This window comes from Bombina bombina, chromosome 6 (assembly GCF_027579735.1).
Source record: "Bombina bombina isolate aBomBom1 chromosome 6, aBomBom1.pri, whole genome shotgun sequence".
In the NCBI taxonomy this organism is placed as follows: domain Eukaryota; kingdom Metazoa; phylum Chordata; class Amphibia; order Anura; family Bombinatoridae; genus Bombina; species Bombina bombina.
The window spans coordinates 941153121-941225209 of record NC_069504.1 but is presented as its reverse complement, the minus strand read 5'-3'; positions in this window follow the sequence as shown (position 1 = coordinate 941225209).

Sequence of the window (72089 nt, the reverse complement as noted above, 5' to 3'; positions counted from 1 at the left end):
TGTCAACCACGATCTTCTAAAATAAACCTAACACCTAACGCATGCGCAATGTCTATCTCCCTGTCAACCGCGATCTTCTAAAATAAACCTAACACCTAACGCATGCGCAATGTCTATCTCCCTGTCAACCGCGATCTGCTAAAATAAACCTAACACCTAACGCATGCGCAATGTCTATCTCCCTGTCAACCGCGATCCCCCGCCGCAATCCCTAATAAAGTATTTAACCCCTAAACCGCCGCCATCTACATAAACTAACCCCCTACTGTGAGCCCCTAAAACCGCCACCATCTAACTGATCTATCCCCTAATGTGAACCCATAAAACCACCACCATCTAACTGATCTATCCCCTAATGTGAACCCCTTACACCGCCGCCATCTATATTAAAATTATTAACCCCTAATTTAATCTACCTACTCCGCCGCCAGCTATATTATCTATATTAACCCTAAGTATATTATAGTTAATATAGTTATTACATTATATATATATATTAACTATATTAACCCTAATTATATTAAGGTTAATATAGTTAATATAGTTACTATAGTATTTATATAAACTATATTAACTCTATCTAACCCTAACACCCCTAACTAAATTCTTATTAAATAAATATAATTCATATTATAAACTAAAATATTCCTATTTAAATCTAAATACTTACCTATAAAATAAACACTAAGGCCTAGATTTGGAGTTCGGCGGTAAAAGGGCTGTTAACGCTCCGCAGGCTTTTTTCTGGCCGCACCATAAATTTAACTCTGGTATCGAGAGTTTAAACAAATGCTGCGTTAGGCTCTAAAAAAGGAGCGTAGAGCATTTTTATCAGCCACTCGGAATTCGAGGGACGCCATCTTGGATGACGTCCCTTAAAGGAACCGTCATTCGTCGGGAGACAACGGAAGAAGAGGATGGATCCGCGTCGCCTGCTTCAAGATGGACCCGCTCCGCACCGGATGGAAGAAGATTGAAGATGCCGCTTGGAGAAGATGTTTGCCGGTCCGGATGTCCTCTTCTTGCCGGATAGGAGGAAGACTTTGGAGCCTCTTCTGGACCTCTTCAGCACCGGATGATGGATCGCCAACCCCCGCTTGGGTTGGATGAAGATGTTGGAGCCAGGACGGATCGGTGAACCTGGTATGGTGAAGACAAGGTAGGAAGATCTTCAGGGGCTTAGTGTTAGGTTTATTTAAGGGGGGTTTGGGTTAGATTAGGGGTATGTGGGTGGTTGGTTGTAATGTTGGGGGGGGGTATTGTATGTTTTTTTTTACAGGCAAAAGAGCTGAAATCCTTGGGGCATGCCCCGCAAAGGGCCCTGTTCAGGGCTGGTAAGGTAAAAGAGCTTGTAACTTTTTTAATTTAGAATAGGGTAGGGAATTTTTTATTTTGGGGGGCTTTGTTATTTTATTAGGGGGCTTAGAGTAGGTGTAATTAGTTTAAAATTGTTGTAATATTTTTCTTATGTTTGTAAATATTTTATTATTTTTTGTAACTTAGTTCTTTTTTATTTTTTGTACTTTAGCTAGTTTATTTAATTGTATTTATTTGTAGCAATTGTGTTTAATTAATTTATTGATAGTGTAGTGTTAGGTTAATTGTAGGTAATTGTAGGTAGTTTATTTAATTAATTTATTGATAGGGTAGTGTTAGGTTTAATTATATCTTAGGTTAGGATTTATTTTACAGGTAAATTTGTTATTATTTTAACTAGGTAACTATTAAATAGTTCTTAACTATTTAATAGCTATTGTACCTGGTTAAAATAATTACAAAGTTGCCTGTAAAATAAATATTAATCCTAAAATAGCTATAATATAATTATAATTTATATTGTAGCTATATTAGGATTTATTTTACAGGTAAGTATTTAGCTTTAAATAGGAATAAGTTATTTAATAAGAGTTAATTTATTTCGTTAGATAAAAATTATATTTAACTTAGGGGGGTGTTAGTATTAGGGTTAGACTTAGCTTTAGGGGTTAATACATTTATTATAGTAGCGATGAGCTCCGGTCGTCAGATTAGGGGTTAATAATTGAAGTTAGGTGTCGGCGATGTTAGGGAGGGCAGATTAGGGGTTAATACTATTTATGATAGGGTTAGTGAGGCGGGTTAGGGGTTAATAACTTTATTATAGTAGCGCTCAGGTCCGCTCGGCAGATTAGGGGTTAATAAGTGTAGGCAGGTGTCGGCGACGTTGAGGGGGGCAGATTAGGGGTTAATAAATATAATATAGGGGTCGGCGGTGTTAGGGGTAGCAGATTAGGGGTACATAGGGATAACGTAGGTGGCGGCGCTTTGCGGTCGGAAGATTAGGGGTTAATTATTTTAAGTAGCTGGCGGCGACGTTGTGGGGGCAGGTTAGGGGTTAATAAATGTAATACAGGGGTCGGCGGGGTTAGGGGCAGCAGATTAGGGGTACATAAGTATAACGTAGGTGGCGGTCGGCAGATTAGGGGTTAAAAATTTAAATCGAGTGGCGGCGATGTGGGGGGAGCTCGGTTTAGGGGTACATAGGTAGTTTATTGGTGTTAGTGTACTTTAGGGTACAGTAGTTAAGAGCTTTATGAACCGGCGTTAGCCAGAAAGCTCTTAACTCCTGCTATTTTCAGGCGGCTGGAATTTTGTCGTTAGAGCTCTAACGCTCACTTCAGAAACGACTCTAAATACCGGCGTTAGAAAGATCCCATTGAAAAGATAGGATACGCAATTGACGTAAGGGGATCTGCGGTATGGAAAAGTCGCGGCTGAAAAGTGAGCGTTAGACCCTTTAATCACTGACTCCAAATACCAGCGGGCGGCCAAAACCAGCGTTAGGAGCCTCTAACGCTGGTTTTGACGGCTACCGCCGAACTCCAAATCTAGGCCTAAGATAGCTACAATGTAATTAATAATTACATTATAGCTATGTTAGGGTTTATATTTATTTTACAGGTAAATTGTTAATTATTTTAACTAGGTATAATAGCTATTAAATGGTTATTAACTATTTAATAGCTACCTAGTTAAAATAATTACCCAATTACCTGTAAAATAAATCCTAACCTAAGTTACAAATACACCTACACTATCAATAAATTAAATAAACTACAAATATCTATCTAAAAATACAATTAAATAAACTAAACTAAATTACAAAAAAAAAAAAAACACTAAATTTCAAAAAATAAAAAAAAGATTACAAGATTTTTAAGCTAATTACACCTATTCTAAGCCCCCTAATAAATAATAAAGCCCCCCAAAATAATAAAATTGCCTACCCTATTCAAAATTAAAACAAGTTCAAAGCTCTTTTACCTTACCAGCCCTTAAAAGGGCCTTTTGTGGGGGCATGCCCCAAAGAAAACTGCTCTTTTGCCTGCAAAAAAAAACACAATACCACCCCCCAACATTACAACCCACCACCCACATACCCCTAATCTAACCCAAACCCCCCTTAAATAAACCTAACACTACCCCCCTGAAAATCTCCCTACCTTGTATTCACCCCGCCGGGCAGAACTCCTGATCCGATCCGGGCGATGTGTTCCAGCAAGCGGCAGTGAAGTCTTCTTCCATCCGGGCGATGTCTTGAAGCAAGCGGCAGAGAGTCTTCTTCCATCGGCGACGTCTTCAAGCAAATCGGCATCTTCAATCTTCTTACTTCGCTCCTCCGCCGCGGAGCATCCTTCCGGCACGACGACTTCCCGACAAATGAGGTTCCTTTAAATGATGTCATCCAAGATGGCGTCCGTTGAATTCCGATTGGCTGATAGGATTCTATCAGCCAATCGGAATTAAGGTAGAAAAATCTGATTGGCTGATTGAATCAGCCAATCAGATTCAAGTTCAATCTGATTGGCTGATTGGGTTATTATACTTAATATATATATAATATAATAATAATATTACCTGTATTAACCCTAATATAATTAGGGTTAATATAGTTAATATATATAATATAATAACTATATTAACTATATTAACGGTGTAGGGGGATTAGATTAGGGGTTAATACATTTATTATAGGTGGCCGCGGTGTAGGGGGATGTAGATTGTAGGCAAAAGAGCAGTTTACTTTGTGACAAAGCCCCGCCAAAAGCCCTTTTAAGGACTGGCAAAAGAGCTGTTACTTTGGGGCATGCCCCGCAAAAAGCCCTTTTAAGGGCTGGCAAAAGAGCTGTTACTTTGGGGCAATGCCACGCAAAAAGCCCTTTTCAGGGCTATTTGTAGGGTTAGACTTAGGTTTAGTGGTAGGGATAGTTTAGTATTTTAGGGGTTAAATAATTTAATATAGATGGCGGCGGGGTAGGGGATTAGATTAGGGGTTAATAATTTTAAAATAGATAGCGGCGGGGTAGGGGCTCACTTTAGGGGGTAGGTAAGGTAGATGGCGGCAGTGTTAGGGGCTCACTTTAGGGGGTTATAGATTTAATATAGCTGGCGGCAGTTTAGGGGTTAATAACTTTATTAGGTAGCGGTGGTTTAGGGGTTAATACATATTTTATTGTTAGGATAGTGAGGGGGGATAGCGGATAGAGGGTTAGACGTGTCGGGCTATGTTAGGGAGGCATGTTAGACGTGTCGGGCTATGTTAGGGAGGCGTGTTAGACAGTGCGGGTGATTTAGACTTTAGTCAGGTTTTGTAGGTGCCGGCAGTTTCTAACGTGCCGCAAGTCACTGGCGACGCCAGAAATTTGTACTTGCGCAGATTTCTGGACATCGCTGGTTTATCCGACTTACGGCACGTTAGCATCTGACGGCGACATATATGGGATAGCTCGAGTTGCGAGCTGAAACTGCGGGCGACGCGGGTTCCCTCGCTTGCGCCGCAAACTGCGATCTATATCGGATCGCGCCCCTGATATGCGACAATGTACCCTGTCCTCCACATTTCCTCCAGCATTTTGGGGAGACTACTGGATATATTCTGTGTAAGCGCACAGGTGTTAAGTACCACCTGGACAATAACTTATAGTTAGTCTCCACTATACCCGCTGATATGGATGATTTTTTGATCAATTTGAAACAGTGTTCCCAGGTAGAGTCGCTTATTTGTGTTTTTAGTTCTATTTCACAGAGTGTTCGAAAGGAAGAAGGGTTTTGTGGCTCTGAGAATAATAATAATTTATATGTTGACGATATCAGATGTTTAGGTGTGTTAGGCAGCAAAAACAGCATCTCAAAGGGAGTGCAAGGTCTGCTAAATTGTTTCATATCTGGATGATTCAGTTTAAAATATTAATATACTTTTTACCTCTTGTGATTACATTGTGTTTCAGACTGTTCCCTTATTTCAGTTATTTTGACAGACTTGCATTTTAGCCGATCAGTGCTGACTCATAAATAACCCCACGGGAGTGAGCACAATGTTATCTATATGGCGCACATGAACTAGCGCTACCTAGCTGTAAAAAACTGTCAAGGGCTTTGAAATTAGTATATGAGTCTTCCTAGGTTTAGCTTTCAACAAAGAATACCAAGAGAACAAAGTAAATGTTATGATAATATGAACCTTCCTAGGTTGATCTTTCAACGAAGAATACTAAAAGAACAAAGCAAATCTGATGATAAAAGTAAATTGGAAAGTTGTTTAAAATTGCATGCTCTATCTGAATCATGAAAGTTTACTTTTGAATTGTTTATCCCTTTAACATAACCTTTTATTCCTTTAAAAGAACAATAAACACCTTAATATTAGATTTCAATATAAAATGTTTAGTTATGTGCAGTAAAACAACTTCACAGTATACATTCATTAGTTATTGTGCCCCCTTTTCATGTAATTTTGCAAATTCATAGGGCACCCTGTTGGCCTATCCAGGCTAACCTTTCTTCATACAGGTCCTTAATTGGCTTTAACAGATAATAACTGTGAAACAAAGCACTTGATACTAAATATGTCCATGGCCAGCTTTTCTGCAAACTCAAGGCGAGACTAGTTCCTCCAGATAAGGCAAATGGTTGGTGGAATTAGACTTGGCTGATATGTTATTCTAAACCAACACAACAAAGTATCTTGGATTTACAATGTTTTTGCTGTGCCTTTAAAATTTAGGGGCCTATTTATTACTGTGCGAGCAGACATGATCGGATATTGTGGATCATGTCCACTGCACATCGATAAATGCCGACATCATACGCTCTCAGCATTTATCATTGCACCAGCAGTTCTTGTGAACTGCTGGTGCAATACCGCCCCCTGCAGATTTGCAGCCAATCGGCCGCTAGCAGGGGGTGTCAATCAACCCGATCGCATCGCATAGAATAGGGTTCACTTTATAAGCCTTTAAAGGAACATGATATCCAAATGTTTAAGCATTTGAAAGTTATGCAGCATAGCTGTATAAAGCTGACTAGAAAATATCACCTGTTATAAGGAATATATTTACCTCAACATTTCCCAATTATTCAAACCCTACTGTAAAGAATGCTAGTCCCAGGTGCATCTGGTATGTGCAGGCACAATCATACGGCTAGATTACGAGTTTTGCGGTAAGATGAAAATGCAGCATTAACAGGTCCTAATGCTGCATTTTCACTACCGCTGCTATTACGAGTCTTGCAGGTTTAGGAGCACCGCACATTTTTTTGGCCTTACCGCAAACCGATTTACGTAAACTTCGTAAACCTTTTTTTCTATGGGACTTTCATAGCGCCGGTATTACTAGCCTGTCCTGGGAGGCCAAAAAGTGAGCGGTACACCCTCTAACTCCAAGATTCCTAACGCATTCTAAAGTCAGTAGTTATGAGTTTTACACTACAAAGCCGTAGCATAAAACTCATAACTAAAGTTCTAAAAAAGTACACTAACACCCATAAACTACCTATTAACCCCTAAACCCGCATCGCAAACACTATAATAAAATTTTTAACCCCTAATCTGCCGCTATGGACATCGCCGCCACTAAAATAAACATATTAACCCCTAAACCGCTGCACTCCCGTCTCGCAAACACTAGTTAAATATTATTAACCCCTAATCTGCTGCCCCTAACATCGCTGCCACCTACATTATACTTATTAACCTCTAATCTTCCGCTCCGGACATCGCCGCAAACCTGCATTATATTTATTAACCCCTAATCTGCTGCCCCCAACATCGTCTCCACCTACCAACATTTATTAACCCCTAATCTGCCGTCCCCAATGTCGCCGCCACTATATTAAATGTATTAACCCCTAAATCTAAGTCTAACCCTAACCCTAACACCCCCTAACTTAAATATAATTTAAATAAATTTAAATAAAATTACTATAATTAACTAAATTATTCATATTTAAAACTAAATACTTATACCTATAAAATAAACCCTAAGATAGCTATGATATAACTAATAGTTACATTGTAGCTAGCTTAGGGTTTATTTTTATTTTACAGGCAAGTTTGTATTTATTTTAACTAGGTAGAATAGTTACTAAATAGTTATTAACTATTTAATAACTACCTAGCTAAAATAAATACAAACCTATGTTACACTAACACCTAACCTAACCCTACAATTAAAATAATAAATAAATTAAATTATCTTAGCTAAATCACAAAAAAAAACAAATAAACACTAAATTACACAAAATAAAAAACAATTTACAGATCTTTAAACTAATTACATGTAATCTAATAAAAAAAGCCCCCCCAAAATAAAAAAAAACCCTAACCTAAACTATACTATCAATAGCCCTTAAAAGGGCCTTTTGCGGGGCATTGCCCCAAAGAAATCAGCTCTTTTACCTGTAAAAAAAAATACAACCCCCCCAACAATAAAACCCGCCATCCACACAACCAACCCCCCAAATAAAAGCCTAACTAAAAAAAACTAAGCTCCCCATTGCCCTGAAAAGAGCATTTTGATGGGCATTGCCCTTAAAAGGGCATTTAGCTCTATTGCAGGCCCAAAGCCCTAACCTAAAAAATAAACCCACCCAATTCACCCTTAAAAAAATCCTAACACTAACCCCCGAAGATTCACTTACCGGGAGAAGTCTTCATTCAAGCGGCAAGATGTCCTCAATGAAGCCAGCAGAAGTGGTCCTCCAGATGGCCAGAAGTGGTCCTCCAGATGGGCAGAAGTCTTCATCCAGACGGCATCTTCTATCTTCATCCTTCCGACGCAGAGCGGCTCCATCTTCAAGATATCCGGCGTGGAGCATCCTCTTCAAACAACGTCTTCTTCGGAATGAATATCACTTTAAGTGACGTCATCCAATATGGTGTCCCTTAGATTCCGATTGGCTGATAGAATTCTATCAGCCAATCGAAATTAAGGTAGAAAAAATCCTATTGGCTGATGTAATCAGCCAATAGGATTGAGCTGGCATTCTATTGGCTTTTCCAATCAGCCAATAGAATGAGAGCTCAATCCTATTGGCTGATTGGATCAGCCAATAGGATTGAAGTTCAATTCTATTGGCTGATTGCATCAGCCAATAGGATTTTTTCAACCTTAATTCTGATTGGCTGATAGAATTCTATCAGCCAATCGGAATCGAAAGGACGCCATCTTGGATGACATCACTTAAAGTGATATTCATTCCGAAGAAGACGTCATTTGAAGAGGATGCTCCTCGCCGGATTTCTTGAAGATGGAGCCGCTCCGCGTCGGAAGGATGAAGATAGAAGATGCCATCTGGATGAAGAGTTCTGCCCATCTGGAGGACCACTTCTGCCATTCTGGAGGACCACTTCTGCCGACTTCCTTGAGGACATCTTGCCACTTGGATGTAGACTTCTCCCGGTAAGTGAATCTTTGGGGGTTAGTGTTAGGATTTGTTTAAGGTGTATTGGGTGGGTTTATTTTTAGGATAGGGCTTTGGGCCTGCAATAGAGCTAAATGCCCTTTTAAGGACAATGCCCATCCAAATGCCCTTTTCAGGGCAATGGTGAGCTTAAGTTTTTTTAGTTAGGCTTTTATTTGGTTGTGTGGGGGTTGGTTGTGTGGGTGGTGGGTTTTACTGTTGGGGGGGTTGTTTGTATTTTTTTTTTTTTTTACAGGTAAAAGAGCTGATTTCTTTGGGGCAATGCCCCGCAAAAGGCCCTTTTAAGGGCTATTGATAGTTTAGTTTAGGCTAGGGTTTTTTTATTTTGGGGGGACTTTTTTATTTTGATAGGGCTATTAGATTAGGTGTAATTAGTTTAAAGATCTGTAATTTGTTTTTTATTTTCTGTAATTTAGTGGTTTTTTTTGTGATCTAGCTAATTTAATTTAATTCATTTAATTGTATTTAATGTAGGTAATTTATTTAATTGTAGGGTTAGGTTAGGTGTTAGTGTAACATAGGTTAGGGTTTTTTTTTCAGGTCAATTTGTATTTATATTAGCTAGGTAGTTATTAAATAGTTAATAACTATTTAGTAACTATTCTTCCTAGTTAAAATAAATACAAACTTGCCTGTAAAATAAAAATAAATCCTAAACTAGCTACAATGTAACTATTAGTTATATTGTAGCTATCTTAGGGTTTATTTTATAGGTAAGTATTTAGTTTTAAATAGGAATAATGTAGTTAATTATAGTAATTTTCTTTAGATTTATTTAAATTATATTTAAGTTAGGGGATGTTAGGGTTAGACTTAGATTTAGGGATTAATACATTTAATATAGTGGTGGCGACATTGGGGGTGGGAGATTAGGGGTTAATAAATATAATGTAGGGGTCGGTGATGTTGGGGGCAGCGGATTAGGAGTTAATAAGTATAATGTAGGTGGCGGAGTGGCAGATTAGGGGTTAATAAGAATAATGTAGGTGTTGGCGATGTCGGGGACGACAGATTAGGGGTTAATAAGTGTAAGATTAGGGGTGTTTAGACTCATGTTAGGGTGTTAGGTGTAAACATAACCTTAGTTTCCCCATAGTAATCAATGGGGCTGCGTTACTGAGCTTTACGCTGCTTTTTGGCAGGTGTTAGACTTTTTCTCAGCCGACTCTCCCCATTGATGTCTATGGAGAAATTGTGCATGAGCACGTACGACCAGCTCACCGCTGACTTAAGCAGCGCTGTTATTGAAGTGCGGTATGGAGCACAATTTTGCTCTACGCTCACTTCTTGCCTTTTAACGCAGGGTTTGTAAAAACCTGTAATACCAGCGCTGTAGGTAAGTAAGCGTGAGAAAAACTGCACGGTAGCACCGCATAGCTCATAACACAAAACTCGTAATCTAGCCGATAGTATATTTCCTATTCAGTTTAAGGACGTTTACTGTGAAATCTCATGAGATTTCAGTAAAATCTCATGAGATCACAGCAAAGCAATGCATGACCTCAGCACTGCTGATGCTGATTGGATATTGTGTGTTTTTTATTCCAACTTTCAGCTTTACAACAGCTGAAGTATAACTATTCACAAAGCACAAACTCTGGTGAGCTGAAGAAAGTTTGAGGGAAATCATCTTCCTTTTTACATAGAGATGTTCATGTCAGCTTTTTACAGTTATGCTGCACCACTTTCAAGTGATTTATCATATGAGTATGCCCCTTTAAGTGAAATAGAACTAAACATGTGCACTTTCACTAAGCATAGATACAATTTATAAGATTGTTTTCAAATAATAGATCAATAATGGATATCTCTAATACATCATTGCACCATACCACAGAGCTATATGGGGGTACCATAAAAATATGCGTGAAGCAAATGAAACAGAAGGATCTGATTGACTTGTTGCCAAGAGGGATAAAAATCAAAGTGATAATTGGGAGACATAAAAAAACAGGATTTCTTAATAAATGAGAATCAAAGGGACATTGTATTAAAAAAAAATCTCTACTCTGTCTAAAAAATGGACATTCCTGTACTAGTTAAACCAATCTTTTCTGAATGAGTTTTCTATATCAGCTAGGTATTTGGTATAATCTGTACATAAAAAATGCATTTCCCGTAAGTTTCACTTTAAATGTTAACAGATTTTACTTCTTATTTCTAACATTTATCTTCTGCTATTTCATATACACGTTAGAACATATTTTTTTATATATGCAACAAGAAAGAGGGGGGTAATATGTAATACAGCTTTTGTTTTTGGGAAATGTGTGGTTCTGTTTCTGACACAGACCAACAACCATCTAGAGCAGGGCTTCTTAAACTTTTTCCACTCATGACCCCTTTTCGTGCCAGAATTTTTTACGTGTCCCTGGGTATATAAAATAGGTATACAAATAAAACATTTACTGATAATAAATCATACTCATACTCGCCCCTTCATGCTCATACTCCCCCCTTCCATGCTCACTCTCCTGCCCCTTCCATACTCCCCCTTCATATTCATACCCCTTCATACTCCCCTTTACACTCATATTTCCTCTTCAATGCTCATACTCTCCCCTTCAATGCTAACTGCCCCTTCCATGCTCACTCCCCTGCACCTTCCATACTCCCCCTTCATATTCATACCCACTTCCATACTCATACTCCCCCTTCATACTCATACTCCCCCCTTCCATGCTCACTGCCCCTTCCATGCTCACTCCCCATGCTCCTTCCATACTCCCTCTTCATATTCATACCCCCTTCATACTCCCCCTTCACACTAATACTCCCCCTTTCCATGCTCATATTGCCCCTTCCATGCTCACTCCCCTGCACCTTCCATACTCCCCCTTCATATTCATACCCCTTTCCATACTCCCCCGTCATACTCATACTCCCCCTTTCCATGCTCATACTACCCCCTTCCATGCTCATACTACCCCCTTCCATGCTCACTGCCCTGCTCTTTCCATACTCCCCCTTCATATTCATACCCCTTTCCATACTCCCCCGTCATACTCATACTCCCCCTTTCCATGCTCATAATCCCCCTTTCCATGCTCATACTACTCCCTTCCATGCTCACTCCCCTGCTCTTTCCATACTCCCCCTTCATATTCATACCCCCTTCATGCTCATACCCTCCCTTCCATGCTCATACCCTCCCTTCCATACTCATACCCTCCCTTCCATACTCATACCCTCACTTCAAAACTCATACCTTCACTTCCATATTTATACTCCCCCATTAGTTACTAATTGACTCATCTGTGCTTGTATATGGATATTCATAAATTCTGGTTTGTTTCCTGCACACATGGAAAGAAAAACTGAATAGCCCTGGTCAGGGAAATTTTTATTAAATATTAAATTCTTTGTCTTCACAGGATCTCTTGAAACCCAAGATTGGGAAACAAAAACTGCAGAAGGCTTGATTAATTAAATCTGATAACACCTGAAAGCAATTTTGCTTACTCGGGGACCAGGTTAATATGTGAGCCATGGTGATAGGGAAAAGAAAAGAAAAAAAGTAAAACAAACTAAGAATAGCTACCAGTACTTTTGCTTACAACTCCTACAAAGATAGGCCTCCTACCATACCTGCTGGGCAAGGACCTTCTCTGCAGGGATCCCTCTTCTCTCCTGAGCAGCACAGTGCACTTGGAGGAAGTGATATATGATCACTTCCTCCCAGCGCTGCCACAGAGAATTGAAGATGGAGTGCTGGGATGAAGCAGGCAGCCGGCCAGCGCTTGGAGTTTGTGCCCTGTGTGTGTGAGTGCAGCAATACTCTACTGGGAGGTAGTTGCTGATTGGTGTCTGCACATATGTGCCTCTTATGATTCATTTAGCTGATGTGTTAAGCTTGCTCCCAGTAGTGCATGCGCTGCTCTTCAACAAAGGAACCCAAGAGAATGAAGCAAATGTGAAAATAGAAGTAAAATTGGAAAGTTGTTTATAATCATATGCTTTTTCTTAATCAAAAAGAAAAATGTGGGCTTCCATGTCCTTTTAAGTGTGATAGGTGACCCAGAGTTTTCTCTTTGGTCACAGATATTCTTCTATAAATATTGGGTTACATAGGGGCCTATTTATCAAAGCGTCAACTGAAAATACGCTGGAATTCCGCATTGTAATTGTCACAAGATTGATCCGCCGTAGTTATCAAAGCATCAAGATTGGCAAATGTTGACATTTATGACGTAAAATACGATCCCACAATCTCAATCCGACACAGATCGATGCGATGTTGAAAAACATAGTATTTGAGCGGAATTGTGTTAATTCGCCCTCCTAATAGACACTATTTGAAGCTCTCACAAAGTTATCAAAAATTCTACAGTTACGCTTGCGTCTTTTCTGACTCAGCGTATCTAGTTTTCATTCCACCACCCTTGATGCCATAGAACTCAATGGGAGTCGGAAAACACAGAAAGCTTATTTTCGATGCTGCAAGAGAATGAAGTATGTTACATAATAAAAGTAAATTAGAAACTTTATTAAAATTGTATACCTTTTTTAAATCAAAAAATATTATTGTTCCACATTTGGTGCACTAGTAGATATAGGGATAAAAATGAAAAATACATGACTACTTATGGATTATGTTACAACTTTGTCTCTCATTACAAAGCAAGGGGACAATATTATTTCTACATATTTGGTGCAAAGTTTTGCCCCAAACTTGTTGCACTAATAGATATAGAGCTAAAAATGAAATAAATATACAACATAATATAGCTAACTTCCTTTTAATTTGTTGGAAAAATCTATGTGCACTATGTTTAAGCCATGTAATAAAGATCCCACTCTCCACTTTGCGCCATATTTGACTCAACACTTTTCGCACCAATTGTGACGCAAACTCCTAAATAACCCACACTAGTGTTTTTTTCCACCACTTTTGACTGGAATATGCATAATCACATGATTTATGACATCAGCCAATCTAATTCAAATACACATTATAAACTATCACTGACAAATCAAATTGCTCGATATTTGTGACATTAATCACTCATCAGAACTTGTTAGTGCCATTTGTTACATTGTGCATTATACTTTGAAAGTATGTATATGTTAAATTAGTATTAAAGATACATTGATGCTGACATTAGGACACACAGTGTAATATTTTAGACAAGGATTTTAACCCTTTAAGGACCATAGCACTTTTCCATTTTATGACCGTTTGGGACCAGGGCTATTTTTGCATTTCTGTGATGTTTGTGTTTAGCTCTAATTTTCCTCTTACTCATTTACTGTACTCACACATATTATATACTGTGTTTCTCGCAATTAAATGGTCTTTCTAAAGATACCATTATTTTCATCATATCTTATAATTTACTATACATTTTTTATAAAATATGAGGAAAAAATAGAAAAAAACACACTTTTTCTAACTTTGACCCCCAAAACCTGTAACAAATCTACAACCACCAAAAACAACCATGCTAAATAGTTTCTACAGTTTGTCCTGAGTTTAGAAATACCCAATGTTTACATGTTCTTTGCTTTTTTTTGCAAGCTATAGGGCAATAAGTACAGGTAGCACTTTGCTATTTCCAAACCATTTGTTTTTCAAAATTTGCATAAGTTACATTTTAACACTGATATCTGTCAGTAATCCCTGAATAACCCTTTACATGTATATATTTTTTTAGTAGACAACCCAAAGTATTGATCTAGGCCCCTTTTGGTATATTTCATGCCACCATTTCACCACCAAATGTGATCAAATAAAATAAATTGTTAACTATTTCACAAACTGTAGGTTTCTCACTGCAATTATTTACAAACAACTTGTGCAATTATGGCACATATGGTTGTAAATGCTTCTCTGGGATCCCCTTTGCTCAGAAATAGCAGACATGTATGGCTTTAGCAGTATTTTTTTGTAATTGGAAGGCTGATAAATGCCGCTGTGGGATAATTAGGTAGCTTGTAGGGAGCTTGTAGGGTTAATTTTAGCATTAGTGTAGTATAGTAGACAACCCAAAGTATTGATCTAAACCCATTTTGGTTTTGATCTAAACCCATCATTTCACCGCCAAATGTGATCAAATAAAAAATCTTTTCACTTTTTCACAAACTTTAGGTTTCTCACTGAAATTATTTACAAACAGCTTGTGCAATTATGGCACAGATGGTTGTAAATGCTTCTCTGGGATTCCCTTTGTTCAGAAATAGCAGACATATATGACTTTGGAATTTCTTTTTGGTAATTAGAAGGCCCCTAAATGCCGCTGCACACCACACTTGTATTATGCCCAGCAGTGACGGGGTTAAGTAGGTAGCTTGAAGGGAGCTTGAAGGGTTAATTTTAGCTTTAGTGTAGAGATAAGCCTCCCACCCGACACATCCCACCCCTTGATCCCTCCCTGACTACTCTCAAACAGCTCTCCTCCCTCCCCCACCTCACTATTGTCACCACCATCTTTAGTACTGGCAGAAAGTCTGCCAGTATAAAAATAAAAAGTTTGTATTTTTTTTTTCATAAATTATATATTTTCTGCAGTGTAGGATCCCCCCTTACCACCCAACCTCCCTGAGCCCCCCCCCAAACAGCTTTCTAACCCTCCCCTCAATCACTATTTGCTGCCATTTTGGGTACTGGCAGCATTTTTGAATAAATGTGTCCATTTATATATATATATATATATATATATATATATATATATATATATATATATATATATATATATATATAAATTTACAAAAATGTGGAAAAAAAACAAAAAAAAACAGAACCTATCTTAATACAAAGACACAGGAATTTTATTCCGGTAAATTATATGTATATGGATCTCGAATGGCTTAGGGTCAGCTAAAATCAGACGTGGTGCAGACCCCTAAAATTTAAATTTAATCCAGTATTATATAGATAAAGAGAAATGGTAGAGCTATATGAGATACCATTAATTAAAGTAGGGGATTTCAGCACTCAAAATATAACCCATTTAATCCAATTCCTTAGAAATGTACGGCTGCAGGGTAACACAGAATCCAAAAAATGAACTACACATGCACAGATTCAAACACATGCAACTAGTTTATTGCAAGAAGCTGCCAACACAAAAATAAACAGCTTAAAATGCTTATCATCTCTAAAATGCACCACTGCAGTGGATTTTTAATAAAGCATACCAAGCAAAATGATATATTATCACAAATATTTTAAGAACTAAATGCTGCAAACAGACTGGTTTAGAACATGTGATCTGCAGGTAACTAACTAATAAAATACAACAACAAATCTTTTGTCAATTTCTCTATAATAGTGACAGAACAAAGTCCTTTATAAAGACCATATGAGTCCTTTGATGGAGGAAATCTGATGTTATACTTTAGTAACAATTTGTATCACTTTGTAATCCAGCTGAGATAAACCTTTTGGCAAACATATGTTCGTTAATTCGGGTTAACCGAGGTGAAAGCGTCCTCTATTGTTAACTAGAACTTGGCATTATTATTGCTTGATAGCAGATAGAACATCTTTCAATGGTGAAAAGCAGAAACAATACAGCAGACCTGTGTTAACGTATTGCAGCAAACATCCGGGAAAACAAAGTCACAGTATCATTGACGAACGGACCGGGACATGAGCCTCTGACATCCTTGTCTCACCTCTCACAACCGCGTCTCCCTGCTCACTGGGGACACAGACTTGCCGGTGTACGTTTTGCTTCTGTATGTAAACCGTATCCAGGCGGTTTATAGGAACCACTTGATTACCGCAAGATCCAGGCTTGCTTCTTCAGTTTGGTTTTTGAAATTCCCGGGCAGGCTTTGGCCAGCTGCTTCATTCACAGGTGCAGTGATAGCTGTTTTCAAGAAAGTCGACGCGCGTTTCGCCCCATAATGCTGAGCGAAACAGGGGCCTCGTCAGGACTGTCCATCTCCTCCTAATTACAGCCTTTATTGCGAAACCAATGAACTGGGAGGTAGCACTTCAGCCAATCAAATTCGCTATTTACACGCACCCTCTTATATTCTGAAACAAAACATTCCTGTTTATAGGTTCATTGATTATCTATATTTTAGATTGATACAAAAAGGTTTGCATTGAAAAGATGGAACATTTTTTATGTTTAGCAACCTCTATACAACAAACAATAAAATCGCATGTGAAAAAACCTTATGCATGTTGCAGCTCAATTAAACTTTATTTCTTTGGTTACCATGTCTAGATGAATGTGCTTTACATAAATCCTATATTAACTTGAATTCTGTAAATTTGAAATGACTTACAGGATAGCTTCAAATGTTTCTATGAAGGTGAACTTGTTTGAGCCACGTAGAACTTGTATATGCCTCTGCCATGTCTGGTCTCATAAGCATATCTCTTAGAGATTTCCCCCTCCGATAACTTATTCTTGGGGGTATGGTGTGCTGGAAAGGTAATGCTATAGTACCGGTGTAATGGGATGTTCAACCTTTAGATATGTCCATAATGATTGTGATATCTGATCATCTTTTCTCAATTCATTGAGATATTCATCAATCCTCATGTACCAAAAATTCAAAGAGAGAAAATATGATGATCATGTAATTAATGATTCTTATCAGCACGCTCGGGAGATGACACAAGAACAAGCCCTATCTACCAGTGAACAAAGAAAGGCAGATCAAGATGTGGATAGATTAACATTTGTCACAGAATATAGACCAGACAAAAGTTCTTATAGGAACATACTGGATGAACACTGGAATATCATTTCAAGTGATAAAGCATTACCTCTCCAGGATACCAGACCCCCAAGAATAAGTTATCAGAGGGGTAAATCTCTAAGAGATATGCTTATGAGACCAGACATGGCAGAGGCATATACAAGTTCTCCGTGGCTCAAACAAGGAAAGAAAACGGGATGTTTCAAATGTTTGGGATGCACCACATGTAGTGCATTAAGTCAGTGCACTGAGTTCACACACCCATGGACTAATAAGCGGTTCAAAATTAAATATCGTGTCACCTGCACCACCACCTACATAATTTATCTTCTACATTGTGTTTGAGGAAAATTTTATGTAGGAAAAACAACAGACGATCTACGTACGAGGATGGCCAACCACAGGGCGGCCATACCAGCTGCAATCAAAGATGGGGATTCTGAACAACCAGTTGCTAGGCACTTTGCCAAACACAAGCATACAGTGAAGGATTTAAAATATGTGATCTTAGACCATGTACCCCCCCTACCAAGAGGGGGGGACAGGGGAAGAGTGCTATTACAAAAGGAGTCCAGGTGGATTCATACCCTGGACACTCTGATCCCAAAAGGACTTAACACTCATTTTGATTTACAGTGCTATTTATAACAACATGCACATATCCTGTTTTTACAACAATAGGTGTATATTCTGTTTTCTCTAGGTGCTGTTTTGACAATGTTGCCTGTGTATTGATATACCTACAATTTGTTTGTTTGTTCAGTGTACTATGGTTTAATTGTGGATACAGATCTAGGTTACAGAATAACATATAGGGTGAGCATACTAGCAGTGAACAATCTTATTGCTCAGCATTGCTGTCTATAATGTAAGTGATTATTATTTTTTACCCTACTATTTTTCATCTTATTTTTTACCCCATTTTTTACCTTATTTTTTACCCTATTTACCTTATTTTTTTACCCTATTTTTCACCCTGGTTTCTGTGAATGCCCAATAGAAGTGACTTAATATGTTCTAGTACCTTTTAAAAATAGGTTTCTAGCGCTGGACTTAAAATACTTAGGCCTCTTTTTATTATAACCTCCTCCTGGTTATATACAATGAAATAAATAATAAACTTTTAAAAAGTGGCGCTTGATTAGCTTTAAGTATTAAAAAACTATGGGTGATGTCAACTTAAACTGTTAAATAACAAACTTTTGTATCTTCAAAAATTATGTCAATGTGAATGTTTTAAAATTTCATTCATAATAACTTCCTATAATATCCCAACTTGAATTTGATGTAGTTTCGTTTATAAACAAATGTCAGCTATTACCAGCTAAGGCAACAAATACGGAACAGTGGCTTTAATTAATAAAGCTTAATTTAATAATATCTCATAAACATACAATAATGGCACATAAAATGAAGATTGAGTTCAATAGATTATCTTCTAAAGTATAGTTGATCAACTAATAAAACATATGGATAAAACAATTTATATATATTACAAAACTCAATATAAAAAAATCACTATAAAAACATAGGCAGAGCAATGAGAGAGAGCCTGGTAAAACCCAAAAAATAAAAAAAAATATAAAGTTAAAAAAAAAAAAAAAGTTTCTTTTCTGATATGAATTGAAGTAAACTTTTTTTGGGATAAATACTTTGTGAAATTGGTTCTCTTTACTGACGGACTTATATGTAAAGTTTATAGTCTTTTTTTTCTTTCTTCTTAAAAACAAATATTTGCTGTTTCAGAAAATTCTTTATATAAATATGTAGCGATATTTGGGTTTAAACAGTGGTGGCCAGCCGTTGTTAAAACTTTCTTTCGCTAAGTGTTATTGTGGAGCAAAGTGTGATGTTACAGATCTTTCATGGATGAATATTAATGCTTGAGGTGGAAATGTGTACAGCCTGCTATGCAGGTAATCTCACCCTCCGGTGTCCTTTCTCCAGGAACAGGGGCGTTTTTAGACAGCACCGCTCCAAGTAGTGAATGGTAGTTGATTCCGGTTGTCTTCAGACTTGCGCAAGTCACCTGGGATGAACCGGTATTATTTTCTCCTATGTAGCTCCTGCTCTTAGTACTCCAATGTACGCAGGAAAAAAAGGTACAGCTTTCACAGATTCCCGGTGGTCAGCTTATCAAAAGTCCTCCCGGTGTACAGCTTACAGAACCTCCCGGCTTAGATGGAAGTCTTTCTCTGATGTTTACACACAGCTTTCTATGCGTTTCACCCAACCTTTGGGCTTTTTCAAGATGCTGTGTAAGTCTGAGTAGGAATTCAAATAATGCCGCCTTTCATTTCATTGGTCAGTTAGAAAATGACGTTTCCTGGGGTCAGTTAGAAAATGACGTTTCCTGGGAAAACCCAGGAAACGTAATTTTCTAACTGACCAATGAAATGAAAGGCAGCATTATTTGAAATGGTATAAATAAAGTCGGGAAAAACCTGAATAACCACCGAGGACTGTTAGTTAACACCAGTCCGATGCTCTTCGCACTGTACTTGACGCTTATGTTTTTTTATAATTAAGGAGATCGTATTCAGGTCCGCGGCAGCAATGTCTGGCGATGTCTGATGCCAGCAAATGCAACATAGTTTACGCTTTGATAAAAAGTCCCTATAGTTACTACATCTTGGTATTTCCTGGGTATTTCTACATCTTGCTATTTTCTTTTAGTGCAGACACTACACAAGGTAGCTTAATCTGAAGGAACCACCCCAGCAACAGGACTGAACTGTATTTGTGTGAGCTTACATGATTTATCTGATACCTGGTTATTAATTAGATATTGAACATTTACAAATGTTATTTAATATTTGTAAGGTCACAAGAAGGTTCTGTAACATTTGTTTTACAGGTTTCTCTTTTATGGATTAACAAAACTTTGTGAACTACATAAAAATGAGCAAGTGTGGATTTCATAATACTTTTGATTTATAAAATACTTTTTAAAATGTGGCCATAAAATCACTGGTGTACTCAAAATGGGAAATAAAAATGTTTTGTAAAGAGAGTGAATATTGCTACAAAAAATGAGTTAAATTCAGGCTTCAATACTAAAACAGCATCCCTAATATATTAAAAGCACTCTAGTTCATTGAACCATAAATAGAATATCTTGCCACTAAAATAAAAGAAGCTGGGATGAAAAGCAAGAGAAATCTGTGCTGTAAGCAAGATGAATAATACTTAAAAAATAAACTATTGATGACTTATAATGTTGAAAATGTGTTATTAAACTAAACTTAAAAAAGATTTTTCTCTTAAATATAGAGGATTGTGTTGCCATAAGACTGATTGATATAGATTAACCAGGCTCCCTTAACACAGAAGACTTTATCTTATTTAAGCCGATTACTTTATTGATTTGCCTTTTTTTTTTAATAACAAGAATTTTGGATTTAGGGCCATTTGACTCAGAAAATTGAAAACTTTCTTACTTATTCGTTTAGATCACTTTTAGAAGGGTTAGCTATATATATTGAATGCTTTATTTGTAGTCAGTAGCCATATCTAGTTTTTTATATTTTAAATAATTGCAATAGACACATGGTGTACAGAATGTGTTGCATTGTTGGAAGACAACTTTGGACATATGTGAAATTAATAATAATTTTCTTTCTTCTTATGGTAAAGTGATTGATTATGTATCTTAACTAGGGATGAATAAATGTGTTACAACATTCGAAAAATTAAACAAATTTGAACACCTTCATTCATTTTAAATTTCATATCTTTGTACAACATTATACCATTTGTTTAATGTAATAGTATTTCTAATGCTTTCTTTAAATGTAATATTCAAATCAAAATGTTCTAATAATTCGATTCAAATTATGCAAGATTCGAATTTGAAAAGTTGAATCAATATATTTGTAATATTTGTAATGCTCTCTTTAAATATAATATTTTTGAATTATGCAACTAAATCTATGCAAATAGAAACATTTGACTAGATATATTTGTATCTATTATGTATTAATTTACTACATTTCCTTCCACTTGAACTATTGAATTTGAATAGTATTTGTTGAATGTAATATTACATGTGAAATTTGTATGTGGTTATTCAATCTAATTATGAACATTCAAAAACAAAAAATACATTTAAAAAACAGAAATAACTTTCAATTACCGAATTTGAATGGAGTTTAATTCTTATCAACATTCGATTGTCCAAAACAAATGTCCACAGGACTATTCGTTCTACCAAATGAATTACACTTTCAGCACATTCGTCCGTCCCTTATCTTAACCAGAGCATCTTAGCTGGGCCAAAACCTTTTTAGCATGACCTATACATTTAATGGATAGTGCAGGTAGCAAATTAGTGTGTTTATTACTCCCATAATGTAGTGATTACTTGCATGCCATACACTTAGCTCACCTTGGCTTAATGTTTGAGCGATGGCCTACATGAATTTTAATGCATTCCCGCATAAAGCCAATTAGGTGAGGGATTTTGTGCACCTGGGCTCTCTGACAGACATATATTGGTATGCCCTAGACTATTGCTTAAGCCATAAAAAATGATTTTGGACTTCTAATATGAGTGCAAAAATAGAAGCACTACTGATTGTTCTTGAGTGCTGTTAATGTACAATAGTGCTAATATTTTTGCAATAGGGCAAAATGTTAAACTATACATAGTATTATAGCAGGACATTAGCAGAGGCTTTAATGTAAACAGTTAAAGGCTTTATTGCATGACAGTACCAGAACATAAACACTGCTTGTTTTCAGCAAACCAAAAAAAAACCAAGGTGCTATACCTTTAAAGATACCAGGAAAACTTTCTACTTCAGTACTCTTGAATCTTTTCTATGCCCTCACTGTTAACCTGCCTAGTAATTCAGTTTTTTAATCCCCACCACAGGTATGTCTGCCAGAAAGTTAACTCTTTCACTGCTAACTACTTTAAACATAAGTGATTACAGAGAAATTATGTGCAGTGGCATCACTAGGGTTGGTGTCACCCGGTGCGGTAAGTTATGGTGTCACCCTCCCCCCAGAAAGCAGACACACATAAACACAAAAACACAGGCACACACACATACAAACACTCAGACACACTTTAAAACACACTCAGATGCACACACAAACACTCGGAAACACACTCAGACACACACACCAAAACACTCAGACACATACACAAAAACTCTCAGACACACACACACACACAGACAAAACACTCAGACACACACACACAAAAACACTCAGGCACACACACAAACACTTAGACACACAAAAAACACTCAGACACACACACAGAAACACTCAGACACACACACACACACACACAAAAGCACTCAAACACACACACAAAAACTCAGACACACACACACATACAAAATATGTAAACTGCACTGCATTAATTATAAAGCTCATGCCTAGAGCTGCTCCCTGGCTCAGCAGAGCATCAAATGAAAGATAAACAGAGCACTCTAAAAATAAATCACTAAATAAAAGGTTTAGGCGCGCAAACTATGAAAATTCTGCTCTCTGACTCTGTTCCAAGTCTGTCAGTGCACAGCCCCGGGCCGTGTGCCTACCGCTTCTTATGGCCAAGCACCTCTGCTCTCTGCCCACCCCCAGACCCCCGTCCACCCTCCCCTCCTACCTCTTCAGTGTGCACTTAGTGTACCGTAACCCTACCGGTCTAGTGGGCGTCATACGTGGCTCCTTCACTTTAGAGACAGTGTCAGACAGTCATGCGGTCAGGTGCCAGGCATCCTCCTCATGATTTCCCAGTTCCCGTTTAGAGAGACAGCACAGCAGTGAGTGACTCCACTGCTCCACATGTCACTGAGTAGTGAGCACAGATAGGCAGACAGGTTTAGGCTAGCAGCGCAACTTCGCAAGCCCCAGGGCATGCCCACAACATTCATAGTGAAATTGGGCAGGGGAGGAGAAAAGTAGAAACAAGCAACAGCAGCCAGGAAAACTATTTGTGGAAATTGCAGCGCTGACTCAAGGGGCAAAAAAATAAAGCGTCTACAACTTCCCCAGTCCCACTAATGTTCAAAAATGCTGTCCCCTCTAATAAAAAATATATGCATTTCTACATTGTATTTCTTTGAATTTCAATCAAATTAAAAAAAAAAAAAATTTGGTGGTGTCACCCCCTGGAGGGTGTCACCCAGGTGCAGCCCTCAGCCCCCTAGTGACATCACTGATTATGAGTGACAGGATTCCCCTGTTACAAGTACAAAAAGTTTTCAATGTATATTACATCTGCCTGCTTTTTATGCAATTTAACTGTAAACATTGAGAATATGAAGCCCTACCATATTCTGACCTGTGACCATAAATATTCTACTGAGTAATTAAGTGGCCAGTGCAAACAAAGAATTAATATCTGTCCCTAATTGGCCACAGCAGAGATAAGATAAGTATTTAAGATAACAATCTAAGTCCCTTAACTCAGAACAATGCAACTTTTGTGAATAAAATTCTAGTTATATGATTATTTTCATGTTAACAGGTGAGATTAAATGTGCCGGTCCTGTGCCAATACTAATCCAAATCCTTGATACTTAGGGGCATATTTATCAAGCTCTGTATGGAGCTTGATGCCCCGGTCTAAAGACCGCTGCTCCATAACCTGTCCACCTGCTCTAAGTATCAAGGATCGCCAGAAATCAACCCGATCCCATACGATCGGGTTGATTGACAACCCCTGTTAGCGGCAAATCTGCAGTTCACAAGAAATGCTGGTGCAATGATAAATGCTGATAGCGTATGCTGTCGGCATTTATTGATGTGCAGCGTACATGATCCGCAATATCGGATAATGTCCGTTCGCACAATGATAATTCGGCCCCTTAATGACATCTACTAATCATTATGTCACTTATCAAATCCCTCAGTTAAACAGCCTTAATAAACCCCAGCCAACACTGTTCAAGTTATTAACAAGCACCTCAAAATGTTTTAGAATTTAGTATTTCTTTTGTGCATAGACAAGACACACTGACCTTACCCCTGTATGATGTTAGGAAGCAACATCAACAATAAAATGTTACCGGCTCAATCAGTTAAAGTTAAAAAATTATAATTAGCTCTTTTACATAATTATCCAAATCCATAACCCAAACAAACACACATGCCAACTATTCCAAAAACACATCTGTTCAAATCCCTTAAAATATATACATATCTCTATGGCTTTGGAGAGAAACAGGTTAATTCCACAAATGCCACCCATTAGAATCACTACACTATTAAAAAGGATGCATCATTATTCAGAAATCAGTATCTACAGAAGTGCAAGTTATCATCCTCTTATTGCTAAAACATGATCATCATACTGGTGGTCATATTTAATTACCTGTTTGGATGTTTGGCTAACATTCATCATTTTTTATTTTTTATAAACGTTCCAAAGTACTTGCTTACCCTTACATTTACAATGAGAATCAAGTTGTAAAATATCATCTATCTTTATAAAGCATTGCTGTAAAGGGAAGGTCATGTTTGAAATTGAGCATCGATTCAGCTATATTTTCAATGGGTTTGTTGATGGGCATTTATTCCACTAACATATATAGTTGCACAATACAAGATATCTTGCAGACCAAAAAAACATCCACAAGCAACTAAGAAAAACAATAATTATATGTGCAATACAATGTTAAAGACTCTGTTAACTTTGTGAAGCATCTTGTCTAATGGTTTTGACTGACTTTTTCAAATTTCACTTTTTTCTTTTTAAATTTTATTTCTCTTTATAAAATGTTCTCTCTTTGAAATGAATGGTCTATAAAGCAGTCCAGTCTTCTGTACTGCTTAGAAGCTCCAATAGCTCTGGTCAAAGTGATTAGAAATGTCTGAGCCTCCTCTAGTCTCCCAACTCTTTATGCTAGGTTAAGGCTTGATAGACAATCCTCTATAACTAAAATCTAACATTTAATGCCTGACTTGCTGTCTCGAACATCAATCACTAGTAATATTATGGCAGGATAGGACAATAGGACAGGGGACTATAGACATATGAATGGTCAAACTCTCTGTATATCATTACATCATTACTCTGACAGATGAACAGGTACACAATGCTGCTCCATTCATAATAACAGTGACTCACAACTAGCAGATGTGATAAAGGGCGAGTACAATTCTTTTCACAATTTTCAAGTTTTTCTCTGCATGAAATTAGTTTTACTTATGTGTTTTATTTAATCTTTTATAATGTTTCTCAGAGTATTTTATTTCAAACATTTTTACTAAGCCTTAGAGTACTGATTATATTAACAAATGCCATGCCCTTTTACCTCCAGGTATCTTAGTGACCTATACAGCAGCCAGCTCTCTCTATTGTATAAAGCTTGGTAGGTGAGGTATTTGGGAATGAGACCTAAAACCAATATTATTTAGTGGCAGCTCTTTATACAATCCTCCCTAACTGATAATGCCACTGGGAGTTTCTGACCCTAGTCAATGTTTCACTAGTATTCATTTCTGGTACCTATATTACATAGATATCACTGCTATAGAACATAAACTTTATCTGCATAAATTCACTGTATCTTGTCCCTCTTTGCAACTGCCAACCACTGCTTAACTCTAACCAATGCTCTCTAATAGTATAAGGTTCTGTATAATGATAGAGTTCAGATCAACATATATTACCAGTGGATTGAATAATTCTAAAATCAATATGAATATGTTAAGAATCCCGAAAACAATTAAAAAATGATCTAAGGTTCACCCGAGTTAACACTTATTACATTAGTTTATAATGAAATAGTCTCCTTTTATAAAATATTAGTTCATATTATGTATTTATACTACTAAAACTACTGTTTATATTGCCCTTTATAAAAGTATTATTTTATACAGACCGTTTTAAGAAATATCCTATGTTTTAATACTTCCTTTTTTATATTGTAATTTTTTTTTTTATAATGTATATTTTAAAAGTTTATTTGTTTAACCTTGGATAACTATAGAACATCAAATTTAATGAAATTTATAGATATCACTTTTAGGAATGACCGTCATAAACTATCCCTTTAAGAAAAAAGACAAAAGGTAGAAAAACCACCTGGTCTAATTGAAAGGTGTTTAAAAAGGCACATTATACTCATAGTAATCATCTTGAGAAAGGCTCAGAAGGAGCTGAAACGCGTAGATTTGGTTTACTATGAGAAAAGACAAACAAAAGACTGCAAACTAAAAGGAAATTTGCTGGAAGGAGTAACTCAGTTGGAGAATTATCCTCAAGTTGGTAAAACAAAAGTGCGGAAAGGAGTAAAAGAAAATATATAAGCCTGAAACACACGAGCAGACAGTAGCCTGAAACAATCACTACCGACTCTGTGTGAACCCTTTTGGCCGCAAGGAAGATCCGACAGCCTGGAGACACGACAGAATCATAAAGCGTGCCATCGGAAGGCAAGGTAATAAAGATCTATAGAAATAATTTGGGCCATATTGGGGCGAGAATAAGTAAAGATTGAAAGAATAAGGCACTCCTAAGAAGTAAATGTCTGTATCGTTGGTGTCAAAATAGCACTGAATGTGAGAAAAAGAAAAGGACTCTGTGTAGTTTGTATCACATTTGGACTGGCTACATTACACTAAGTGTTGAGTCTTTGGATACACACAATACACAATTATTTGGAGATATAAAGACTGATATACTATACCAGCAATAATCTGTTACGTATACAGTATTGGATACAATAAGTTTGCTTAACGAAGAACAAATTTAATGTGATAGATAACCGTTGCGAATTTTGAATTATCAGTAACGTAAATCTAAGCATCCTACTGGCCAGTAGAGGACACGTGATCACTAAGGATTACTCCCATTCAGACGGTCATTCATTATTAGTGATCGAGGGGTTGAGTTGTTTGGAATGTTTAGTATATAGAGTGTGCACTCTTCATTATATATCAATTGTTGATGAGCAATATTAATATATATATTTTATTATATTGTTGATGAAAATTTTAGTATCAATTTAGAATCACATAATAAATGAAATTACTGTTTTTATCAATGTTTTTCACTTTTTTATTTTTTAATTGTATTTTGGAATTTTACTGATCTATATTAGTCCAACATACTAATATATTGTTTTTTATGGAACATTATAAACTAATGTAATACGTGTTAACTCGGGTGAACTATTTAGATAATTTTTTAGAGTGCTTCTCATTCCTTTATTTATTCACATTGATATACCATTTTCTGTAATACAGGTACAGTTTTGAGAAGTTTGACACAAATTTCCTATCTTGTTTAAATCTTTTTTGTGTATTATATAATGCTCTCTAACAGACCTGACACAATTCCCCCTATCCCTATTATTACCAATGCCTAACAAGACACTCAACTGCCAATAAACCTGTGACCTTACATATCACAAATTAACATAAAACCCTACAGAGCGTTTTAATAATGAGCTAAAAATGTTGTTAGATGAAGGTGTACATCATGGATACTTGACACAAGCACAGGCAGAATGTTTAATTAATGAGAGTCCCACAGTATCTGTATTCAAACATCTCCCTAAAATCCATAAATGTGCATTAAAACCGCCAGGGAGGCCCATAATTTCTACTATAGGAACCATAGGAGAAAATCTAGGGAGATGGATAGATGAATTTCTACAGCCTATAGTAAAAAGTTTACCAGGATACTTAAGGGATACGAAACACCTATTACGAAAGGTGGAAGATTTTGGATGGGATGTAGAATCTATATTTTTGACTATAGATGTAGAATCGTTATATTCTTGTATACCGCATAGGGAGGGTCTTATTGCACTTAGTGAAATGTTACATATATATACCAGCTTTGAGACTTGCTTTATTGATTATATTGTAGATATTGTACAATTTCTTCTAACTCACAACTATTTTCTATTTGAAGGCTGCTTCTATGTACAAAGTCAGGGTACGGCAATGGGGGCAAAATTCGCCCCCTCGTATGCTAATTTATATCTTGGATATTTTGAATTGAAGAAAATATTTACTATCAGTAATCCCTTTCAATCTTATACAAGATTTATAGACGATTTGCTAATAGTTTGGAAAAGTGGTGATTCTACTATAGAACAGTTTATGAGATATCTAAATGACAATAAGAACAACCTGAGATTTACATTTTATAGTTCAGAGAGCAGTGTTAATTATCTAGACTTGACAATAAAAGGAGATATAAATAAATGATGTATTACTACAGAAATATTTAGAAAGAAAACATCAGGTAATACCTTACTTAGAGCAGATTCGGGCCATCCCTATAGTGTGAAAAAGGGAATTCCAAAAGGCCAGTTTATGCACCTAAAACGTAACTGTAGTAGTGAAGAAAATTTTTCTGTCCAAGCAAATAGCTTAATGAATAGATTGATAGATAGGGGTTATAAGAAAAAAGATCTAGAAATAACTATGGAGGAAGTTAAAGCTATGGATAGGAAGTCCTTATTGCAAGATAAATGTAATCAAGATAAAGAGTCAGGAAATATAGATAGACTAACTTTTTCTACTAAATACAGTAGGCAATACTCAGAAATCTGTAAAATTATTCAGAAATTTAGTCCATTATTAAAAAATTATCCTAAATTGAAGACAGTCATAGACAAAGGAATTAGATGTGTATCAAGGAAAGCTGAAACTATAGAAAATAGTCTTAAAATAAATTTTTCTATCAAAGAGAAAAAGGATGACAGGATGTGGCTAAAAAAGAAAAATGGGAATTATAGATGTGGTGGCACACCATGTAAATCATGTAAATATCTTATTAGGAGTGATACTTTTAACTCCACAGTAGCAGGTAATGTATACATGGTGAACCACCACCTTAACTGTAATTCTAGATATATAGTGTATCTCATCACTTGTATCAATGGTATCTCATAACTTGTAAACTTTGTTTTTTTTCAATACACTGGTAGAACAACACGTATGCTCAAAGACAGAGTGAGAGAACACTTGTTGTCTCTTGAAAGTGAAGTACCTAAGACACCAGTAGCGAAACACTTTGCTCAGCACAGGAGAAGTGCTAATTTTGATAAAAGTGAATTAAAATACATTAATACTTTATTTTCATTTCAAGGTATTGATCATGTGCCCAAATTAAATACAGGTGGCAATAGATCTCAGACACTGAATAGGAGAGAAGTCTATTGGATTTATACCTTGAAAACAGGGAGTCCTTTGGGCATAAATGAAAATTCAGATGTAAAGTTATACATAGGCAACTAAGATGTAATCAGTAGGTGGTTGTAACCCATTTTTTTTCCTTAGGAGGATGATATAAATATCATAGGAAATAAATGAATACATAAACATCAATGTATTAACATTATCTGTTCTAGCGGGATTCATATAGTATAAGTTGTAACCCCCACTATGATGTGTTAATTATCTATATATTTTTATATACAATGTACTCTTAACTTGTAAATCTATGTTTGTTATTTTATATATTGGAATGTGATATTGATGCACCTTTTACAATGAATGGCCTAAAGGTTAGTAATATGCCGCTAAATCTGTTTGCGGTAATATACCTTTAAATTTTGGGAATGAGTATTGAGCCAAATAAAAGGTGTAATTAGACAGCTGTGAGTATCCCTGACGAAGTGCTGTTTAGCAGCAGGAAACGTGTTGGATATAGCTGATGTGTGTGGAGTGGTGAAACCTTTGTTTTTTCTTGATGTGATAATAAATACACAGCATCGATTTAGCTCGGTCTATGACTGCTTATTTTTCGCCATTGTGGTAATGCTGGGTTCCTTTTGGTGTGTGAGATACACCGCTGAGATTTCTAAGCTACAGGTTCTGTACTGAATAGACGCTATCCGGTGAGGAGGAGTGCCTAGAAACTTTCTACAATCCCGCAAAGTGGGGCCGGATAACTGTGAGTAACCTGGGTTGTTGTTTTTATAAACACACAAAGTTAGTTCGATACCACTAATATATCCTCAAGTTGTTTACTTGTGATACATTATATTATACTGGAATACTGGAGAATTTGGTGGTTATGTGAACATATATACCTACAAAGGAGAAACATAATATTTCATAGTGTACATAAAAAACTCACCCAGCTGAACATATATACATTTAACACTCTATGTTTATCTGGAAACAAGAGTGTTATCAGTAAGAACTTTAAAACAATTTGAATTCCTGCAAACAACCGGTTTGTGGCAACAATACATGAGAGACTACAAGCTCATTTAAAACATACTAGACTGTTTTGTGTTGCACACAGCTAAAAGGTTAAGTGGATACATTTTTTATGGCTTACATACACAGTTTTGCAACAGTGTGTCTTTGTTAGTCCAACATACTAATATATTGGTTTTTATGGAACATTATAAACTAATGTAATAAGTGTTAACTCGGGTGAACTATTTAGATCATTTTTTAATTGTTTTTGGGATTCCTAACATATTCATATTGATTTTAGAAGTATTCAATCCACTGGTAATATATGTTGATTAGAACTCTATCATTATACAGAACCTTATAGTAATATTTGTCTTTAGCCTATATTTAGAGCGCTTCTCATTCCTTTATTTATTCACATTGATATACCATTTTCTGTAATACAGGTACAGTTTTGAGAAGTTTGTCACAAATTTCCTATCTTGTTTAAATCTTTTTTGTGTATTACATAATGCTCTCTAATAGACAGAACACAATTCCCCCTTTCCCTATTATTACCAATGCCTAACAAGACACTCAACTGCTAATAAACCTGTGACCTTTCCCCATTGCAATTTTCTCTAACTCTTATTCTCCATACATGACTCCTCCATTTGTAATTATGTTAACCAATCAGGATAGTGGATACAAAGGCTGACATAAAAAATTGGGCCTGTACACTATTTTGATTGACCTATGAGAGCCCAACTATCCCAAATCAGGATGGAACTATAAGTAGAGGAACTTTTAAAGAAGATGACAGAGATGTTACTTCTGGCCAGAAGATCTTCAGTTGCAGTTCAGATGGTAAGATTATTTTTTCCTTTGGTAACAAGTTGTCCATACCTGAAAAGCACATCTTTAATGTTTTTCCAAAAGCAGTGGTATATTTTAACATAATTGTATTGCCTTTCCCCTTAATCTAGATAGAGTATATGCCTAGATGAAGCCTCAGGATGAATGTATTGTTAGTTGCCTCCTCTTAATCCATATATTTTCTCAAACCGACTTTGGATCAGTTACATGGTCCCCTGTATTCCTTTAGGCCAATAGCGTGCCCAAAATAATTCTCATATTTGGGGCTAGAATATGAGTGGAGCGTAACTTCGCCAGACAGAGACTTTTAGCGCATCACGTTGAACTCGTATTACAAGTTGAAAGTAAAGTTTGAGCGCAAATGTAAACCCAACATGCAGAAAAAAAATATTGTGACTGAGTTAACTTCTTCCTTAGACTTCAATGGAGTGTGAAAACTGCAAAAAAACAAAACAAAAAAAAACCTGAAGAGTGCTAAACCCGACATGAAACATTGTGGTGTAAGAGAACTTTGCAAAGATCATCACCACAATTAATTTAAGTATAATTGCCTGGATTATTAAACATACTGTAAAATATTCTAAATAATAAATTGAATATATCTATATATTTTACAGTATGTGTAATAATTTGTATTATTTAATATTTCAATAAAGCGCCTTAAAATTGCTAAGTTTTCATGTGCACTAATCGGGATGATTGCAGTCCGTCTAAAAGGTGGCGGACAAGTTAAGGAGCAGCGGAGTAGCCAAAACTAGGGGCGTAGAAAGCAGCATCGGCTGCTTATTAAATCTCCCCCTCTGTCTGTGCATTCTAAACCTTTTGTGAAAGTAGATATCAATGTTTTAAACAGCTAAGCAGACATGTCCAGATAGATAGAATTTTAACATGATGTAGTTTGGACATTTTTTTTTTATATTTTAAGGTGAAGTATTTTATAAATGTACAAATAATGAATATTCTCTGCATCACTATGTTGAATCTAAGTGATAATGTTTAAAAGTGTGATATAAAGACTCAGGAAAGACTTATAAGGTAGTACCTTGATTGAATGTCATACTGTGTGAATAAATTGAAGGAGGAGGCGGAAAGCTCTGATTTAGAAGGAAAGAGGATCTATAACATAAAACATCTGTTAACTGTAAAACAGTCAACAACCAAATGGGAAAATATATTGAAAGCTGTGATGTTTGCACAAATGAAGCTCATAAAGTTCTTCTGAGAAGAAATGGTTGTGAATCATGAGACTGCATTTAGAGAACACACTCAGCCTATAATTAAAGTAAAAATCTATTTTTGAAGATGCCGTTAGTTTACAAAATGCACTGTGTATAAGCATTTTGCTTCTAAAGGGGCTAGCAAGTCATTTAGTCCTTTTGGCACAAGCAATAAAAAGGGAGAAAGTAATAATTGCTCATAAAATATGCTTAGGACACAAATAGCAAAACAAGAATATCATAGCAAGAGTATTATCTATTGAGTGTCTATTTCATGTGTAGAAACTCTATCAAAAGCAAAAGATGTTATAACTTTGCAGCAGACCAAAAGTAATTTAATAATACTATCTATCTATCTATCTATCTATCTATCCATCTATCTATCATCTATCTATCTGTCTTTCTGTCTATCAGTCTCTGTCTGTCTGATTTTAAACTCTTACTCAAATGTAAAAATGTCAGATCATTTTCTGGGTTTAAATGGCCACTTAAAGGGATAGTAAACACCTTTAGATTGTTAAATAAACTGTTTAGTTATGCATAATGAACTCTGATATATAGTTTTATTATTATTGTGCCCCTTTTAATGCAATTTAGCTCAGAGAATTGAGCAATTTGTACTTCCCAGTATAGAAAAAGCACCCTGCTGACTTCTCAATGCTAATACAATACAAATAAGGATTATGGTGGGTGGAGTTTTTCTATTAAAAAATAACTGCAGTAAAAAGGTTGTTAAATTGTTTTAAAAGCATTGATACTAGGCTGATATTGTAATCTATAGCTAAGCAACACAAGTGTCCTGTAATTACAAGCTGTTTACTGCCCCTTTAATGAATGAAATGTGTTAAAAAAAAATAACAAATTCTCACTCAGCTATGTAAAGGCCAGCAACATGAGCTTACGTTCTCTCTGAGGGGCTGATGTTCAAAAGATCAATGGATCTACTTAAAAATGTTTATTTCAGTCTCTCCAGTCTCGTAAAGCTCTCACCAGGGGAAATGTTCTTAAAAAGTGAGCTGGCTCTTGCTGTACTAACTAGTAGTAACGTGACATTGAAAGGAAAGGTACCAGCACCAGATTGCAAGAGCTGTGCTATCTGATTTTTTTTTTTTGTAATACAAGATGAAAGTAAAACATTAGTGCATGGGCAAAACCCGATGCACAATAAATTCAGGACTTATATCACGACCAAGTTAACTTCTTCTCCAATAGATTTAAATGGGGCCAAATGTTAAAAAAAAATCAATACTTATCACTTGCGTGCTAACCCCACACCGCATTCGACTAGCAGAGCTAAAGCTGAAGGTAGGTATGAATACTTTAAATTCCAATTTTCTTCCCATAGAATTGTTTTTTCTTTCGTAAGATGAGGAGAGTTCATAGATGTCCATAATATGTGGGCTATATTTCCTGTCACTAGGAGGAGGTCAAGAACCCTCACAAGAGCTTTAATCCCTCCAACATCCTCTCCCAACTCAGGTTGTTCTTGATCTCCGAGGAGAGAGGTTGAGAGAGGTGCACTGCACCAAGATTTTATTATTTTATATCTAATCATTTATTGGCTGCTCAGACCTGACTTGAGATCCAGTACCCCTCTTCCATCTTCACTCAGAAGACTTCAAGATAATTTCTCCAAGATTCTGAATGAAGCAGACGTAAAGGAATAATTGAATTATGGGATGTCAGTACTCTCACGGGTCAATCTCTCAGCCATAATTGCCCTCAGACATGACGGAGACTACGTTTCTTAGCCTCCATCTGAGGGGTTGCTGGTATATCCGCAAGTATCTTCTGCAGTATATTTACTTGCTTGGATTGGCTCTCTACTGGTTCATCATTCTGTGAGGATAGAAAGGCCACAGGAAGCTGTTAAGTTGCAGTGGAGGGGTGCTGCAGTCCAGGTAAGTGACACAGACACTAAACACAGCCCAGCAATTATCCCTATACCACCAACTCTTTGCTTGACCCCCTACAATCTGGATTCCGCCCCAAACACTCAACTGAGTCTGCCCTTACCAAGATTACTAATGATCTTCTCTCTGCTAAAAATATTGGCCACTATTCCATTCTCATCTTACTTGACTTCTCAGCTGCCTTTGACACAGTTGACCACCCCCTCCTCCTACAGACCCTTAGCTCTTTTGGCCTCTGTGACAGTGCTCTTTCCTGAATTCACTTCTATCTTTCTCACAGGTCTTTTTCTGTGTCATTTGTCAGCGACTCCTCCTCTCCTATGTCTCTGTGTGTTGGAGTACCTCAAGGATCTGTCTTGAGTCCTCTACTCTTCTCCATCTATACTTCTTCACTGGGTAAACTTATCAACAGTTATGGCTTTAAATACCACCTCTATGCTGATGACTCCCAGATCTACCTCTCCGCCCCTGCTCTCTCTCCCTCTGTCCTTTCTCATGTCAGTGACTGCTTATCTGGTATTTCTTCCTGGATGGCCTCACCACCTAAAGATTAACATGTCCAAGACTGAGCTCCTTCTTATCCCCCACTCTAGCTCTACGCTGACTTCTGACTTCTCTATCCCTGTTGACAGCAACACCATTCCCCCATCGCCCCAAGTCCACTGCCTCGGAGTTACACTTGACTCAAATCCATCCTTCGTCCCCCATATCCAATCGCTTTCTACATCCTGCCGCAACCATCTATGCAATATTTCCAAGATTCGCCCTTTTCTGAGCGCTGACACCACAAAGCAAATAATCCACTCCCTTATTATTTCCCAACTTGACTACTGCAATAACCTACTCACTGGCCTTCCTCTTTCCTGCATCTCCCCCCCTTCAATCCATCCTAAATGCCTCTGCCAGTCTGATCCACCTTTCCTGTTGCTCTGTATCTGCTGCACCTCTCTGCGAGTCCCTTCATTGGCTCCCCATTTACAGCAGAATTAATTTAAAAATTCTCACCCTTTCATACAAAACTCTCACCAACGCCACTCCCCTCTACCTATCCTCTCTAATACACAAGTATACTCCAGCCTGCCCACTAAGATCCAACAATGACCTGCTCCTGGCATCCACGACTACCACCTCCTCTCATGCTAGACTGCAAGACTTCTGTCGTGCAGCACATACCCTCTGGAACACTCTCCCTTGTGCTGTCAGGCTTTGCCCTAATCTTTAAGTGTTCCCTGAAGACTTTTCTGTTCAGGGAAGCCTACCACCCAACTCAAAAATAAATAATTTAACTTATCTAACATTTCCCTCATCTAACTCTGTATTAACATATTTCTCAATCTTGCAGTCCTCACCTCCTGTTTCTCAATCTCCTACCCTTCTAGATTGTAAGTTCCCATGGGAATAGGGACCTCAATCCCTCCTGTATGTGTTTGTAAATTTTGTCCTGTCTCGTACAAGTCTTATATTGTTTTATTTAAATTAATTGTATCCATGGACAGCGCTGCGGAATATGTTGGCGCTTCATGTATATTATTATTGAAGGTGATTCCAAAGGCACAGTTACAAAGGGTTATCAGAAACAACAATAATACAACCACTAAAGAACAGCAACTCGAACTGATGACCAATACATTTTTGGAAAGAGGATAACCAACAAAGGTTATTAATCAAGCCAGAGAGATGTGTATTGTTCCGATATCCAATATTGCAAGTGCAAGAGGCTGGGGACTGTCCACGCATGACATTCACAACAAAATACTGCCAAGACATGAGGCTGGTGGGCAAAAGCTTACGCCAACATTTGCATATTCTACAAAGCGATCTCAGCCTCCCACAACATAACTGGGCAACACTTAGGGTTGGTTATAAATGAAATACCAACCTGAGGGATTTAGTGATGAAAACTGAACCCACACATTGCTACAAAGAACCGTCTTGGCTTCATTAGAAGAAAAATGGATCATTTTGGTGGTTCAACTTTTAATTCAATGCTCCCAGGGCCAGTGTTTGGACACCCTCATTCAAATAAGAAGTATAAGATCAGATATCGACTCACCTGCACCACTAAATATGTGGTATACCTGTTGAGCTGTAGCTGTGGCAAATTCTATGAAGGGAAAACCTGGGACAATGCCAGAACCCAAATGGCAAACCTCAAGTCAGCCATCAGATCTGTAATTAACGCAAAGAAGTGCAACTAACCAGTTGCAAGACATTTTTTGGAGGCTGGACACAATACCACTGATCTAAGGTTCATGCTCATCGACCAAGTACCTTCTCTTAAACGTAGAGGCAACAGGAATAAGATCCTGTTACAAGTGGAAGCAAGGTGGACTTTCCACCTGAACATTATACAACTAAATGGCTTGAACTCTATGTTGGACTGGCACTGTTTTCTTTAAATAGTGTGAAGGTCAATGATCCATTAACAAATTGGGAGTCTTATAGATTTTTGGTATTGCTAGCAACATACACCCATATTGAAATGTTCAAATGGGGAGACAGAGAGGAGGAGGAGACGAGTTGGAAGCAGGGGGAGGTCGTCGCAAGGAGCTAGTGGCACAGTCAGACAGGATGCATCGGCACCCGGGGTTAGCCAGACAGCACTCCAATCAACGCATGCTGTTGCCACCACCAGAATGCCGTCATTGCAGAGCTCAGCAGTGTGGCATTTTTTTTGTGTGTCTGCCTCTGACAACAGCAATGCCATTTGCAACCTGTGCCAAAAGAAAGTGGTGGGAAGTCCAACACCCACCTAGGTACAACTGCTTTGCGAAGGCACATGATCGCACATCACAAATGCCTATGGGATCAACACATGAGTACAAGCAGCACACAAACTCAAAGCCGCCATCCTCCTCCTGGCACAGCATCTTCAGCCACATCAACCACTGCTGTCCTCCTTGCCCCTCTCAACCATCCGCCACTCCGTCTCTTGCCTTGAGCAGTTCCTGCTCACCTGCCCACAGTCAGGTGTCTGTCAAGGACACGTTTGAGCGTAAGAAGCCAATGTCACAAAGTTACCCCCTTGCCCAGCATCTGACAGCTGGCTTGTCTGAACCCTTAGCCCGCCAGCTTTTACCATACAAGCTGGTGGAGTCTGAGGTGTTCCAAAAATGTGTAGCTATTGGGACACCGCAGTGGAAGGTACCCGGCCAAAATTTCTTTGCACAAAAGGCAATCCCCAACCTGTACTCGATTGTGCAAAAGGAAGTAATGGCATGTCTGGCACACAGTGTTGGGGCAAGGGTCCATCTGACCACTGATACCTGGTCTGCAAAGCATGGTCAGGGCAGGTATATCACCCTGACCATTGGGTAAACCTGCTGACGGCTGCCAAGCATGGAATGCGTGGCTCTGCAGAGGAGTTGGTGACACCGCCACGACTTGCAGACAGGCCCCCCAAAATACCCCCCCAGCCTACAATAAACTACCAATGGCCCTTAAAAAGGCCTTTTGCGGGGCTTTGTCCCAAAGAAACCAGCTCTTTTACCTGTAAAAAAAAAATACAAACACCCCCAACAGTAAAACCTGCCACCCACCCAACCAACCCCTCCAAATAAAAAGCCTATCTAAAAAACCTAAGCTCCCCATTGCCCTGAAAAGGGCATTTGTATGGGCATTGCCCTTAAAAGGGCATTTAGCTATTTTACCTGCCCAATCCCTACTCTAAAAATAAAACCCACCCAAGAAAATCTTAAATAAACCTAACACTAACCCCCAACAATTCACTTACAGTTTTTGAAGTTCCGCTTCAAGGATCCATCCAGCCGGCAAGAAGTCTTCATCCGGACGGCAAGAAATCTTCATTCGGATGGCCTCTTCTATCTTCATCTATCAGGAGCGGATCAATCCTGAAGACATCCGGCATGGAGCTCTTCTTCGCCACCGTAAACTGGAACTTGAATGCAAGTGACGTCATCCAAGATAGTGTCCCTTGCATTCCTATTGGCTGAAAGGTTCCAATCAGCCAATATGATTAGAGCTGCTAAAATCCTATTGGCTGTTCCAATCAGCCAATAGGATTTGAACAGCTCTCATTCTATTGGCTGTTCCAATCAGCAAATAGGATGAGAGCTTAATCCTATTGGCTGATTAAAACAGCCAATAGGATTTTAGCAGCTCTAATCCTATTGGCTGATTGGAACCTTTCAGCCAATAGGAATGCAAGGGATGCCATATTGGATGACGTCACTTGCATTCAAGTTCCAGTTTACGGCGGTGACCATATTGAAGAGGAGCTCCACGCAGGATGTCTTCAGGATGGACCCGCTCTACCCCGGATGGATGAAGATAGAAGAGGCCACATGGATGAAGACTTTGCCGGATGGATGAAGATAGAAGAGGCCGCCCGGATGAAGACTTCTTGCCGGCTGGATGGATCCTTGAAGCGGAACTTCAAAAACTGGAAGTGGATCGTCGGGGGTTAGTGTTAGGTTTATTTAAGGGTTTTTTGGGTGGGTTTAATTTATAGAGTAGGGTCTGGGCAGGTAAAAGAGCTAAATGTCCTTTTAAGGGCAATGACCATACAAATGCGCTTTTCAGTGCAATAGGGAGCTTAGGTTTTTTTAGATAGGCTTTTTATTTGGGGGGGGTTGTTTGGGTGGGTGGTGGGTTTTACTGTTGGGGGGTGTTTGTATTTTTTTTACAGGTAAAAGAGCTGATTTCTTTTGGGCAATGCCCCACAAAGGCCCTTTTAAGGGTTCCCACCCGCTCCCTCCCCGTGCATGCCCCCGCCCTTCCGTGTAGTGTACATTTAAAAAAAATAAATAAATTTGACTGTAATAGATTGAATAGCAGTTAGTTGTCTGCAAGCGTGTGTGTCAGGCGTACAGCGTCTACTCTGCCAACTTCTGCCAGTGCACAGTGCCACTCATATCTATTGTCACAGTAGCTTGCACGCATAGTACCACTAATCGAAAAAAAAATGACAGGTAGAGGCAGGCCACCCCGCAGGGGCCCTCGTGGTCATGGTGCTGTGATTCCCTTTGGCCCTAGAATAATGCCCAGTGTTCAGAGGCCACGTACCCTGAACTCGAAAAGTTCTGAGGACATAGTTGACTGGCTAACACAGGACACCCAATCTTCTACAGCTTCCGCTCGGAACCTTGACACACCATCCTCCTCCAGCTTAGCTTTGGGCACCTCTCAAGTTACCACTCGCCCGCCTGCCGCGACCACCAACACTAGCACCACAGCCGCTTCACTTGATCTGTCAGAGGAGTTATTTACACATCAGTTGGAAGAAATGAGTGATGTGCAAACATTATTGCCAGAGGATGTAGATAACAGGGATATGTCTCAGTCAGGCAGCATTACACACATGGACGTACGGTGTGATGATGAAGATGTTGTACCCGCTGCTGCTTCCTTTGCTGAGTTGTCAGATACAAGTGAAGCGGTTGATGATGACGATGCATCCGTGGATGTCACGTGGGTGCCCGCTAGAAGAGAAGAAGAACAGGGGGAAAGTTCAGATGGGGAGACAGAGAGGAGGAGGAGACAAGTTGGAAGCAGGGGGAGGTCGTCGCAAGGAGCTAGTGGCACAGTCAGACAGCATGCATCGGCACCCGGGGTCAGCCAGACAGCACGCCAATCAACGCATGCTGTTGCCACCACCAGAATGCCGTCATTGCAGAGCTCAGTAGTGTGGCATTTTTTTTGTGTGTCTGCCTCTGACAACAGCGATGCCATTTGCAACCTGTGCCAAAAGAAACTGAGCCGTGGGAAGTCCAACACCCACCTAGGTACAACTGCTTTGTGAAGGCACATGATCGCACATCACAAACGCCTATGGGATCAACACATGAGTACAAACAGCACACAAACTCAAAGCCGCCATCCTCCTCCTGCCTCTTTGTCAAGCTAAAAAAGCAATGCACATACAAACAGTTTATAGCAATGCTAATTAAAACAAGGACCAATAGGAACAAACATAAAAAGCGGGATTACAAAAAGGATTTTTTCTTTTTTCACATAAAGCAACACTGACATTATTAACCCTATGTTGCCAAATTGTGGATCATAAAGGGCCAAGGTTAAAAACACAACCGGAGAGGAAGCATACATAAAGCATAACCATCTTAAAAATAACAGATTCATGAAGGCAAATATACAAGAGATAACTAAATGAGTATTTAACCTAGTAATGGGTTTAGGTCAAATTCCCTGTTCATACCCTTAAGATAGAGTGTATCAAGTTTCCATATCCACTTAGCCTCTCTATATAAGAGCTCTTTGTGTCTATCACCCCCCCTGGGTTTCCTTTTAATTTGATCTAACACCATAAAGCGAAGTTGATTAACTTGATGTCCCATTTCCAAAAAATGGGCGGGCACAGGGAGATCCTTAGTACCTATATTTCTGATAGTAGATTTATGTTGCCCTATACGATCCCTTATCCTTTGGGTGGTCTCACCTATATATAACAGCCCACATGGGCACTTAAGGGCTTATACAACATAAGATGAATTGCAAGTATAGAAACCAGGTATTTTGAATTTACAACCAGAGTAGGGATGGCAAATTTCACCCCCTTTCATGACACTGTTGCAATGGGGGCATCCCAGGCAAGGGAAAGTACCATTCTTTGGTTTACCAAAGAAGGGGGACTTCTTAGTATCCGAATTTACAATAGCCCTAGTGATCCTTTTTACACAGGTATACCCCTTGCAGTATGCTGCTCTGGGAATTTGACTAAACTCCTTAATGTTAGGACATGACTCCTTTAGGATATGCCAATTATGCTTATGAATACCTTGTATCTTATATCTAAGAGTATTATATGTACTGACAAAGTAAGTCTGTCATTATCAGGGTTGTTCTTTTTAAAATGAAGATTAGACCTCACTTCCATCAATTCTTTATCTGAGTATCCTCTCTGTTTAAATTTTGATTGTATCTCATTAAGTCTATTTTCCTTTACAATAGGGTCAGAAACAATTCTATCTACTCTCAAAAATTGTGATTTAGGTACTGATTTGAATATAGCAGGTGGATGAAAGCTATTTCTATGCAGTAGTGTGTTTCTGTCCGTTGCCTTAACATAATGGTCAGTTTTTAAATTACCATTATCTTTATACACTAGGGTGTCAAGGAATTCAATTTGAGTTTTGTCATGTTTAGCTGTAAATTTTATAAATGATACAGACCATTCAATGTCATTTTTCAATTGAATTAAACATTCAGGGGTACCCTGCCAGATAATAAATAGGTCATCTATATACCTATGCCATGCCAAACAATGTTTTTGAAATAGAGGATGGCTGTAGACAATAGATTCCTCTATATGATCCATAACAAGACAGGCATAGGATGGGGCCACATTGGACCCCATCGCTGTGCCTGTCTTCTGCATATAAAACATCTTGTCAAAGAGGAAATAGAGTCAGAATAGCTTCCAATAGGTCAATCATAAAGCCTATCTGGGATCTATTGTAGTTGCCACACACATTAAGTTGTTTCCAAGCATAGTAAATGCCCACATTATGTGGGATAACAGTGTATAAACTGCATACATCCCATGTGGCAAGCACAGTATTATCATCAAAACCTCTGACTTGTTTTATCTTAGCCAAAAAAATCATTGGTGTCCCTGATATACGATTTGCCTTCTTGTACCAGAGGAGCCAGGACTTTATCCATAAATTTTGCAGCATTGCTCATAATAGAGCCAATACCGGCCACTATGGGGCACCCCGGTGGGTTAACAGGGTCTTTATGTATTTTAGGTGATAAATAAAATGCTGGTACAATAGGGTGCTTAATCAGCAAAAAGTCATATAGTTTTTTACTAATAATACCATGATGGAAAGCATGGTCTAACAAACCTATAAACTGAGTGTGTATTTTAAGGGTGGGATCACCTGATAATTTAATGTATACAGATGTATCATTTAATTGGCGTAAAGCTTCAGCTATGTACATGTTGGTATCCCAGACAACCACTGCCCCGTCTTTATCAGCATTTTTTATCGTAATGGCTATATCATTTTGTAAATCTGCTAATACACATTTCTCTTCATTAGTTAAGTTACACATAATAAAGCCATGTTTCTTGCTGTGATTTTTATTAATTAAAGCCTTAAATTGGTTCTCAACAACCTTAATGAAAGTCTCAACACCAGAGTTCGTGCAAAGTGGAGTAAAATTGCTCTTGTTGCACAATCCAAACATTGCCACATTCAGAGTGTCACTACTGGTATCTTGTGACTCAACATTCAGCGGTTGGGGAATATTGTTAAAGAGGGCTTTCAACCTTAGCAGTCTAAAGAACCGCGTTAAATCTACATTGAGATCAAAGGTGTCCGGTAGTTCTGGGGGTGGGGGGTGATAGACACAAAGAGCTCTTATATAGAGAGGCTAAGTGGATATGGAAACTTGATACACTCTATCCTAAGGGTATGAACAGGGAATTTGACCTTAACCCATTACTATGATTAATACTCATTTAGTTATCTCTTGTATATTTGCCTTCATTAATCTGTTATTTTTAAGATGGTTATGCTTTATGTATGCTTCCTCTCCGGTTGTGTTTTTAACCTTAGCCCTTTAGGATCCACAATTTGGCAACATAGGGTTAATAATGTCAGTGTTGCTTTATGTGAAAAAAGAAAAAATCCTTTTTGTAACCCCGCCTTTCATGTGTGTTCCTATTGGTCCTTGTTTTAATTAGCATTGCTATACATTGTTTGTATGTGCATTGCTTTTTTAGATTGACAAAGGGGCAGAAACCCCGAAACATTGCTGTTCACTTAATAAAAGTTCTTTCACATCCAAGAGTGCAACATTTTCTGTTTTGGATATTTACTTTGAGCTTATGGGATTTGGCTCTATATGTTTGCACTTACCATGTTACTTATGGACATTTGATGAAAACAGGTGTGCTGGTCCTACCTTTGTGCTGTTATATACTGTATATGCAGCCAACAATCAGCAGCTAGCACCCAGGTGATTTGCTGCTCTTGTGCTTAACTAAATAAACCCTTCAACAAATGATAATATGAGTAAAAAGCAAATTAAATAATAGAAGTAAAATAGAAAATTGTTTAAAATGTAATGCTCTGTCTGAATCTTGAATGTCTAACTATGACTTTACTGTCCCTTTAATGAGGGTGTCTCTGGGCACTTATAATAGGCCATCAAACAGGCCTAAAAACCCACAAGAACTCTTATTTTAAAGCACCGAAGCCCCTCTATAAAATAAAGCCCCATATAGATTTTAATAGCCAGTTGATTACCATGGTAATAATGATCATCTGATGTAAACAAATGTGTTCATGGGAGCCCCTATATGCTCATCAAAGTTATATAATGAAAATGGGAAGTCCTTATATATATAATGAGAAGTACCATTCATTTATGATTATTAGCATTTAGTTTTAAGCTGCTTTAAGGTTCGTTGCAAGCAGTTATTGCCATGTTTTAAAAAGCACTATGGAAAAGGTGTTTACAGTGGCATAAGGGTAACACTTTCTATAATAATTCAAAATATTGTGCTGACTAATACAGTGTGATAATGTCAATATAACTCTTGTGAGCTACTCCTCATGCGAGGTCCCAACAAATGCGGATGTCACAGAGTTTACAGGTATGTAACCGTTTGTATTGCATACACTTAAGACTCTCAAATGATGTAATATATAAACAGTGTGCGCTTACCGCTCCGGTGTCAGTCAGTAGCTGTATGGGTTGGACACTATCAGCTTAGTAATGAATGCAAGTCACTCAGGTATGCTTGCTGTCGAGTCGTCCACCCTCCGGTATAGATGCGGTAAACAATTCACTAATGATCCGTCAGGTAAGTACCTGTGACGTAGGCTTTCCTGTACTGAAACTGTTAGAGCTCTACTTGACTCTTATTCAACACCAACGAATACACCACAAAATTTCACAGTTCAGTTATTAGGAGTAGAAGAGAGAGAGAGATGATTGTATGCAATAAAATATCATTTTATTGAATTCGTTAAAACAGACCTGGCACAGCACATAGGAATCTCCTTATATATATAATGAGAAGTACCATTCATTTATGATTATTAGCATTTAGTTTTAAGCTGCTTTAAGGTTCGTTGCAAGCAGTTATTGCCATGTTTTAAAAAGCACTATGGAAAAGGTGTTCACAGTGGCATAAGGGTAAGACTTTCTATACCTTCCAAACTTTACCCATACTAACACAATACCCAAAATAATCACTCAGTCACCAGTTATGGGAGAAAAACCCCTTCCCCCTCCTGGGATAGGGGTTGCATTTATTTTAAACAATAACTTATTAACTTAGATAACTCAATTAACTTTTTGGCTGGCAAGATCTCCCCTGTCCTACAACTCCTAAGTAAGGGGTGCCTGGTGGGCTTATCAGGAGGGATCATGCAGGGAGCCACCGAGCGCTAGCCCTTGCGGCTAGCGTTGAATTTGTTTGATGTGCCCCCCTCATACCGCTGATTTGTCGCACCCCTGCTGCACAGGATGCACTGCTCCTACAATTAAATATGGAGTTGAGGGACCCCCAAAACTACTAAGTCAACGGTTCCTCAGCCAAAAGACTGTTAGTTCTGAAGGAGGGTCCCTAAAAGCACAACTACTGCACTCTGATCTTACCAAGGTCTCAATGAATATTCAGCCCCAAGCCGCCAAAGTGAGACTATTCCTGGCATCTGATGCGCACTGTCAACCACATAACTTCTTCCATAACCGTCATCCACAAAAACCTGTAACTTGGGAGAGAGGGGAGTGAAGACAAAAACAAATTAGTGACACTACTTCCTGCCTGCAGTCACTAATATAGGCTCTGAAATTTCTCCTCCTAGCTGCAAAATCAGCTAATACACGTGCACAGACACCTAGCAGTCCAGTCAAAAGTTAACCCTTACAGTTACTGCATGCTTAATCAGCCCTCCACTTTCCTTATGGTCTGATACACATCAAAACAACAGTTATTACTCTTTCTTTTTTGATTAATACTTATTGAGAGGGGCGGAGCTAACTGTCATGCAGCACAAGTGGCAACAGTGGTGGGCCTGGCTTCCATCATATACATGGTGTAAAGAGAGGTAGGCGGGAGTGGAGCCTCTGTCTTCAATAGTGTCTGTGTTGCTACCTGTTTAGGGGATTATGCTATTGCAAGGGGTGCTGTAGTGACACTCTGTTCCCTTGTAACCTGCTTTTTGTCTATTTTCATGTATTCTGGGTCTGTATAGACTGTTATCTTTTTAAATAAGCCTATTAACGCCTTAATATCATAGCTGTTACGTTCTGCACACATTTACAGCAACTGCAATTCTCCCTGATGATAGATGTCCTCTTTGTTATCTACCCACAACAGTTATCTATAGGTCTGTCTCTTTTAGCCTACTTTATTACACCCTTGCAACACCTAGCTGACACGTTGAATGTCAAGGATTTTTCCTTAACTCTAGGGCCAGGGAATCCTCAGGCCAGAGCTTCCTCCTCTCTCTTATGTGCACTAATTGCTGTTTGCCCTCTATGGTTATGGCTTTAAAGAAAACTGCGAAAGGAGACAAGACATCTAAAGCTACACTACCACCTGGTTTTAAGAACTGCACTGGGAGTGGATACATAACCTTGCTCTTCACAGAAAGCTGGACCAGGAGAGGCTCTTTAGCCTTTGGAGGACATGGATTGGGTCCCTTTAGCGTGTGCAAATATAAAAGATTTGCCCACTAAAGCTGACTTTTCTTCTTTTATACAAGTGGGGCATTTAAAAGAAGGCCTTACGGAAGTTAACAAGACCTCATAGACCTGGGGGATAGAGTGGTACACTTAGAAGAGCAAGAAGAGCAAGTGGAAACATAAGATTCTGCTGTTGGACTCATAAATCATTCACCTTTAACATCAAATGGAAGAATTAGATATCAGGGGGCTAAGGCAGAATTTGCGAGTTAGAGACATCCCAGAGAAAATAATTGCTGAACATCTTCCTGCATATTTGCAGAAAGTATATCAAGCCCTCCTAGATACACCAGACTTGCCTATGAATACTCTGGATAGAGTCTACATGGGTTTGCACCCCTTCCAAAAACTCAGAGTGAGCACCGAGAGATGTAATAATAAAACTCTTCATTTTTCAAGAAAAAGAAAGGATCTTTGCTGCAGCAGGTAAAAAACAGCTCTTCTCTTTTAAAAATACCCCTCTTCAATTTTATGCAGACTTGAGCTTTATTACACTTTCTAGCAGAAGGGAAGCTAGATTCTATATAAATGGAAAATGGGGATCCTCTATAGGAAAGTGCTACCCTTACAGTGTTAAAGTTTTGAAGAATGACAAGATTAACACCTACACCTCCATCAAGAATTCAGAAGATTTTTGCAAACAGCTTTATATACCTCACCCATCTCTTCCTCCACTGTGGGAGCCCAACACCTCAAAAGTTTAGAAGACACAGTCCTCACCTAAACTGTAGCAATTCCAGTGGGTGAAATTGTCCAGGAAGAGACCTAGAGGGAATACCGCCTCTCCATAAAGTTCTCAGGAGCAACTAGAAAACACCTGAAATAAGGACTTCACCTGCTGCCCTGTGTGATGGGTGGTGCATGAGACCCTTTACCTATACATATGCATCTTTTTCAATAAGGGTCTGTTAACTGGGTCCTTACAACATGTTTCCATTTCTTTTGTGCTTACCTCTCAAGTTTTAATTAGTTAATTGTTATAGTGTATTTATTCATAATCTGCCTTATGTTGTAACCTGATAAGTTAACTGAACTATACTTGTTTTTATTCCAAAATCTTTTTATTGAGATAGCTACCAAAATGATTGACATAGTCAGAAAAAAATAAAGACATATTAGTCAGTAACATTTTACAGTGGACATATTAGCTGTTCCAAATAAATAATATTAAAACCAAAAAAAATTAAAAATAAAATACTTCAGAAGGAGGCCAGCCAGGCCGAATTATTGTTTCAACCATGATAACATAACAGTAGCAACATGATACTACAGATAAAAAAGAAACTATTGATGTGTCAACGTCTCCACGTCCAGAAAGGGTTATGTAAAGGGTAGTATTGAATGATGTGAACTAGTAAGGGTTTCAAACTGAATGAATGTATTGATCCCACATATCTTGAGCAATAATAAAAATGTCTCTGGAGTCTAATTTAAAAAATCTATATTCCTCTAGTTCCAGGAGGTCAGTTACCTTATTTCTCCATATTACTAAGTCTGGGGGTTCCTGGGCCTTTCAGTTTTTAGCGATCAGAGATTTGGCGCTGTTTGTAAAAATACGGAACAGGATATTATGAGCCTTGGATGGGAGTTTAATGTATTTGTTCAGGAGAAAGACTACTGGGTCTAAGGGTAATCTAATTTGAAAAATCATCTCTATCTCTGTAATGAGAGTTCTCCAAAAGTGATTTACACTATTACACCACCACCACATGTGGCCCATGCCACTTCCTACATGTCCACAACGCCAGCAGCGGTTCCCGGCTGAGGGGTATAATTTATGTAAGCGTCTTGGGTTGAACTATACTTGTTTTTACACCTTCCTTCTATTTTTTTTAATTAGTATTTTTATTGAGGTTAAATACAAAGAAATATACAATGCACTCATGTAAAACAAATGAAGCACATTACATATATCATAGAAGCGGAGGGCTAACAAATCAATATCACTGCAGATTAACAATTGTGCACACTAACATTAATTTTACCCCCTTTTTATGTAATAGTTAGAGAAATAACCCCTGAAAACAGACAGTGTAATAAAAGCATACCTCAATTGGAAAAGTAGCCACTCTTGGACCAAGAGATAAGAATATGAAATAAGGAGGTATTAGAAATAGTTAAAAGAAATTAAAAAGGCCACTTTAGGACCCTGAATATCGCTATGTATTATATTTTGATTCCAATGTAGCGTCCTTTACATTGATGAGGCTACTCTTGGACCTTAATTAAACCCATAATTATGGAGGGGAAAAAATAGTAAAAGCAACAGATATAACCAGTATATTGAGACATGATATAAAATATGAATTAAAATATAAGTTGGAGACCAGGGTATTTATACAACAAACTTCAAGGTGCTGACAGGGGGCTCTATAAAACATAATAACAATCTCATAATACACATTTTGGAAAAAACTGGGTGATACCTACCTTATTCATAATGATATGGCATTATAGGCATTATACCATGACAATGCATTAGATTTACAAATTATTTTCTATATAACCTAGAGTATTTTGAGTTTAGAACCTCCACTGTCATTTCAGTGTTAAAGTGTTGAAGAACAAAACAATTGTCACCTACACCTTCAATAATCTAGAAGATTTTTGCAAACAGCTTTATATCCCTCACCCATCTCTCCCTCTGCTGTGGGAGCCCAACATCTCAGAAGCTCAGAAGGGACAGTCCTCACCTAAGACACACAGACCTCAGTGGTGAAAGGGTCCAGGAAGAGACCTAGAGGGATCCCCGCCTCAACATTTGAATATAGAAGGTTTATATTACAACAAACATTATTATACAATACAATAAATATGTACAAATATAGTAGGTGACTGAATACTAACAGGGTAGAGTAGCTCAGGTTTAAATGAATGCACAATATATTAAAGGATCTCCATGAAACAATCCAAGTTTCCGATAGGCAATTTAGGTGGTTAAGTTATCTATTGTGAAGGTCTCTCACTTTTCCACAGTAATATAAATTAACAGGAACATTTTAATAATAGGCAATTAAAAAACTGCAAACTATAAATGCCCTTGGAACTAGTTTTTATATGAGTGAACACAGGTATATACAAAGGGCTCAATTTATCAAGCTGTGGCAGACAGGGGTAGACATATACGCGCCCATGTCCACCGCAGCTCACCTCTAGCGGGCTGAATTCCGCTGCCGGGATTCAGAATTGCGCTCTTGTGCAACATCGTCCCCCTGCCGGCTCATAACCAATCACATGCGGGCAGGAGCTTTCAATCTTCCCGGTCAGATGAGACTGGGGAGATTGAAATTCGCCACCTAGTAGGTGGCGAAGAGCTTAGCTTAGGTGCTGCTTCATAAATACATACTGCAGGTTCTCTTGTGAGAACCTGCAGTCGTAGAGGTGTGAATCGTTTGATAAATCGACCCCAAAGTACATAAATGAATGCCCTTGATAATTGCACTTAACTTGTAATTATGTTTGTCTCAAAAGTTATACATTCAAGGATGGCTCTATTTATTAAAATGAGGAAAGTACTAATTTTTGATGCATCTTACCATGCTTTAATATGGGGCAGATATTTGCCTAACACATAGTGCACTGGTGACAGCAGTGAGAAGGGGTAATATCTGGTAGGGCAACTACTAAAAACTGTAAAAATTAACGCCTAGATTTAGAGTTCTGCGTTAGCCGTCAAAACCAGCGTTAGGGGGTCCTAACGCTGGTTTTGTCCTACCGCTGGTATTTAGAGTCTTGTAGGTAAGGGTCTAACGCTCACTTTCCAGCCACAACTTTTCCATACCGCAGATCCCCCTACGCCAATTGCGTATCCTATCTTTTCAATGGGATCTTTCTAACGCTGGTATTTAGAGTCTTGGCTGAAGTGAGCGTTAGAAATCTAACGACAAGAATCCAAGCGCAGAGAAAAGCCAGGAGTTAAGAGCTTTCTGGGCTAACGCTGGTTCATAAAGCTCTTAACTACTGTGCTCTTAAGTACACTAACACCCATAAACTACCTATGTACCCCTAAACCGAGGCAACCCCCACATCGCAGCCACTCTATTAAATTTTGTTAACCCCTAATCTGCCGACCGCACACCGCCGCCACCTACATTATCCCTATGTACCCCTAATCTGCTGCCCCTAACACCGCCGACACCTACATAATATTAATTAACCCCTAATCTGCCCCCCCCAACGTCGCCGCTACCTACCTACAATTATTAACCCCTAATCTGCCGACCGGACCTCACCGCTACTCTAATAAATGTATTAACCCCTAAAGCTAAGTCTAACCCTAACCCTAACACCCCCCTAAGTTAAATTTAATTTTTATCTAACGAAATAAAATAATTCTTATTAAATAAATTATTCCTATTTAAATCTAAATACTTACGTGTAAAATAAACCCTAATATAGCTACAATATAAATAATAATTATATTGTAGCTATTTTAGGATTAATATTTATTTTACAGGCAACTTTGTATTTATTTTAACTAGGTGCAATAGCTAATAAATAGTTCATAACTATTTAATAGCTACCTAGCTAAAAGAAATACAAAATTACCTGTAAAATAAATCCTAACCTAAGTTACAATTAAACCTAACACTACACTATCAATAAATTAATTAAATAAACTACCTACAATTATCTACAATTAAATCAACTAAACTAAATTACAAAAAAAACAAACACTAAATTACAAAACAAAACAAAACACTAAATTACAAAAAATAAAAAAAGATTACAAGAATTTTAAACTAATTACACCTACTCTAAGCCCCCTAAAAAAATAACAAAGCCCCCCAAAATAAAAAATGCCCTACCCTATTCTAAAATAAATATTTTACAGCTCTTTTACCTTACCAGCCCTTAAAAGTGCCTTTTGCGGGGAATGCCCCAAAGAATTCTGCTCTTTTGCCTGTAAAAAAAAACATACAATACCCCCCCCCAACATTACAACCCACCACCCACATACCCCTAATCTAACCCAAACCCCCCTTAAATAAACCTAACACTAAGCCCCTGAAGATCTCCCTACCTTGTCTTCACCACGCCGGGTATCACCGATCCATCCAGAAGAGGGTCCGAAGTCTTCATCCAATCCGAGCGATGTCTTCATCCAAGCGGGGGCTGAAGAGGTCCATCATCAGGCTGAAGTCTTCATCCAAGCGGGGGCTGAAGAGGTCCATCATCCGGCTGAAGTCTTCTATCAAGCGGCATCTTCAATCTTCTTTCTTCCGGATCCATCTTCATCCCGCCGACGCGGAACATCCTTCTTCCCTGACGGACTAACGACGAATGAAGGTTCCTTTAAGGGACGTCATCCAAGATGGCGTCCCTTCAATTCCGATTGGCTGGTAGGATTCTATCAGCCAATCGGAATTAATGTAGGAAAAATCTGATTGGCTGATTGAATCAGCCAATCAGATTGAAGTTCAATCCGATTGGCTGATCCAGTCAGCCAATCAGATTGAGCTTGCATTCTATTGGCTGATCGGAACATTTATTTAATTAATTTATTGATAGTGTAGTGTTAGGTTTAATTGTAACTTAGTTTAGGATTTATTTTACAGGTAATTTTGTATTTCTTTTAGCTAGGTAGCTATTAAATAGTTATTAACTATTTAATAGCTATTGTACCTAGTTAAAATAAATACAAAGTTGCCTGTAAAATAAATATTAATCCTAAAATAGCTACAATATAATTATTATTTATATTGTAGCTATATTAGGGTTTATTTTACAGGTAAGTATTTAGATTTAAATAGGAATAATTTATTTAATAAGAATTATTTTATTTTGTTAGATAAAAATTATATCTAACTTAGGGGGGTGTTAGGGTTAGGGTTAGACTTAGCTTTAGGGGTTAATACATTTATTAGAGTAGCGGTGAGGTCCGGTCGGCAGATTAGGGGTTAATAAGTGTAGGTAAGGTAGCGGCGACGTGGGGGGGCATATTAGGGGGTAATAAATATAATATAGGGGTCGGCGGGGGTTAGGGGCAGCAGATTAGGGGTTCATAGGGATAACGTAGGTTGTGGCGGTGTACGGAGCGGCATATTAGGGGTTAATAATAAAATGCAGGGGTCAGCGATAGCGGGGGCGGCAGATTAGGGGTTAATAAGTGTAAGGTTAGGGGTGTTTAGACTCAGGGTTCATGTTAGGGTGTTAGGTGCAGACTTAGAAAGTATTTCCCCATAGGAAACAATGGGGCTGCGTTAGGAGCTGAACGCTGCTTTTTTGCAGGTGTTAGGTTTTTTTCAGCTCAAACGGCCCCATTGTTTTCTATGGGGGAATTGTGCACGAGCACGTTTTTTAAGCTGGCCGCGTCCGTAAGCACCGCTGGTATTGAGAGTTGCAGTGGCGGTAAATTATGCTATACGCTCCCTTTTTGGAGCCTAACGCAGCCCTTCTGTGAACTCTAAATACCAGCGTTGTTTAAAAGGTGCGGGAGGAAAAAAGCATGCGTAGCTAACGCACCCCTTTGGCCGCAGAACTCTAAATCTAGCCGTATGTAAATATAATAAACCAGCAGCACACAGCAGAGTGAGTACAATCAAAGGTAGGTTTAAACACTACTAAAAGATAAAACTAGAATTTTTTTTAACTAGAAGGACATGATACAAACTAGGTGGATCATATCAATAAATCATAAATTAAACCTCAATAACACAGTACTAACACATTATCTACTCCCCAACAATAACTAGAGATCCCAAACTAAATACTAAACAGAGCAATAATCAATCCCCTCAAGGAATATACGTGGAGCAGATGGAGAGTGATATAATAGAAATCCCATGTGCTGGGGAAATAATCAAAGCTACATCAAAGCCAGTGTAAATATTTGTTAATGGTAAAGTAGCCTCAATAAATAGAATGAAAGATGTCTCCATTTTCTCTTTAGCTATTTTTAAGTTAATTTGTCTTACGGCTAGATTTAGAGTTTTGTCGGTAACGACCCGCGTATCTAACGCTGGCTTTTTTTCCCCCGCACCTTTTAAATACAGCTGGTATTTAGAGTTCACAGAAGCGCTGCGTTAGGCTCCAAAAAGGGAGCATATAGCATATTTACCGCCACTGCAACTCTCAATACCAGCGGTGCTTACGGACGCGGCCAGCTTCAAAAACGTGCTCATGTACGATTCCCCCATAGGAAACAATGGGGCATTTTGAGCTGAAAAAAAACCTAACACCTTCAAAAAAGCAGCGGTCAGCTCCTAACGCAGCCCCATTGTTTCCTATGGGGAAACACTTCCTAAGTCTGCACCTAACACCCTAACATGTACCCCGAGTCTAAACACCCCTAACCTTACACTTATTAACCCCTAATCTGCCGCCCCCGCTATCGCTGACCCCTGCATATTTTTTTAACCCCTAATCTGCCGCTCCGTACACCGCCGCAACCTACATTATCCCTATGAACCCCTAATCTGCTGCCCCTAACACCGCCGACCCCTATATTATATTTATTACCCCCTAATCTGCCGCCCCCAACGTCGCCTCCACCTACCTACACTTATTAACCCCTAATCTGCCGACCGAACCTCACCGCTACTATAATAAAGTTATTAACCCCTAATCCGCCTCACTCCCGCCTTAATAACCCTATAATAAATAGTATTAACCCCTAATCTACCCTCCCTAACATCGCCGACACCTAACTTCAAGCATTAACCCCTAATATGCAGACCGGACCTCACCACTACTCTAATAAATTTATTAACCCCTAAAGCTAAGTCTAACCTTAACACTAACACCCCCCAAAGTTAAATATAATTTAAATTTAACGAAATAAATTAACTCTTATTAAATAAATTATTCCTATTTAAAGCTAAATACTTACCTGTAAAATAAACCCTAATATAGCTACAATATAAATAATAATTATATTGTAGCTATCTTAGGATTTATTTTTATTTTACAGGCAACTTTCAAATTATTTTAACTAGGTACAATAGCTATTAAATAGTTATTAACTATTTAATAGCTACCTAGCTAAAATAAAGAGAAATTTACCTGTAAAATAAAAACTAACCTAAGTTACAATTACACCTAACACTACACTATACTTTAATACATTTTTCCTATTTAAAACTAAATACTTACCTGTAAAATAAATCCTAACCTAAGTTACAATTAAACCTAACATTATACTATCATTAAATTAATTAAATAAATTAACTACAAATAACTACAATTAAATACAATTACATAAACTAACTAAAGTACAAAAAATAAAAAAGCTAAGTTACAAAAAATAAAAAAAATAAGTTACAAACATTTTAAAAATATTACAACAATTTTAAGATAATTACACCTAATCTAAGCCCCCTAATAAAATAACAAAGCCCCCCAAAATAAAAAAATGCCCTACCCTATTCTAAATTTAAAAAGTTCAAAGCTCTTTTACCTTACCAGCCCTTAAAAGGGCCTTTTGCGGGGCATGCCCCAAAGAAAACTGCTCTTTTGCCTTTTGGCTGTTCCGATCAGCCAATAGAATGCGAGCTCAATCTGATTGGCTGATTGGATCAGCCAATCGGATTAAACTTGAATCTGATTGGCTGATTCAATCAGCCAATCAGATTTTTCCGACCTTAATTCCGATTGGCTGATAGAATCCTATCAGCCAATCGGAATTTGAGGGACGCCATTTTGGATGACATCCCTTAAAGGAGCCTTCATTCGTCGGTAGTCCGCCGGGGAAGAAGGATGTTCCGCGTCGGCGGAATGAAGATGGATCCTGAAGAAGAAGATTGAAGACCCCGCTTGGAAGATGACATCGCCCGGATAGAAGACTTCTTCTGCGCCGCCTGGAGGATCACTTCATCGGATGGAAGACTTCTTCAGCGCCCCTTGGAAGATCACTTCTGCCGCTCCGGATCTCAACTTCGGTTCCATCGGTGGGTCGGCTGGCTGAAGACAACTCAAGGTAGGATGATCTTCAGGGGGGTAGTGTTAGGTTTATTTAAGGGGGGTTTGGGTTAGATTAGGGGTATGTGGTTGGTGGGTTTTAATGTTGGGGGGGTTGTATTTTTCTTTTACAGGCAAAAGAGCAGTTTTCTTTGGGGCATGCCCCGCAAAAGGCACTTTTAAGGGCTGGTAAGGTAAAAGAGCTTTGAACTGTTTTAATTTAGAATAGGGTAGGGCATTTTTTTATTTTGGGGGGCTTTGTTATTTTATTAGGGGGCTTAGATTAGGTGTAATTAGCTTAAAATTGTTGTAATATTTTTAAAATGTTTGTAACTTATTATTTTTATTTTTTGTAACTTAGCTTTTTTTATTTTTTGTACTTTAGTTAGTTTATGTAATTGTATTTAATTGTAGTTATTTGTAGTTAATTTATTTAATTAATTTAATGATAGTGTAGTGTTAGGTTTAATTGTAACTTAGGTTAGGATTTATTTTACAGGTATTCTTGTATTTCTTTTAGCTAGGTAGTTATTAAATAGTTAATAACTATTTAATAACTATTCTAAATAGCTAAAATAAATACAAAGTTACCTGTAAAATAAATATAAATCCTAGAATAGCTACAATGTAATTATTAATTACATTGTAGCTATCTTAGGGTTTATTTTACAGGTAAGTATTTAGTTTTAAATAGGAATAATTTATTAAAGTATAGTATAGTGTTAGGTGTAATTGTAACTTAGGTTAGGATTTATTTTACAGGTAAATTTCTCTTTATTTTAGCTAGGTAGCTATTAAATAGTTAATAACTATTTAATAACTATTGTACCTAGTTAAAATAAATTGAAGATTGCCTGTAAAATAAAAATAAATCCTAAGATAGCTACAATATAATTATTATTTATATTGTAGCTATATTAGGGTTTATTTTACAGGTAAGTATTTAGCTTTAAATAGGAATAATTTATTTAATAAGAGTTAATTTATTTCGTTAGATTTAAATTATATTTAACTTAGGGGGGTGTTAGGGTTAGGGTTAGACTTAGTTTTAGGGGTTAATAAATTTATTAGATTAGCGGTGAGGTCCGGTCGGCATATTAGGGGTTAATACTTGAAGTTAGGTGTCGGCGATGTTAGGGAGGGCAGATTAGGGGTTAATACTATTTATTATAGGGTTATTGAGGCGGGAGTGAGGCAGATTAGGGGTTAATAACTTTATTATAGTAGCAGTGAAGTCCGGTTGGCAGATTAGGGGTTAATAATTGTAGGTAGGTGGAGGCGACGTTGGGGGCGGCAGATTAGGGGTACATAGGGATAACGTAGGTGGCGGCGGTGTGTGCGGTCGGCAGATTAGGGGTTAAAAAAATTTAATAGAGTGGCAGCGATGTGGGGGGGGGGCCTCGGTTTAGGGGTACATAGGTAGTTTATGGGTGTCAGTGTATTTTAGAGCACAGCAGATAAGAGCTTTATGAACCGGCGTTAGCCCAGAAAGCTCTTAACTCCTGTTTTTTTTCTGCGGCTGGAGTTTTGTCGTTAGATTTCTAACGCTCACTTCAGCCAAGACTCTAAATACCAGCGTTAGAAAGATCCCATTGAAAAGATAGGCTACGCAAATGGCGTAGGGGGATCTGCGGTATGGAAAAGTCGCGGCTGGAAAGTGAGCGTTAGACCCTTTCCTGACTTACTCTAAATACCAGCGGTATCCCAAAACCAGCGTTAGGAGCCTCTAATGCTGATTTTGACGGCTAACGCCAAACTCTAAATCTAGCCGTAAGTTTGTTGTGTATGATTTTGAAGTCCATTTTATGATTCCATTATTCTTCACCATTAAATTTGTTCTGTGCATCTAAGAAGTAAACAGTTACGATATTATGGTCCAGGGGAGTATTTCTGGTCACACACACACACATATGTATATATATATATATATATATATATATATATATATATATATATTAAGACATTATTTTGCAAGTCAGATGATTAAAGTGTTTATATCAGAAATAAATATCCTTCACTGTATGATAGTTTGTCAGTAGGTAGTTGTTTAATCTTAAACATCTTGTTTGGTGATTGACAGTTATTCAAGCAAAATATCTGCTTGGATAAATATGTAATGAATATACAAACTGGCCTTTAAAAGTACTTAAAAAATACAACAGTAGTTATGATAGGTTTAGGAATTGTATCCTAGGGGATAAAGTCACATGATACAATCATAATAAAGTATATACTTATATTGTTTCTGAATGTATTAAATGCATACAACATATTTTCAGTTGTGTTTTAAGTCCCATAGTTGTATAGATTCAGCAATAAACACTTATTCTTTGCATGTATGACAGATAGACAAACAGTAAATGTACAAGTATTTAGTGACTAATCCGTTTAAGTATTTTAATGCCTAATGAAGATGTATTGAAGGGAGAAAGGCATATGCTGTTTCACATTGGTCACGGTGTAGTGCACACTGCACTGTGTAGTCTGTGTGAGTCTCAATCACGCGGTGGAGCCAGGAAGAATACCGTATTCCCTCTCAGTTCAGGCCAGGCTGCGCAAGTGAACTCTGCCTCCACTGTCACCACGACATGTGCATCCACATACAATCCCATAGGACAGCAATAGCTGGGCCAGCCATTTTAGTCATTTGCAATTGATTGATTTAGCCACCCGGCCCTAAGTTCAGTAGAGTGGCCCTAAGGACTCAAAATTCTGCTGCCCCTTAAAAATCTGCCTCCCTAGGCACCGGCCTCGTTGGCCTATGCCTTAATAAGCCCCTGTTATGGTCCTTTGATTACAATGGAGCTTAAAGGGGCAGTCTAGTCAAAATTAAACTTTCATGATTCAGATAGGGCATGTAATTTTAAACAACTTTCCAATTTACATCTATTATCTAATTTGCTCAGTTCTGTAGCTATCCTTTGTTGAAAAAATAGCAATGCACATGTGTGAACCAATCACACAAGGCCTCTACGTGCAGCAACCAATCAGCAGCTACTGAGCATATCTAGATATGCTATTCAACAAGTTATATCAAGAGAATGAAGCAAATGAGATAATAGAAGTAAATTAGAAAGTTGTTTAAAATGACATGCTCTTTCTAAATCACAAAAGAAAAAAATTGGGTTTCATGTCCCTTTAACTTGCAGCTGTAACACAGGTGGGTAAAAATCTTTTTGATGTGCTCATTATTTGAGTTGCTAGGTTACGGCATGTTTTTGCCCTACATGATATTCATTTTAACAAATGGATTTTATTGTATCTTGTCCAAAGTGTTCACTAGTTTCCTTATTAATCAAATTTTACATTTCAAATACTCAGTTTTATTGCTACATGAAATGTTTCAGTGCTTGTGACTCAGACAAGCTGATTAGTGAGCAAGCCTGGCAAAAGTTTTATTTTCTACAGTGCTATTTAGCAACAAGTCAAGATTTAGTACATTCGAATAACTGTGTGCCCTCTAAATTTAATTTTCTGGAGATAGTTATATTCAGGTCTCATAACTATCGGCTAACAAGACTGTCATTCATTCACCCCGTAATTCTTTTTTCTTGAAAGCTGAAATTTGATTTACTGTCCTGTAAATGCTTCTTTATTGATTTATAATATAAGATGATAACAGCCTATCTTTTGTCTTTATAATCTGAGAGCAGCAGGTTTAGAAATTCAACCAAAATTAAAAATAGTTATAGAATAGAAAACCTTTTCAGAACAACATTTTAAATACAAGTAAAGGAAACCGCTTAAAAGCTGCATTAAAAAAAAAAGTTGTTGGTTAAAATGATTAGATCTAAAATTATAACGTTTAACATGCATGTGATCCACTGCAGATATGGGGGTATATTTATTATAGTGCGAGCGGACATGATACGATGTAGCGTATCATGTTTGCTACACATCGATAAATGCCGACAGCATACGCTGTAGGCATTTATCATTGCACCAACAGTTCTGGTGAACTGCTGGTGCAATGCCGCCCCCTGCAGATTTGCAGCCAATCCGCCGCTAGCAGGGGGTGTCAATCAATCCAATCATATTCATTTGGGTTGATTTCTGTCCGCCGCCTTAGAGCAGGCAGATAAGTTATGGAGCAGCGGTCTTTAGGGGCATCAAGCTCCATACGGAGTTGATAAATCGTCCCCATCGTCCTAGGCTGTTTGCACATAAATTTGCCCACCATGTTACAGGAAGTCTCTGGAACATAATGGATGCACATGAAATAAATAATAATGCATACATAGGGCCATATTAGTAAAAGAATTAAAAAGTTAGTCTTGTGCGTAATACATATAACATTATATTATATTAACATTATATTATATTATAACCTTATTTCCAAATATAAATATATTGAAAAAATGATTTTCCATTTCAATTCATTTCAACTCTTTAGTAATTTTAGTGCAAATTTAACCCCAGCTTGGGAAACTTTTTTCTTTCATTTTGGACCTTTAAATACAGTAAAAGTGCATAATTAACAAATGCACATTATAAAAAGACAATACAATCAGCACCACCATCGAGTGGCAACAGGGGTAACTGTAGTCAGGGGCCTAATGGTCTCATGAAGTGCAGTGTTTTTTGTTATAGGGCAGCAAGGTAAGTAGGGGCCTGGGGACAGGATGGAGCAGGAGGCACAGAGTATATGTTGGTGTGGGGGGGGGGGGGGGGGAGACATAGATTTTGTGCTCTGGGGCTGCAGAGGGGAGGGGAATCAGGCGCTGCTAGGTCATGACCGCTAGACTGGCTGTGACTGTCACTTTTCCTTCATGTTCCCTCTGCCTGTGCAGTCTCTACTCTCTCACTATCAATTTGTAAAACTGTAAAGTATCACCAACCAAGAGTCTTGTAAGAGTCCACCAAACAGATGTGTTTTTTTCATGTTAAATAAAAATAACAATAACAATGTAAAAAGTGAGGTGCACAGCCCAGTATAATCTTTATAAATGACTCCTCACTAACTGGCGCACTCCTAAACGATAATTAACCAAGTACAGTAGTGTTTTAATAAAAAGAAGCTAAATTCTTAATCATACAAAAAAATTTTTGAAATTTTAGTAAATTCTAAAATTGAAATACTCAAGTACGTGATCACAAGGTCTTTAATAGCAGCAAGTTCCTTAAAAAATATGTAATAATAATAACAACCAGAAAAAATATATTATAGAAAACAGAAAGTTATTAAAAAACTCTCTTAATAAAGAGTCTCACGTATCCAAGGGTCCTATTTGGTTTTGATATCTCAGAAATGTTTGTTCCCAATTGCAGCACTATTCTGGAGTCTGGGTGCCCTCACTGGCCTAACAGCCAAATCAGGTTGGACAACAATTCTAAAATGAAAAGAAGAGAGCGCACAGAAACTCTAAGTGCAGTATATTTATTACAAATTGTAAAAAACACCATAGCCCCAACCCTTTTCAGAGCTACTCACATAAAATACCCTCAAATATATGAGGTATGTGATAACAATTTCAGCAAGCGGAATGTACCCGGAACAGCGTCCTCCTGAAGGTGGCAGAGATGTCTCTCAGAACCGTCCACCGGAGCTGTTTACTCTGGAGAATTATTCTGGTGCTGTTTGCTTATGTTGTCCAATGAATAACCTCCAGGAATGAACTCTCGTGTTAGAGCATTCGAGAGTAAACCAGTCCAACTAGGCATGATGACGTCAGTAACGTGACGTGAAGGGGGCATGCCTGACGCGTTTCACGGAAGTGACTCCGCTTCATCAGAGGCAAAACCTTTTTTTTCCATGTTATTCGACATAGGAAAAAGAAAAATTCCAACAGCAAGTATGCATACAATTATTCCTTAATTTATATTAAAACTAAGCTCTATATGAATGTACAAATAAATACAATTTATTATAGACAGAGCAGAACTTACTGTAATTTGTGTTTAATCTAGAGCTGGATATGTTATTATTCATGACATTTCTGTTTCCTTTATATTGGCTCTGTTTGATCTCAGTAAATATATTCAGGCCACATAGAAAACTTTACTTGCCTAACTTATGATTTATTTTTTCCTGGTTTTAACATTTTAATTATACACAACTGTAATTCTGTGGGAGATGCATTAACCGGACCATGTTAGGATGTTTAGAGTTTTACCTGATCTGAGGAAGGATTAAACTGGCTACTAGAATTTAAGCAGATCTGTGAAGCACTGGTATAGAGTACTGACACGTTGCTCTATTAATTATATAGAGGGAGGAGTACATTTTTAATAGTTATTTAACATTGCATTTTATTTTTTAGCTTTTATACTTATACTTATCATCTTGTTTTACCATTTTAGCTGGCATTTATCATTTGTCATTATAATAATAATTATTATTATTATCATTAGTATTATTATAATAATAATAATAATAATAATAATAATAATAATAATAATAATAATATAGCTATTTGCAACTTGCAAGTGAGTGTGTGTAATACTCCAAAAGTTCACAGTACTGAATAAATACATTTTTATAAACCAGAGTGCTTACAAGGTTGCTCTGTTAATTATATAGTGTGTTTTTTTTATTAGTAATTTAAAGGGATAGTAAACACCAAAAATGTTATTGTTTAAAATGATAGATAATCCTTTTATTTACCATTCCTCAGTTTTGCATAACCAGCACTGTTATAGAAATATTCGGCTAGACTACGAGTCTTGCGTTAGCCTTAAAAAGCAGCGTTGAGAGGTCCCAACGCTGCTTTTTAACGCCCACTGGTATTACGAGTATGGCAGGTACAGGTGTACCACTCACTCTTCTTCCGCAACTCGAGTTTACCGCAAATCCCCTTACATCAATTGCGTATCCTATCTTTTTAATGGGATTTGCCTAACGCTGCTATTACGAGTCTTGGAAGAAGTGAGCGTTAGACCCTCTCCTGTCAAGACTCCTACTGTATTTAAAAGTCAATAGTTAAGAGTTTTATGGGCTAACGCCGTAACATAAAACTCTTAACTAAAGTGCTACAAAGTACACTAACACCCATAAACTACCTATTAACCCCTAAACCGAGCCCCCCCCCCCCACATCGCAAACACTTAAATAAATTATTTAACCCCTAATCTGCCGACCGGATATCGCCGCCACTTTAATAAATATATTAACCCCTAAACCCCCGCACTCCTGCCTCGCTAACACTAGTTAAATTTTATTAACCCCTTATCTGCCACCCCCAACGTTGCCGCTACTATATTAAATTTATTAACCCCTAAACCTAAGTCTAAGCCTAAGTCTAACCCCCCTAACTTAAATATAATTTAATTAAAACGAAATAAAATTACTACAATTAAAAAAAATATTCCTATTTAAAACTACTTACCTGTAAAATAAACCATAAGCTAGCTACAATATAACTAATAGTTACATTGTAGCTAGCTTAGGGTTTATATTTATTTTACAGGCAACTTTGTATTTATTTTAACTAGGTACAACAGTTATTGAATAATTATTAACTATTTAATAGCTACCTAGTTAAAATAAGTACAAATTTACCTGTAAAATAAATCCTAACCTAAGTTACAATTACACCTAACACTACACTATAATTAAATTAATTACCTAAACTACTTACAATTAAATACACTTAAATTAAATAAACTAAAGTACGAAAAACAACAAACACTAAATTACAGAAAATAAAAAAATAATTACAAAATTTTTAAACTAATTACACCTAATCTAATCCCCCTAATAAAATAAAAAAGCCCCCCAAAATAATAAAATTCCCTACCCTATACTAAATTACAAATAGCCCTTAAAAGGGCCTTTTGCGGGCATTGCCCCAAAAGTAATCAGCTCTTTTACCTGTAAAAAAAATACAATACCCCCCAACATTAAAACCCACCACCCACACACCCAACCCTTCTCTAAAACCCACCCAATCCCCCCTTAATAAAACCTAACACTACCCCCTTGAAGATCTCCCTACCTTGAAATGTCTTCACCCAGCCGGGCACAAATGGACCTCCAAGCGGCAGAAGTCTTCATCCAGGCGGCATCTTCTATCGTCATCCATCCGGAGTGGAGCGGGTCCATCTTCAATCCAGCCGACGCGGAGCATCCTCTTCAAACGAAGTCCAAACGAAGACTGAAGGTTCCTTTAAATGACGTCATCCAAGATGGCATCCCTTGAATTCAAATTGGCTGATAGGATTCTATCAGCCAATCGGAATTAAGGTAGGAAAAATCCTATTGGCTAATGCAATCAGCCAATAGGATTGAGGTCGCATTTTATTGGCTGATTGGAACAGCCAATAGAATGCGAGCTCAATCCTATTGTCCTATTGGCTGATTGGATCAGCCAAAAGGATTGAACTTCAATCCTATTGGCTGATTGGATCAGCCAATAGGATTTTTCCTACCTTAATTCCGATTGGCTGATAGAATCCTATGAGCCAATCAGAATTCAAGGGACGCCATCTTGGATGACGTCATTTAAATGAACCTTTGTTCTTCGCTTGGACTTCATTTGTAGAGGATGCTCTGCGTCTTCTGGATTGAAGATGGACCTGCTCCACTCCGGATGGATGAAGATAGAAGATGCCGCCTGGATGAAGACTTCTGCCGCTTGGAGGACCTCTTCTGCCTGGATCGGATGAAGACTTCTGCCCCTCTGGAGGTCCACTTGTGCCCGGCTGGGTGAAGACGTCTCAAGGTAGGGAGATCTTCAAGGGGGTAGTGTTAGGTTTTATTAAGGGGGGATTGGGTGAGTTTTAGAGTAGGGTTGGGTGTGTGGGTGGTGGGTTTTAATGTTGGGGGGGTATTGTATTTTTTTTTACAGGTAAAAGAGCTGATTACTTTAGGGCAATGCCCTGCAAAAGGCCCTTTTAAGGGCTATTTGTAATTTAGTATAGGGTAGGGATTTTTATTATTTTGGGGGGCTTTTTTATTTTATTAGGGGGATTAGATTAGGTGTAATTAGTTTTTCGTACTTTAGTTTATTTTATTTAATTGTATTTAATTGTAGGTAATTTAGTAAATTAATTTAATGATAGTGTAGTGTTAGGTGTAATTGTAACTTCGGTTAGGATTTATTTTACAGGTAAATTTGTACTTATTTTAACTAGGTAGCTATTAAATAGTTAATAACTAAATAAATACAAAGTTGCCTGGTAAATAAATATAAACCCTAAGCTAGCTACAATGTAACCATAAGTTATATTGTATCTAGCTTAGGGTTTATTTTATAGCTAAGTATTTAGTTTTAAATAGGAATAATTTATTTAATTGTAGTTATTTTATTTAGATTTATATAAATAATATTTAAGTTAGGGGGGTGTTAGGGTTAGGGTTAGACTTAGGTTTAGGGGTTAATAACTTTATTATAGTGACGGCGACGTTGGCGGCGGCAGATTAGGAGTTAATAAATGTAGTTAGGTTGCGGAAACATTGGGGGGGCAGATTAGGGGTTAATAAATATAATGTAGGGTTTGACGATGTTGGGGGCAGCAGAATAGGGGTTCATAGGGATAATGTAGGTGGCGACGGTGTCTGGAGCGGCAGAATAGGTGTTAATAATTATAATGTAGGAGGCGATGATGTCGGGGACGGCAGATTAGGGGTTAATAAGTGTAAGATTAGGGGTGTTTAGACTCAGGGTTCATGTTAGGGTGTTAGGTGTAGACATAAAATTCCTTTCCCCATAGGAATTAATGGGGCTGCGTTAGAAGCTGGACGCTGCTTTTTTGCAGGTGTTAGGTTTTTTTTTCCAGCCAGCTCAGCCCCATTGTTTCCTATGGGGAAATCGTGCACGAGCACGTTTAGCCAGCTTACCGCTACCGTAAGCAAAGCTGGTATTGAAGTGAGATGTGGAGCAAATTTTTTTTCTACACTCACCTTTTTGCGGCTAACGCCGGGTTAAAAAGAACCGGTAATACCAGCGTTGTCTTAAAGTAGCGATAAAAAAAAAGGCTCGTTAGCAACGCACCCCTGTTACCGCAAAACTCATAATCTCGGTGATACTTTTTACCTCTGTAATTACCTTGTATCTAAGCTTTTGCAGACTGTCTCCTTATATCAGATCTTTTGACAAACTTGCATTTTAGGCAATTGATGCTGACTCTTAAATAACTCCATGGCTTGAGCACAATGTTAATTATATGAAACACATAAACTAAAGCCCTTTAGCTGTAAAAAAACCTGTCAAATGCATTCATATAAGAGGCGGCCTTCAAGTGCTTAGAAATTAGCACATGTGTTTTGTGTGTGTGATAGATGTTTTTGTGTGTGTGTGTGTGTGAGAGGGAGTGTGTGTTTTGTACATCTAAGAAAGTGTGTGTGTGAGGGTGTGCTGATGGTGTGTTAGCACCTTTATAGCATTTTTAAGTTTGATTACTCATTAAAAAAGTTTTCAAACAATTGAATCAATTGTCAAAAAATCGCAGAGGAATTTTTTTTGGCGCACACTGCTCATATAAATAAGAGGGAACATTGTTTCAAGGGTCTGCACTAAAGGACCTTCTCATTTAGTGCAGGCCCTGGAAGCCACTGTTTTGAACCTACTATTAGTGTGGCTGGGGTTCTGTGAAGAAGAGGACTGGCTTAGCACAGCTCTCCAGCACTTTAATGGTAAGTTTTTAACCCCCTTAAAGGTAATTTAAAGAAAACAAATTAATGCTGATTAATTTCATCACTATTTTTTCATTTTCTTTAAATTTCTTTGGTGCATTCTTTTGGGTATTCATTTTGGGAAAACAAAACAAATATCTGTTTTCTTTACAAATTAGCACATCTCTAATATATATATCGAAGGTAATTTATAGAAAACAAATTAATGCTGATTAATTTCATCACTATTTTTTCATTTTCTTTAAATTTCTTTTGGGTATTCATTTTGGGAAAACAAGCCAAGCAAGCTGAAATGAATCAGTTTAACCAGACCTGAGCTATCAAGCAGCTTGCAAAGGAACAAGATCTTCCTGTCTATAAATCAGTCCAGATTGGAATGCATAGAAAGAACTGTTTGCAGAAAAATGCAAGTAAAGTCTGTGTTGTGTGATTATTTTATTAGGTTTATAATACTGTTTAGCAAATGTTTTTGTTCATTTAACTTAGTTTAATTATATATTCTGTGTCGTGTGATTATTTTATTAGGTTTATAATGCTGTTTAGCATTTAAAGCCTTTTTTCAAAGCTTTAAAAATAATGTATGAGGTGTTATTTATGCCAATTTTGAGAGGGGCCTGGAACCTAACTCCCTCACTTCCCATTGACTTACATTATAAACTGGGTTTCAATTTACAACGGTTTCGATTTACAACCATTCCTTCTGGAACCTAACCCCGGCGTAAACTGAGGGCTACCTGTATGTATATATATATATATATATATATATATATATATATATATATATAAAGTCCCATAAAAAAAGGCACTCACTGGTCTTCATAAAAAAACACAATTTTTGCTTACCTGATAAATTTATTTCTCTTGTGGTGTATCCAGTCCACGGATCATCCATTACTTGTGGGATATTCTCATTCCCAACAGGAAGTTGCAAGAGGACACCCACAGCAGAGCTGTTATATAGCTCCTCCCCTAACGGCCATATCCAGTCATTCAACCAAAAACACGCAGAGAAAGGAGAAACCATAGGGTGCAGTGGTGACTGTAGTTTAAATGAAAAAATTACCTGCCTTAAAATGACAGGGCAGGCTGTGGACTGGATACACCACAAGAGAAATAAATTTATCAGGTAAGCATAAATTGAGTTTTCTCTTGTAAGGTGTATCCAGTCCACAGATCATCCATTACTTGTGGAATACCAATACCAAAGCTAAAGTACGCAGATGAAGGGAGGGACAAGGCAGGTACTTAAACGGAAGGTACCACTGCCTGTAAAACCTTTCTCCCAAAAATAGCCTCCGAAGAAGCAAAAGTATCAAATTTGTAGAATTTTGAAAAAGTATGAAGCGAAGACCAAGTCGCCGCCTTGCAAATCTGTTCAACAGAAGCCTCATTTTTAAAGGCCCAAGTGGAAGCCACAGCTCTAGTAGAATGAGCTGTAATCCTTTCAGGAGGCTGCTGGCCAGCAGTCTCATAGGCTAAGCGTATTATGCTTCTTAGCCAAAAAGAAAGAGAGGTTGCCAAAGCCTTTTGACCTCTCCTCTGTCCAGAGTAGACAACAAACAAAGCAGATGTTTGACAAAAATCTTTAGTAGCTTGTAAGTAAAACTTTAAAGCCCGAACCACGTCAAGATTGTGTAATAGACGTTCCTTCTTTGAAGAAGGATTAGGACACAAGGATGGAACAACAATCTCTTGATTGATATTCTTGTTAGATACCACCATAGGTAAAAACCCAGGTTTGGTACGCAGGACTACCTTATCCATATGGAAGATCAGATAAGGAGTATCACATTGTAAAGCAGATAACTCGGAGACTCTACTAGCCGAGGAAATAGCTACCAAAAACAGAACTTTCCAAGATAAAAGTTTGATATCTATGGAATGAAGAGGTTCAAACGGAACTCCTTGAAGAACCTTAAGAACCAAATTTAAGCTCCATGGGGGAGCAACAGGTTTAAACACAGGCTTGATTCTAACCAAAGCCTGACAAAATGCCTGAACGTCTGGAACATCTGCCAGACGCTTGTGCAAAAGAATAGACAGAGCAGAAATCTGTCCTTTTAAGGAACTAGCTGACAATCCTTTTTCCAAACCATTTGGGAGAAAAGATAATATCCTGGGAATCCTAACCCTTGGATTCACACCAATAAAGATATGTACGCCATATTTTATGGTAAATTTTCCTGGTGACAGGCTTTCGTGCCTGTATTAAGGTATCAATGACTGACTCGGAGAAGCCACGCTTTGATAAAATTAAGCGTTCAATCTCCAGGCAGTCAGTCTCAGAGAAATTAGATTTGGATGGTTGAAAGGACCCTAAAGTAGAAGGTCCTGTCTCAGAGGCAGAGTCCATGGTGGAAAGGAGGACATGTCCACCAGATCTGCATACCAGGTCCTGCGTAGCCACGCAGGAGCTATCAAAATCACCGATGCTCTCTCCTGCTTGACCTTGGCAATCAGTCGAGGGAGCAGAGGAAACGGTGGAAACACATAAGCCAGGTTGAAAGACCAGGGCACTGCTAGAGCATCTATTAGCGTCGCCTTGGGATCCCTGGACCTGGATCCATAACAAGGAAGCTTGGCATTCTAGCGAGACGCCATGAGATCCAGTTCTGGTTTGCCCCAACGATGAATCAATTGTGCAAACACCTCCGGATGGAGTTCCCACTCTCCCGGATGAAAAGTCTGACGACTTAAAAAATCCACCTCCCAGTTCTCTACACCTGGGATATGGATAGCTGATAGGTGGCAAGAGTGAGTCTCTGCCCAGCGAATTATATTTGAGACTTCAAATAACATCGCTAGGGAACTTCTTGTTCCCCCTTGATGGTTGATGTAGGCCACAGTCGTGATGTTGTCCGACTGAAATCTGATGTAACTCAGAGTTGCTAACTGAGGCCAAGCCTAAAGAGTATTGAATATCGCTCTTCCAGAATATTTATTGGAAGGAGTGTCTCCTCCTGAGTCCACGATCCCTGAGCCTTCAGGGAGTTCCAGACTGCATCCCAACCTAGAAGGCTGGCATCTGTTGTTACAATTGTCCAATCTGGCCTGCGAAAGGTCATACCTTTGGACAGATGGACCAGAGAAAGCCACCAGAGAAGAGAATCCCTGGTCTCTTGATCCAGATTTAGTAGAGGGGACAAATCTGTGTAATCCCTGTTCCACTGACTGAGCATGCATAGTTGCAGCAGTCTGAGATGTAGGCGTGCAAACGGCACTATGTCCATTGCCGCAACCATTAAGCCGATTACTTCCATGCACTGAGCCACCGAAGGGTGCGGAATGGAATGAAGAACACGGCAGGAATTTAGAAGCTTTGATAACCTGGACTCCTTCAGGTAAATTTTCATTTCTACAGAATATATCAGAGTCCCTAGGAAGGAAACTCTTGTGAGTGGGGATAGAGAACTCTTTTCCTCGTTCACTTTCCACCCATGCGATCTCAGAAATGCCAGTGCTACGTCCGTATGAGACTTGGCAATTTGGAAGTTTGATGCCTGTATCAGGATGTCGTCTAAATAAGGGGCCACTGCTATGCCCCGCGGCCTTAGGACCGCCAGAAGCGACCCTAGAGTCTTCGTAAAGATTCTTGGGGCTTTAGCTAATCCAAAGGGAAGAGCTACAAACTGGTAATGCCTGTCTACAAAGGCAAACCTGAGAAACCGATGATGATCTTTGTTATCGGAATGTGAAGATAAGCATCCTTTAAATCCACTGTAGTCATATATTGACCCTCCTGGATCATAGGTAGGATGGTACGAATAGTTTCCATCTTCAATGATGGAACTCTGAGGAATTTGTTTAAGATCTTTAGATCCAAAATTGGTCTGAAGGTTCCCTCTTTTTTGGGAACCACAAACAGATTTGAGTAAAAACCCTGTCCCTGTTCCTCCTTTGGAACTATATGGATCACTCCCATAACTAGGAGGTCTCGTACACAGTGTAAGAATGCCTCTCTCTTTATCTGGTTTGCAGATAATTGTGAAAGGTGAAATCTCCCTTTTGGGGGGGAAGCTTTGAAGTCCAGAAGATATCCCTGGGATATAATTTTCAACACCCAGGGATCCTGGACATCTCTTGCCCACGCCTGGGCGAAGAGCGAAAGTCTGCCCCCTACTAGATCCGTTACCGGATAGGGGGCCATTCCTTCATGCAGTCTTAGAGGCAGCAGCAGGCTTTTTGGCCTGCTTACCTTTGTCCCAGGTCTGGTTTGGTCTCCAGACCGTCTTGGACTGAGCAAAAAGTTCCCTCTTGTTTGCATTAGAGGAAGTTGATGCCGCACTTGCCTTGAAGTTTCGAAATACACGAAAATTAGACTGTTTGGCCCTTGATTTGGACCTGTCCTGAGGAAGGGCATGACCTTTTCCTCCAGTGATATCAGCAATAATCTCCTTCAAACCAGGCCCGAATAGGGTCTGCCCCTTGAAGGGAATGTTAAGCAGCTTAGATTTTGAAGTCACGTCAGCTGACCATGATTTAAGTCATAGCGCCCTGCGTGCCTGTATAGCAAAACCAGAATTCTTAGCCGTTAGTTTAGTCAAATGAACAATGGCATCAGAAAACGAAGGAATTGGCTAGCTTAAGTGCTCTAAGCTTGCCAAGTATGTCATCCAATGGAGTCTCTACCTGTAAAGCCTCTTCCAGAGACTCAAACCAGAACGCCCCAGCAGCAGTGACAGGAGCAATGCATGCAAGGGGCTGTAGGATAAAACCTTATTGAATAAACATTTTCTTAAGGTAACCTTCTAATTTTTTATCCATTGGATCTAAAAAATCACAACTGTCCTCGACAGGGATAGTAGTACGCTTTGCTAAAGTAGAAACTGCTCCCTCCACCTTAGGAACTGTCTGTCATAAGTCCCGTGTGGTGGCATCTATTGGAAACATTTTTCTAAAAATAGGAGGGGAAGGGAACGTCACACCTGGTCTATCCCATTCCTTATTAATAATTTCTGTAAACCTTTTAGGTATTGGAAAAACATCAGTACACACCAGCACTGCATAGTATTTATCCAGTCTACACAATTTCTCTGGCACTGCAATTGTATCACAGTCATTCAGAGAAGCTAAAACCTCCCTGAGAAACACGCGGAGGTGTTCAAGCTTAAATTTAAATGTAGAAATATAAGAATCAGGTTGCATCATCTTTCCTGAGTCAGAAACATCACCCACAGACTGAAGCTCTCCTTCCTCAGCTTCTGCATATTGTGAGGCAGTATCAGACATGGTTCTTAAAGCGTCAGTATGCTCTGCATTTCGTCTAACCCCAGAGCTATCTCACTTACCTCTAAATTCAGGTAGTCTCGCTAATACCGCTGACAGTGTATTGTCCATGACTGCCACCATGTCTTGTAAAGTAATCGCTATGGGCGCCCTAGATGTACTTGGCGCCATTTGAGCGTGAGTCCCTTGAGCGGGAGTCAAAGGATCTGACACGTGGGGAGAGTTAGTCGGCATAACTTCCCCCTCGTCAGATTCCTCTGGTGATAAATTTTTTTAAAGACAGAATATGATCTTTATTGCTTAAAGTGAAATCAGTACATTTGGTACACATTCTAAGAGGGGGTTCCACCATGGCTTTTAAACATAATGAACAAGGAGTTTCCTCTATGTCAGACATGTTTGTACAGACTAGCAATGAGACTAGCAAGCTTGGAAAACACTTTAAATCAAGTTAACAAGCAAATATAAAAAACGGTACTGTGCCTTTAAGAGAAACAAATTTTGTCAAAATTTGAAAAACAGTGAAAAAAGGCAGTAAATCAAACAAAATTTTTACAGTGTATGTAATAAGTTAACAGAGCATTGCACCCACTTGCAAATGGATGATTAACCCCTTAATTCAAAAAACGAATAAAAAAAACGATATAGACGTTTTTTAACAGACACAACAAACTGTCTTAGCCTGCTGTGGCCCTACCTTCCCCAATACACGACTTTGGAAAGCCTTTGAGCCCTTTAGAGATGTCCTATAGCATACAGGGGACTCCTGAGGGAATCTGGATGTCACAGTTTGTAATTTTAACTGCAACAACTGTAACTTTTATACTACAACAGTGGAAAGCCTCAGGAAACTGTTTCTAGGCAAAATTTAAGCCAGCCATGTGAAAAAAACTAGGCCCCAATAAAGTTTTATCACCAAAGCATATATAAAAACGATTAAACATGCCAGCAAACGTTTATATTGCAATTTTATAAGGGTATTACCCCTGAGAGTAAGCATGATACCAGTCGCTATTAAATCACTGTATTCAGGCTTAATTTACATTAATCCGGTATCAGCAGCATTTTCTAGCATTTTCCATTTCTAGAAAAAAATGTAACTGCACATATTTCATAGCAGAGTAACCTGCACGCCATTCTCCCGCTGAAGTTACCTCTCTCCTCAGACATATGTGAGAACAGCAATGG